At 44.6% G+C, this 72,089-nt stretch overlaps 2 protein-coding genes across 2 annotated transcripts; both read right to left on the reverse strand.

Annotated features, from left to right (window-relative positions):
• Positions 1–247: 247 nt before the first annotated feature.
• On the reverse strand, positions 248–21,209 carry LOC136610159 (gastrokine-1-like). The gene is made up of 6 exons (XM_066589407.1): positions 21,162–21,209; positions 3,957–4,010; positions 2,580–2,717; positions 1,933–2,043; positions 1,344–1,482; positions 248–400 (listed from the first exon to the last, which is right to left on the reverse strand). Exons 1-6 carry the CDS (start codon positions 21,207–21,209, stop codon positions 312–314), a joined length of 579 nt encoding a protein of 192 aa, XP_066445504.1. The 3' UTR covers positions 248–311.
• A 15,303-nt stretch (positions 21,210–36,512) lies between these two features.
• LOC136610160 (gastrokine-1-like) lies at positions 36,513–50,947 on the reverse strand. Its single transcript, XM_066589408.1, has 6 exons — positions 50,777–50,947; positions 44,233–44,280; positions 42,906–43,043; positions 42,257–42,364; positions 38,731–38,860; positions 36,513–36,612 (listed from the first exon to the last, which is right to left on the reverse strand). The coding sequence occupies exons 1-6, from the start codon at positions 50,945–50,947 to the stop codon at positions 36,539–36,541; spliced, it is 669 nt and encodes a 222-aa protein (XP_066445505.1). The 3' UTR covers positions 36,513–36,538.
• Between the last annotated feature and the right edge of the window lie 21,142 nt (positions 50,948–72,089).

Raw genomic sequence — 72,089 nt, forward strand, 5'->3', positions numbered from 1 at the left:
ACAAACACTATTTTACTTTATAAGAGGAATTGCTGCAAACAGATTGTGATAATCATTGAACTGGTCGAAGATCTAAATCCTGTGTAGTGGAAAACACAGTCACAAACTGCAGTGGGACCGCATGAACGCAGGAGAAGACAAAATAAACAGCCAGTTATAACCAAAGAAAACACAATGATGTGAATGTATTCTCTTTATTATTGGTCTGTAACCATAGAAAGTTCCATATAGTCTACTGGCTCATCTCATTGGCTGCTAAGGTCTTAATGTGAACAGCACCAAATGCTTGTAGATATTGGACAGAATGGAGATTACAGGTGGAATCCTGCGCAGAGACCAATACGGAGGCAGAATAAGTGAATGCCAGCACATCCTTCTGCTCCTAACTCTTCTCTTGGGGCTGTTAGAAAGAACACCGTGTTATTTGTAACGCATTCCTCCTTATTCATTTTCATATAACATGGTTCATTTTAAAGTATTGTTCAGATTGTTGGTCGAAGGACACCTTTTGTGTCAATGTTTTTGAAGATAAAGCATAAAATATAAACCCCCTTGGTATTAAAGAAGTTGTCTTGTTTGAAAATACACTATAAGGGTATTCCGAATTAATAAATATGGCACATTCATTTGAGACCTCCATCTATAAGTCACAATGGAGAGTAGCTACAAAGAGCATTTCTCAATCTGGAGGATCTTGCATATCAAACATTTCATTGAACTCAATGAGGACCATTTAATTCCCCCTTTCACCTATGGAGGCACTGCAGGACATCTGACCTTCTGCTGCTGGGTACTACTACAAGCTACAATTGATTGCTTGGCATTCCAGCAGCTGGATACCCTATTATCATCTTATTATCGGGAAAACCTTCTACCAAAAAAGAGTTGTCCCAAGTAGACAGCCCTTTCTGTGAACATTTGTGGATAGACACAATGGGTGGAATTTATCAAGTGATTTGTGCCTCATTTATGGCGTACAGAAGTCACAAATTACGATACATCTCATATATTCACTATAATTTGCAACTTTTTCTTCCTCTTGACAACTTTGAAAACTGGCGACAAAAGGGGGTGGGACATGGTCAATAGGGATCCAATGCATTTGGTACGTTCTAAGCCAACAGATGTCAAAAAAATGACACAAATCACTACTCATAGCAGCCCTTTAGGAGTGTTCTCAATACATTGCCACATTTTACTCCAATATGGTTCAGATTAAGACTGGCATATAAAGTGCCAGTTTTAATAAATCTCCCCTAATGTGCTGCAGTGAGAAGGACTTTCTGACATTGATGTACTTGACAAATTTACTTGGCCTCAACAAGACAACCGTGTGTACTTACTGTTATATTCGCGGGCCCAATAGGTTGGAATTCCCCAGCAAAGGCTTTCCACAGCATTACCATACATGGCAATATCGTTCACTTGTTGGTTAGTCACAAAGTAATGTTTGTGCAGCTCTTCCAGGTCCTTCTTTTGCTCCTGAAGTTGCAAAAATACATCATTGTCTACATTAGTAACTGTACATTGATATACTATTGCATGGGCCATCTTGTTGTTGGAAGCCCTGAAGTTGAATGTCATATACAGGTATTATGTAGGTATTATTCTGTCTCCTTAATGGGGTTGTACCAAGATTGGCCTTTAGCACCTATCCATCTTGATGCAATCCCTTTAATATAAATGGAAATCTTCTTAGCTGGGTTGGATACTGAAGTCTTTTAAATCTGATTTCTTTTGCTAGGGTATAGGATAATTTCATGGGTTCTCAACAATTATTCTAGAAGTACCAAGGGCACAAACTGGCCTTATTTCATAGCATGAATAGGACAAAGTATTTCTAGATTGGTTTATGGCTTGAGAGACAGATTTAACATTTCAAGTATCTTGTATTTTATCAAATGTGTGCATTTTATCATAAACGACATTTACCCTTTTGGTGTGAATCCACTCATTTATACGTCCAAGGCCTGGGAAGGTAGCAATATCCATATGGGCCAAGACACAGATTCCTTTGTAGGGCATTTGGTAGGCAACTATGTTCTGGAAATAAGATCAAAGAAAATAGTTGGTCATTATCATTGCAAGTTTTACATTTAAGCTACTAATAAACTTGTTCTTGAAATGTTTTTATAAAATAAATGCCTGTAGGCTGAATATGAGTATCAAAACTGTAAGGAAATTGTGTATGTGATTGCTTTCAATCCATTTAATCTCTAGAGCTTGTTGTGCTTCCAGCAGTGTAATACTTTGCTTGCCCTGAAGGGGCACTGTCTAATTTTAGATTGGCCCCACATTGCATTGTAATAAAGTTATAGATGGAAGTAATTCAAGTGTAGATACAGTATGCTGTATATTAAAGGGGTTCTTTCAGATGGGGCTGAGCTGCAATACTAGACACAGCCCATATACAAGATGGGAATTGCTTCTTGAAGACACCAACCATGTTTCTGTATTCTCATAAATCCCTTTTAGAAATTGTTCCCTTTGTAATTCAACGTTTTCTTTAAAGCAATACAGGGACACTATTTATGCCATTATTAGATGGACTCTATGGAGTTTATCTTCCCACCACTTACCTGGCTGTAATCAAAGACGGCATTGGCTGATTGTGCTCCAGAGTAGACATTGAGCACAACGACCTTGACTTGTTCATTGATGTTCACAGTGTGGTATTCACGCTCTCCATTGTATCCCTGGCCTACGAATTGGAATGCCTGAAAGACACATTTATAACATGGAGTTACACACTGTATGGTTCAGCGACAAACTTTGGGACATATTGTATATAATTATGCTATTTAGTGGGGAATTGTTGTGCTCTGCTTATTGTCTTATATGTGATGCATATAATTCTGGACCATCTCTTTAGGAGACCCACAACAGTAACATTTTGAACTTCATAGTCCAAGTTACAAAAAGTGGAAATATCAATGACTCTGCTATTCTGATGGTACATAAATAGGTTCTGCTATCTGATTCTGCTTTGCTGGTGGTTGGCATCAGCAACGGGCAAACGTAGGCAGATGCCAAGAACAGTAGATGTAGAACAAGCATATCAAGTGCAAAACCAGGATATATTTTTGGGAAGATTGAGGGTAAGTATTGCACTTATTTACTGACCTTGTGTATTGCACAACTTGCAATCCACATGGTTTATAGATACATCCAGCCAATACCAATGGTGGTTCTTTCACTTGCTGATGAGTCCCTGGTGAAAGCTCAAGGAATGCTTGGAGAATGCTGGTATTGGCCCAAAAATTTAGGATACATTGGGTATAAGTAAGAATTCTTCTTTATTCCATATACACAAATTATGCATTTCGAACCCAAAGGTAAAATATATACAATAATATTGGTTGCCAAGCTCTATGTTACAAAACGAAGAACTCTAATATCCAGGTCCAAAATGCATAGTTTATGTACCTGAAAAAAGAATACTTATACCCAGCGTATCCTGAGTGTTTCATTTAGCATATGCTGGTACCAGCAGTGGTCTCCTTCTACATTCAGTCCTTGAGGCAGACTGCCAGGGCCCACTGGGCTTTGGTAGGCCATGAAAAACTAGGATAAACATTATCTATACATGTCATGTGTGGGGTAGAAGGAGACAACTACTGTATGATCATGTTGAAGGTATCCAACACACATGGAGTTGGCCCTTCTATATTATATGGTTGTGATAGACATAGGATAGTCCACAAATCTGAATAGAACTAGAACTGGGTATGTAGTATAGAGAAAGGACCTTTGCAAGATATTACGTATAGTGGAACTTTTGGACAACTTGTATAGATGGTGCAGTCTATAGAAGACTATGACAAAGCCTCTTAAATTTACTTAGTCTACAGTTTATTGATACAAATACACATGCAAATTACATGTTATTGGCCAGTAAGGTACAAAGCATACCACAAAAGGCTAATAAAACAATTTAAGGATTACTAATCTCTTACCTCATCAGCGAATAGTGGGTTTACGAACAAGGCGAAAAGGCCCAAAAGGAGCAGCTATGGAAAAAAGAAAAACAGAAAAGAAAATGTAACCAAAGAATTTGCTATTTGCAAGAAATGAATATAGGCAATAAACAAATGATAAGAAATGTTAGTTTGCATGTATCAGAAGGCAGAATGGGCAACATTCACGTGTACTAAGTTGTACCAGTTGGGAGTGCTGCTCCTACTTGTGTTGGCGTGTTGGAGTTGGGAGTGCTGCTCCTACTTGTGTTGTTTACCTCTTATCTAAAAGTGAACCTCCACTTTAATTTGTATTACTTATTTTTAGGTACAAAATCCTGTAGTGATTAATCTTTTAATATACCTTTACAGTGATGAGTAGAAGAACCCCACATAGATATATAGCCTTTTATGATACATAGCTCTGAATTATCTGCATAGAAATATATTTAGAAGATGATGCTTTGGTTACCTGCAATGGCTACTAGATGGAGCTTAGAAGTTTACTGTATACTATTCATATATCCAGTAATAAACTGGCATACAGTAATTGAAACTCCATCTCTCGGCAGCTGCACCAGAATCTATGCCTCTATGCAGGAGATTTGGAGTATTGTATCATGAACATAAATCTGTAACCATTATAAAAATGAATTATCGCTCAAAATTCATTCAAATTATGGCTTTTGAGCAATAATCAATGCGTGTAAACGAAACGCTTCCATCTTTCACTATTCGGCTGAATGATGATTTTTAGGTGTGCATAAAATCCATTGTTCAGGTGGGGGGGAGATAGTAGGGACCACATGCTGTGTTCTCCACGGGAGCAGCTGATAACTTTGTACTCAGCTGACAGCCTGTGGCAGCCCAATGCAAAGACAATGCAGCTAAGTGCAAAATCCAGACCACATGCTGGAATTTGCAAACAGCTGCTGGAAGCTCATTTACATGCAAATGAAGCCAAAAAAGTGCTACTGGACATTACCGTCCCTTAGTCGTTAGTACTTTATGCAAAATGATCGCTAGAGCTGTCAAACTTTCAATCGTTTGAAAGATTGTCTTTGCGTGTAAATAAGCCTAAAAGTATTTGTGATTGTAAACTTAACCAATGATAGCCTGAAAACTCTTCTGGTTCTTTGAATACATTCAAGGGTATGAGATTAGAGAAAAAGGAGTCTGATTTTAGTTTTTTGCATCTGTGTGCATCAGGTAGTAAGAGAAACAATGCGCCCATCTTTGTTTGTCCAGGACTGAAGGGTCACTTTAATGCAGTTTATATGCTAGCAATTTAAAGGCGTTGTTTCAGATTAGAGAAAAAAGTCAGAGAAGCAGTACAGCCATCTGTATTTGTCTGGGATCGGAGATGTTAGAAAATAGACAATTTTTCTAGTTCTCATATTACACAATATTTCCAACTAATTTTTGCCTAATGATCATATTATTTCTGAGAATAAGTGCTGCTCATGTATGGGAAAAACAAAAGAGTCAAGACTATTCGGCACCCATAGATTTAACATGCCAAAATCATCATGATGTACAGAACTAGCAACACATTAATACCTATTAGCAGGTCTGATAAACCTAGGGGATGCTGTTATGCAGCAATCAGCCAGTAGTTGCAAGTAACTACAAAAACACTATTGAGAATTACTAGGAATTACATAGACTAAAGAGGGTCCAACATAAAAGTCAGCATTGGACCCACCCTCATGGCAGCACACTACTGCTTGTCCATCACCTCCTCCAACCGTTGTGGGAGAGAAGTGACCCTTGGGCTCCATCTAGCATTTGGCAACATCAAAGTGGGTACGAAGAGCCTCCAGAACTGCACATCTATAACATCTATGTACTTTCCAGATTAACTACAGTATAATATATTTTCCTGCCATCATAGCAACATCAGGATATAGTATATGAATACATCTTTAGTATATGTATGCTTATATTTGCCTCAGTCACTTACCATCTTGCCTATTCTCAGTGTTGCCTTCAAGTCAAGAATGCAGGTTTATCGTGTTCTGCACTTTTATATATTCCATCCAGAAACACTAAACAATGAGGTGAGATAAGCCCACGTTCCAATCTGTGATACACCAGAGTAAACCCTACGTGCGAGTGACACATGTTTGTTAAATAGGATTGGTTCCAATGTTCCACTCTGGTGACCCTTTCCCTCCATAGACATATGAAACTGGGCTTAAAAAATAACTGCAAACACAAAGAGGGTGTGGAAATGTCATGGAAAAATGGAACGAGTGTTTAATTATAAAGGAGAAAGTACATATTCTAGAAGGTTATGGCCCAAAAAGTAAAGATGTGAATCATAATCTGGTGATATAAACCCATAAATAATAGGCAGGTCTCCTATTCACACGGCCTGGAATCCAATCAATAATCATTACATACAGCACGTCTAATGTAGGACTAGAGGTGTAGGTACTGGCTTAACCTCACCTCTTCACCTCACTTTAGGACACATTGACACCAACAAGTTTGCAGATCAGACTGATAAGCAGCTAATAAGCCCATAATTGGTGTGCCTAAGGTGTGAAGCCATCAGTTAGTAAATGTACATGACCTGCTTACGTATTATTCATAGTACTAGTCTTTACCAGTTGGAATGATTTTTGCAACATCATACAGGGTTATTCCAAATAATTTTTCCTTTTTGAACCCCTCATAACTCCTGTTTAACCCCTTCATGACATGGCCTATTTTGGGTTTAAGGACGCAACGATTTTTGGCGGATTTTGTTCTCCATTTATCAAAAGTCATAATTTTTAAATTTTTCCGTCGACGCGGCCGTATAAGTGCTTGTTTTTGCATGGCGAACTGTAGTTTTTATCGGTGCCATTTTTGGGTACATAGACTATATTGTAGAACTTTTATTATTTTTTTTATGATAGCAGGGAGAGAAAACGCATCAATTCTGCCATAGATTTTTTTTTACAGCGTTAATCATGCAGCATAAATGACACAATCCATTTTTTCTGCGGGTCGGTAAGGTTACAACAATATCAAAATTCTTAATTTTTTTAGGTTTTTCCACTTTTCTGCAGTAAAAACCATTTTTTTGGAAAATCTTTTTTTTTTTCTAAATCGCTGCATTCAAAGTCCTGTAACTTTTTGATTTTTTTATGTACGCAGCTCTATGAGGGCTTATTTTTTGTGAGATGAGCTGTAGTTTCAATTGATACCACTTTGGAGTACATACGGCTTTTTTGATCACTTTTATTGCGATTTTAGGGAGGCAAAATGCTAATTTTTAGCATTTTGCCTCAGTTTTTTTAACACTTTTTTCCGTGCACAGTCAAAAGCATGTGCAACGTATTGTACACATCGTTACGGACGAGACAATACCAAACTTGTGGGGTTTTTTTTTTACCTTTTTTTATGCTAATATGAGAAAAAGCATAAAGGGTTTTTTACTTTTTTTTTTAACATTTTTCTTTATTATCTTTTTTTACACAACTTGTGTCCCTCTAGGGTACTTACAGTACAGCACTGATGATCGCTGTGATAAGGCATGGCAGGGCTACTGCCCTGCCATGCCTTATCGCTTATACAGCGATCACAGGCTATGACAATACAGGACGCCAGTGTCTGGTGTCCTGTTGCCATGGCAACGAGCCGGGCTCTCTGTGATTATATCGCTAGAGCCCGGTGACGTCACAGAGGGAGCGCCCTCCCTCTGTGAACCCTTCCCATGCTGCGATCTACATAGATCGCTGCTGGGAAGGGATTAACAGCGGGGAGCGCATCTCCGATGCACCCCCACTTTTGCAGCGGGAGGACGGTTATGACTGACAGCCGACTCCCGCTGCAGGATAGCGCCAGATATCATAAGTGATCTCGTACTGTCCCCAGGACGTAAGTTTACGTGCTGTTGCGGGAAGTACCCCGCTGCAGGACGTAAACTTACGCTCTGCAGCAAGGAGGGGTTAATGACACTCAGATACATATATTTTAAATCAATGAAAACTGAAACTCAAAAATTTTTATTTTGTAAAACTGTCTAACACTAAGACTTTCCTTATTGCCCATAGCAACTCATCACAGCACAGCTTTCATTTCTCAAGCTGCTGAGGTAAAATTAAAAAAAACCAAAAAGTTTTATTCTCCCATCGTTGTCCCTTGGGGATATTAAAATTCACAGAGGTGAGAGAAAAAATGTACAAAGACACAACCCACAGAAAAAGAAGCCAAATGCGCACCACCTGATAAACTGCTGGGCAGGCTCAATTACAATATACCCTATTAGGGATCAGACGGGTGTTTTTTCGTGCGATTTACGCATGCGCATGCGTCCGGCGATTTTATAAAACCCTTGCTTTGCAATGGTATCGGACACATGAGCGCTTTTTATGCGCTCGTCCGATAAATTATAGAACAGAAATCGCAGATCGCACCTATCTGCGATCTGCGATTCCTGTTCTCTTCTCTATATGCGCTCAATGGGGCCGGCGGCAGCAGCGCCGACCCCATTGAGAACATATAGTAGACAAATCATTCTCCTCTGCCACAGCTGTAACAGCTGTGGCAGAGAAGAATGATGTTTGCCCATTGAATTCAATGGAGCCGGCAATACAGCCGGCTCCATTGAAAGCAATGGGCTGCCGGCGAGCGCGGGATGAATTTTCGGGAAGGGCTTAAAAATATAAGCCCTTCCCTGCAATTCATCCAGAAATGTGTACAAAAAAAAAAATATATATATACTCACCTGGTCCCGGCAGACGGAGTTCAGCCAGGGCCGGCGGCAGTTCTCCTGAACTGCTCTGAGTAGTATTCAGCAGCCGAGGATTTAAAATCCCCGCCTGCTGAATGAGCTGCCTCTGATTGGTCACAGCCTGACCAATCAGAGGCAGCTCTCACTCACACCCATTCATGAATTCATGAATGACAGCTGAGAGCTGCCCCTGATTGGTCCCTGCGCTGAGCCAATCAGAGGCAGCACTCACTCACCCATTTGCCGGGACCAGGTGAGTATATATATCTTTTTTTATTTTACACATTTCTGGATGAATTTCAGGGAAGGGCTTATATATTTAAGCCCTTCCCGAAAATTCATCGTGAGATCGCCCGCAGCGCATTGCTTTCAATGGAGCCGGCTGTATTGCCGGCTCCATTGAATTCAATGCGCTGGACAGCTCCGGCCTGTTTTTATTGAAACACGGCTAGGAGCAGTATTTTTCGGGCGATTTTTCGGCCCTGGTCACGCGATTTGCGGATGCGCATCCGTCATGCGATCCGCAAATCGCGGGAAAAAACGCCCATGTGACTAAGGCCTTAGCATGCAGAGAGCCAGATTGCAATATGGAGGAGCTAAATATTCATATATGGACTAATGAGCAGAGACTCAACTCAACCCAAGATTGTGGGAGGGGTGAATGCTGACAAACATAGTCCGTGTATATGAACCGATACCAAGGATACCAGCCATAGATAAGTGCGCCACACCATCCTGGAATGCAACCCCTACTGGCAAAGCAGGGGGTTGCAGTTTATTAGGTGGTGCGTATTTGGCTTCTTTTTCTGTGAGTTATGTCTTTGTACATTTTTTCTCTCACCTCTGTGATTTTGATTTATTTATTTGTGAGATAGCTAGGGTTCTAACAGATGAGTTGTGGCCTTGCTGTGGCCCGTCAGCTTATGTATTTTGATGAAAATACAAACTAACACCTGCATTATCAGTGTTTTTTTTGCATGCAGTGTGCTATAGATGCTGGGGCAGCCCAGGATGTCATGCCAGTGTGGCGCACTGTGGTGATAAAGGGCAACCCACTGCTTTGCCAGTAGGGGTTGCATTCCTGTTTGCTGTGTCACACTTATCTATGGCTGGCATCCTTGGTGTCTGGCTTTTTGCATGCCACTAGGGGGAAGGTAATTGAGTCTGCCCTGAGGTTTATCAGGTGGTGCGTATTTTGCTTCTTTTTTTGTGAGTTATCCCTGGGGAATATGTGACAAAATGGTTGCCAATGAAGACAGGAGAGCATTTTGAGTCATTGATTTTCACATCTACCAGTCTGTTATAAGTGTGTAACATCATTTTCGAACACATTTTTCTGAAGCTCCTCCCAGTGCTTCGTAAGCGGTACTACAATTTTAAGGAAAAAAAACTGCATTCGTGAGCGAAAATCTTCCAGCGTCCACTAATAAGCATGGAAACAGTAGAGTGTGTCCATGGAAGTTTCACACAAAGTCCTTCGAAATCCACCATCAGAAAAAACAGGGAATTAGACATCCAACAGCCAACTATGAGGAAGATTCTGTGCAAACATTTGCGTTGCTGTTCCTTGTGATTCAACCGAATATAAAAAGAACATTTACCCTGTACTGCAGAGGACTATGAGTAGGACTTTTTACAAACAATTCCAATTTATTATAGCTACGTGTTTCAGCACAGATACCGTGCCCTTTTCAAGCTTGAAGCAATTGGAATTGTTTGTATAAAGTCCTACTCATAGTCCTCTGCAGCGCGGGGTAAATGTTCTTTTTATATACGGTTGGATAACGATGAGCTTCTGGTTATCCAGTTAAGCTGGTATACCCTGGACGTCTGTCCACCGCTGGGTAGATACTGGAGCAAGAATAACTCCTACACGCGATCGTGGACAAAGGGTACCAGAGGGTTTTCCCAAGGCAGGGTTAACCCTTCGTGCACCAGGTGAGTGTGTATTCACTTTCCATGCTTCTGTTTATGAAGTTTTAATTGTGGCATAAGGCGCATTCTGATTTGATATTTCTCTTGATATTCCTGGTGATTGTTGCAGGATCGGAAACCGGACAACAAAGCATGACCACATTCTTACTGCGAGAGTGTGCAAAATCTAATGGAAACCAATGGTTTCATGAAAGAAGCCGCCTTCCACCTTTTGGACACAGTAAACAAACTTAATGTCAGAATCTGGGGGAGGGAAAACCTACCGGTCTACATGGAGCGTATGTGCGACTTCCCCAAGTTGAATGTGTTTTGGACTATAACCTGCAGGAAACTGTATGGCTCATCTTTGTTTTTCATAAAGAAACAATAGCAGGGATTTCGTACCTGGACATCCTACAGATATAGGATTTCCCATTCCAGCTGCAACAGAAGCCATGTTTCATCTTCCAAAAGGGCGGGGCATTCCACAATTTGCACAATAAAGTGAGCTCAATAGACAACTACCAAACAGATGGAACTTGTGAACTTCTTCCCTGAGCTCCACATTTTCTGGACCTTGTGCCTTGAGATGAAAGTGTTAAATATAGAGTCTACATGCCATGAGTTATGAGTGTTTCAAATCAAGAAGATCATTTGTAAGAACCCTATAATTTATTTATGTCAAAATTTCTTTTCTTTGTGGTTTAAAGCTGAATTTTATTGTCTTCCAAGAATTTGTCTAGTCAAGGCTTTTTGTCTGACTCCGTTCAGCACCCATGGATTTAAAATGACAAAATCAACATGATGTACTTGCAAATCAAATACATATTAACAATTATGGTAAAATGCCAAAATGCTAGGTTGGTGTTGGCATTGGTTCTTGTGTTACTATAACATGTAGGCCAATTGCACTAACTAATCATGGTACAAGTCCTTGCCAGCTACAGGTCTCCAAACAGCAATAAGTAATATGCAGGATACGTAGAACTGCTTTTTCAACTGCATATACTTTATATATCCATACCTTCCCAAGATACAAGATCAGACCACACAGTTCAATAAAGAGGTCATTGAAACGTCATGAAATATTCATCCAGATGTCTATAGTTAGTAAACTGTAGAGATGAGCGAACGTACTCGTTCGAGCTTGATACTCGTTCGAGTATTAGCGTGTTCAAGATGCTCGTTACTCGTAACGAGTACCACGCGATGTTCGAGTTACTTTCACTTTCATCTCTGAGACGTTAGCGCGCTTTTCTGGCCAATAGAAAAACAGGGAAGGCATTACAACTTCCCCCTGCGACGTTCAAGCCATATACCACCCCCCTGCAGTGAGTGGCTGGCGAGATCAGGTGTCACCCGAGTATAAAAATCGGCCCCTCCCGCGGCTCGCCACAGATGCGTTCTGACATAGAGGAGGGAAAGTGCTATCTTGGTGGAGCTGCTATAGGGAGAGTGTTAGGAGTATTTTAGGCTTCAAGAACCCCAACGGTCCTTCTTAGGGCCACATCTAACCATGTGCAGTACTGTGGAGGCTGCTTTTTGCAGTGTTGCACATTTTTTTTTTTTGGTATATTGGCCGTGCAGAGCATTGCGTCCTGCAGTAATACTCCAGGGCCAGAAGCGCTTAGGCAGGGACAGAAGACATATTGATTGAATATAGGCAGTGGGCCTTTGCAAAAAAATTTGGGGAAAAAAATCTATTTGGGCTGCCTGTGACTGTCCTCAGTGTTCTGGGTCTCTGCTGGGTGTAGTAGTTCTCCAAATTCATACGCAGCCAGCTAAGTGTTACAGCAGGCTTGCGCAAAATTATTTCCTGGCGTTCCGTAAGTGAAGTCAGCCTCCAACCACAGGCCAATAAGCGGCACATTTAATTACAGCGTTCTGTTTCTGCATTACTGGTAATACAGAATGCTGAGGGGTAGGGGTAGGCCTAGAGGACGTGGACGCGGGCGAGGACGCGGAGGCCCAAGTCAGGGTGTGGGCACAGGCCGAGCTCCTGATCCAAGTGTATCGCAGCCGACTGCTGCGGGATTAGGAGATAGGCACGTTTCTGGCGTCCCCACATTCATCGCACAATTAATGGGTCCACGCGATAGACCTTTATTAGAAAATGAGCAGTGTGAGCAGGTCCTGTCGTGGATGGCAGAAAGTGCATCCAGCAATCTATCGTCCACTCACAGTTCTGCGCCGTCCACTGCTGCAACTCAGAATCCTCTGGCTGCTGCTCCTCCTTCCTCCCAGCCTCCTCACTCCATTACAATGAGACATTCTGAGGAGCGGGCAGACTCCCAGGAACTGTTCTCGGGCCCCTGCTCAGATTGGGCAGCAGTGGTTCCTCTCCCACCAGAGGAGTTTATCGTTACTGATGCCCAACCATTGGAAAGTTCCCGGGGTCCGGGGGATGAGGCTGGGGACTTCCGGCAACTGTCTCAAGACCTTTCAGTGGGTGAGGAGGACGATGACGTTGAGACACAGTTGTCTATCAGTGAGGTAGTAGTAAGGGCAGTAAGTCCAAGGGAGGAGCGCACAGAGGATTCGGAGGAAGAGCAGCAGGACAATGAGGTGACTGACCCCACCTGGTTTGCTACGCCTACTGAGGACAGGTCTTCAGAGGGGGAGGCAAGGGCAGCAGCAGGGCAGGTTGCAAGAGGCAGTGCGGTGTCCAGGGGTAGAGGCAGGGCCAGACCGAATAATCCACCAACTGTTTCCCAAAGCGCACCCTCGCGCCATGCCACCCTGCAGAGGCCGAGGTGCTCAAAGGTCTGGCAGTTTTTCACTGAGAGTGCAGACGACCGACAAACAGTGGTGTGCAACCTTTGTCGCGCCAAGATCAGCCGGGGAGCCACCACCACCAGCCTCACCACCACCAGCATGCGCAGACATATGATGGCCAAGCACCCCACAAGGTGGGACGAAGGCCGTTCACCGCCTCCGGTTTGCACCGCTGCCTCTCCCCCTGTGCCCCAACCTGCCACTGAGATCCAACCCCCCTCTCAGGGCACAGGCACTACCGTCTCCTGGCCTGCACCCACACCCTCACCTCCGCTGTCCTCGGCCCCATGCAGCAATGTCTCTCAGCGCAGCGTCCAGACGTCGCTAGCGCAAGTGTTTGAGCGCAAGCGCAAGTACGCCGCCACGCACCCGCACGCTCAAGCGTTAAACGTGCACATAGCCAAATTTATCAGCCTGGAGATGCTGCCGTACAGGGTTGTGGAAACGGAGTCTTTCAAAAGTATGATGGCGGCGGCGGCCCCGCGCTACTCAGTTCCCAGTCGCCACTACTTTTCCCGATGTGCTGTCCCAGCCCTGCACGACCACGTCTCCCGCAACATTGTACGCGCCCTCACCAACGCGGTTACTGGCAAGGTCCTCTTAACAACGGACACGTGGACAAGCACAGGCGGGCAGGGCCACTATATCTCCCTGACGGCACATTGGGTGAATTTAGTGGAGGCTGGGACCGAGTCAGAGCCTGGGACCGCTCACGTCCTACCCACCCCCAGAATTGCGGGCCCCAGCTCGGTGGTGGTATCTGCGGCGGTGTATGCTTCCTCCAGTAAAGCACCCTCCTCCTCCTCCTCCAACGCAACCTCTGTCTCGCAATCAAGATGTGTCAGCAGCAGCAGCACGTCGCCAGCAGTCGGTGTCGCGCGGCGTGGCAGCACAGCGGTGGGCAAGCGTCAGCAGGCCGTGCTGAAACTACTCAGCTTAGGAGATAAGAGGCACATGGCCCACGAACTGCTGCAGGGTCTGACAGAGCAGACCGACCGCTGGCTTGCGCCGCTGAGCCTCCAACCGGGCATGGTCGTGTGTGACAACGGCCGTAACCTGGTGGCGGCTCTGCAGCGCGGCAGCCTCACGCACGTGCCATGCCTGGCCCACGTCTTTAATTTGGTGGTTCAGCGCTTTCTGAAAAGCTACCCACACTTGTCAGACCTGCTCAGAAAGGTGCGCCGGCTCTGCGCACATTTCCGCAAGTCCAACACGGACGCTGCCACCCTGCGCACCCTGCAACATCGGTTTAATCTGCCAGTGCACCGACTGCTGTGCGACGTGCCCACACGGTGGAACTCTACGCTCCACATGTTGGCCAGGCTCTATGAGCAGCGTAGAGCTATAGTGGAATACCAACTCCAACATGGGCGGCGCAGTGGGAGTCAGCCTCCTCATTTATTTTCAGAAGAGTGGGCCTGGTTGGCAGACATCTGCCAGGTCCTTGGAAAGCTTGAGGAGTCTACCCAGGTGGTGAGCGGCGATGCTGCAATCATTAGCGTCACCATTCCTCTGCTATGCCTCTTGAGAAGTTCCCTGCAAAGCATAAAGGCAGGCGCTTTGCGCTCGGAAACAGAGCCGGGGGAAGACAGTATGTCGCTGGATAGTCAGAGCAGCCTCCTGTCTATATCTCAGCGCGGTGAGGAGGAGGAGGAGGAGGATGAGGAAGAGGGGGAAGAGACAGCTTGGCCTACTGCTGAGGGTACACATGCTGCTTGCCTGTCATCCTTTCAGCATGTATGGCCTGAGGAGGAGGAGGAGGAGAATCCTGAAAGTGATCTTCCTAGTGAGGACAGCCATGTGTTGCGTACAGGTACCCTGGCACACATGGCTTACTTTATGTTAGGATGCCTTTCTCGTGACCCTCGCGTTACACGCATTCTGGCCACTACGGATTACTGGGTGTACACACTGCTTGACCCACGGTATAAGGAGAACCTTTCCACTCTCATACCCGAAGAGGAAAGGGGTTCGAGAGTGATGCTATACCACAGGACCCTGGCGGACAAACTGATGGTCAAATTCCCATCCGACAGCGCTAGTGGCCGAAGGCGCAATTCCGAGGGCCAGGTAGCAGGGGAGGCGCGGAGATCAGGCAGCATGTACAGCACAGGCAGGGGAACACTCTCTAAGGCCCTTGACAGCTTTATGGCTCCCCAGCAAGACTGTGTCACCGCTCCTCAGTCAAGGCTGAGTCGGCGGGAACACTGTAAAAGGATGGTGAGGGAGTACGTAGCCGATCGAACGACCGTCCTCTGTGACGCCCCTGCCCCCTACAACTACTGGGTGTCGAAGCTGGACACGTGGCCTGAACTCGCGCTGTATGCCCTGGAGGTGCTTGCTTGTCCTGCGGCTAGCGTCTTGTCAGAGAGGGTGTTTAGTGCGGCTGGGGGAATCATCACAGATAAGCATACCCGCCTGTCAACCGACAGTGCCGACAGGCTTACACTCATCAAGATGAACAAAGCCTGGATTTCCTCAGACTTCTCTTCTCCACGAGCGGACAGCAGCGATACCTAAGCAATACGTAGGCTGCACCCGCGGATGGAAGCATCGTTCTCTATCCCCATCAAAAACGGGGACCTTTTTGCTTCATCAATCTGTGTATAATATTCCTTCTCCTCCTCCTGCTCCTCCTCCTGAAACCTCACATAATCTCGCCGAACGGGCAATTTTTCTTAGGCCCACAAGGCTCAGTCATATAATTTTTGTAAACAATTTTTATACGTTTCAATGCTCATTAAAGCGTTGAAACTTTCACCTCAACCAATTTTTATTTTAACTGGGCTGCCTCCAGGCCTAGTTACCAATTAAGTCACATTAACCAAAGTGATTAATGGGTTTCACCTGCCCTCTTGGTTGGGCATGGGCAATTTTTCTGACGTACATTATTACTGTTGGTACACCAATTTTTGGGGGCCCTCGCCTACAGTGTAATCAAATTAATTTTTAGCCCACCTGCATTACAGCTGACGTTACATCAGCTGTGTTGGGCACTGCAATGGGATATATTTATGTACCTCCGGTGGCTTCCTGGCACCCACCCATGCTGTGGGTCCACAGGGAGTTGTAACTGCATGTGTCCACTTCTAAAGAACCCCAGTCTGACTGGGGCATGCAGTGTGGGCCGAAGCCCACCTGCATTAAACATGACATTACCTCAGCTGTGATGGGCAATGCAATAGGATATATTTATGTACCGCCGGTGGCTTCCTGGCACCCACCCATGCTGTCGGTCCACAGGGACTTCACAATAGGGAGTTGTACCTGCCTGTGTCTATGAATTAAAAACCCCGGTCAGGTTGGGGCATGCAGTGTGGGCCGAAGCCCACCTGCATTTAACATGACATTACCTTAGCTGTGATGGGCAATGCAATGGGATATATTTATGTACAGCCGGTGGGTTCCAGGGAGCCACCCATGCTGTGGGTGCACACGGAATTCCCATTGCGGAGTTGTACCTGCCTGTGACTATTTATAAAAAAACGCGGTCTGACTGGGGCATGCAGACACCTTGACAGAATGAATAGTGTGTGGCACATAGGTTCCCCATTGCTATGCCCAGGTGTGCAGCTCCAGATGGAGGTGGCACAGGATTGGATTTCTCATTGCTTCTGTACAGCATTGTGGACTATCGCCACGCTCCTTTTAAAGAGGGTCGCTGCCTAGCCATGCCAACCCTCTGCAGTGTGTGCCTGCTTTTCCTCTGGCAGACGCACTTATAATTAGACATGAGGGTGGCGTGGCATGAGGGCAGCTGAAGGCTGGGCAGGGACAGTTTGGTGTGCGCTGTGGACACTGGGTCGTGGGGGGGGGGGGGGTTGGGCAGCATGTAACCCAGGAGAAGTGGCAGCGGAGTGTCATGCAGGCAGTGATTGTGCTTTGTTGAAGGTAGTGTGGTGCTTAGCTAAAGTATGCATTGCTAATGAGGGCTTTTCAGAAGTAAAAGTTGTTGGGAGGGGGGGGGGGCACTCTTGCCGCTATTGTGGCTTAATAGTGGGACCTGGGAACTTGAGATGCAGCCCAACATGTAGCCCCTCGCTTGCCCTATCCGTTGCTGTGTCGTTCCCATTACTTTCTTGAATTGCCCAGATTTTCACAAATGAAAACCTTAGCGAGCATCGGCGATATACAAAAATGCTCGGGTCGCCCATTGACTTCAATGGGGTTCGTTACTCGAAACGAACCCTCGAGCATCGCGAAAAGTTCGTCTCGAGTAACGAGCACCCGAGCATTTTGGTGCTCGCTCATCTCTAGTAAACTGTCCCTCACTATAACCCAGAATCAGCTAGAGTTCACATGGAGATGCTGCTGGAGAAGAACAAGCATGAAGCCACACTTTCAACACTTTGGGGAACCTTTTATATCAGCATACATTAGCTGATTAACTAAGGAACATCCTTTGAAGGAGAAATAGTGCGAAATTGTGGAAAATAGAGATGTTTAGAATCTCTCGTCAGCAATTTCCAATACTATGAAATGGCAAACTAGTACTTTTAATCAAGCCAGTATGGCTAATGAAAGTAGTGACAAATATCAGTCCGTTGTCCTGTGTAGTAACTCATAGGGTTCTAATTTCCTTCCTTGACTTGTTATCAATCCCAAATCCGACCTACCTTCCTTCTTCCTCAAGATAACCACATTATGCAAATGTATGAACGACTTTCCTTATGTTCTTGTGTGTGTGTGGGGTGGGGGGTCTGAACTAGATGGACACATCAATCCACACCATCACTACAAATTGTCCATACTCTCATCAATTGGCTTTTTGAAATACCCTTAAAATCTTGTGGAGCATGGAAGCTACAGTTGTGACCACCCTTAACTTTGCTTGAATTTTATGAAGGCCACTAATTTGTCAGGAAGATAAAGGCATATTTTTTTTTAAAACGTGAGAGCCTATGGGTGACAGATGGCTGACGGATTACCTAGATCTGAGGCATCTGTCACAGATATATGCTTTTAAATATGGGAGTCTATAACATCTCATGTTACTCACTTTTGGATATGTCAAGCTAAGGGAAACGTTAAGGGAGAAGCCATCTGTATCTCACCTCGGCAAATTATACTTATTTTAGAATACAAAGTAGTCAACAAGTCATTGTCATTTCCTTTATCTGCCACATCTAAAAAAACTGAATATTATTAGGGCTGACCCCCTGGAAAAAAAATCTAAAGGTCGTGATGACTTTTAAGATACTTGTCAAATGTTGTTAATTCTTCTTTTGTACCACCCAAGAGGAGTTAAATATCATTCATGCATCTCAGCCAATGCTTAGCCATCTGGCAAAATGGCTGCTGTAAGCATATTCATCCTCAAATAACTTGAAGCTACAGAAGACCCCATCGAGGTCCCCTGTAGCTGCAAGTAAAAATCAGTACCAGACCTGGAATAGGTCCAGTAGTTTCAAAGTAAATTTAATTTTCTCATTAGGCTAAATTGGGTCCTCACAAAGTTTCTCACTCACATTAAACATCCCTTCAGTATATAGTATATCAGTGTACATACTTTTAATATCAAAAGTACATAGTAATATACAGTAACATACAGGAACGTATGCAAAAAAGAAGGCTGAGAGGAGACTTAATAGCTGTCTACAAATATCTGAAGGGCTGTCACAGTGCAGAGGGATCAGCCCTATTCTCATTTGTACAAGGAAAGACTAGAAGCAATGGGATGTAACTGAAAGGGATGAGACACAGATTAGATATTAGAAAAAACTTTCTGACAGTGAGGGTGATCAATGAGTGGAACAGGTTACCACAGGAGGTGGTGAGTTCTCCATCTATGGAAGAGTTCAAACGGAGGCTGGACAAATATCTGTCTGGGATGATTTAGTAAATCCTTTGAGCAGGGGTTTTCACCTTGGAAGTCTGTTCCAACTCTACGATTTTATGATATTAAGATATCAACCTCGTCTATTCTGCTTAAAAAGTCGCTAGTATCTTTTTGATACACTAGTTGTTGCATATAATATTTTAGCTATTTTCTACAGAAATCACATCCAAGAAAATAGGAAGTCCATGGGGATTTTATAAATCTTCATGCAACTTTAGGGGAAGGTATAAAATGGGCACATGTGGATACTTATTCATTAAAGCTTTTCTAAGATCATCTTAAATTTATACCAATGACCTACCATCAAGGCCAGAGGCTCGGTCTCTCCATTTCTTTGTTTTTGGGGGTGGTGTAGTAGTTAGGATCAGCAGCTAGAAACATGGCTATTAGTGATGAGCGAGCATACTCACTAAGGGCAATTGCTCGAGCGAGCATTGCCCTTAGCGAGTACCTGCCCGCTCGAGAGACAAGGTTCGGGTGCCGGCGGCGGGCAGGGAGCTGCGGGGGAGAGCGGGGAGGAACGGAGGGGAGATCTCTCTCTCCCTCTCTCCCCCTGCTCCCCCCTGCTGACTGCCGCAACTCACCGCTCCCCCAGTCCGGTACCCGAACCTTGTCTCTCGAGCGGGCAGGTACTCGCTAAGGGCAATGCTCGCTCGAGCAATTGCCGTAAGCGAGTATGCTCGCTCATCTCTAATGGCTATATTCTGGCGTCATTGATAGCATATTATATCTCTCTATGCACTATGACTTCCAAATGCTAATTTGCATTATCGCTGATCTGAATATTTGGAAAGTTGCTCTCAGAGTAGCAAATAGATTATTAACTACCTGAGACATGACTTGATGATCTAACCAAATGTACATACATTTTTTTTTACCGCCAAATCAATTTCTTGCTTAAAGGAACTGGATGGAGCACCACTTAGTTTTCTATACACATTGGTATCTCATTATTGGACAAACATCTCCTGACAATACTGTTCTCTCTCCATAATAATGGTTGCAGTGTCGTTATGAACCTTTTAAACCATTTTTAACAGTAGAAATTTCCCCTTTCATCAAATGAATCTTTAAAAAGCTGCTCATACTGTTTCTCAGGAATCTCATTAATAACCGCCTGCTGGAATAATTCTAGCAGGTTGATATGTATGCCATGATCAAATTGGCTCTTAGATCTGAATATCATAGAATATCCATGGCTTGTCAACGATTAGAACAGTTAATATCAAAATTAAACATGTTAGAAAGTAGACTTCAAAAGTGATAAAGTCAGTAATTGAATCAAGCTTTCAATGCTCAACATTGGCACAAAGCCAAGACCCAAATCCCAAGAAAGTAGAAAACATTGCAGATATCGCTCCTGGGTTTGAGACACAAACGGAGGATAAGATCACATAACCTTGCACTGATTTTTAAAGAAAATGATCTTTCTTAGCAAAAATCACAAGAGTTTGATTTCTCCAGTTGTGAGAGTTTTCCAAAAGGAAGACCAAAAGAGTTGAAAACCAAACAAAATAATAAATTGGCGAGCTTGCAATTAATGTTTCTTCTAAAGCTTTGACGGACAATGAACTGGCTGTGATTGATCTCTATCCCCAGTGAAATAGTTGTACATGCTGAACCAAACTAAGCATGAACATATATGGGGAGGTTGGGGATACCAGTAAGCCAACAGCTAGGTTAGCCGTATGACCAACTTGAAGACTGACTGACACAATAACTTCACCTAATGTTAATCAGACGCTCATGAGAATCTCCCATGCCCCATTCTGTTTGGACACATTTCAGCTGGATCAGGGTGTGGCTTATTACTCCAAAGTTTAAATCTGGAAAGTTTTTATCTGTATGGATTTTCTATTCTATAACTGTCCCCATACGCCATCTGTTAAATATTAAAAGGCGTCTCCACCCTGAAACACGTATTTCTTCTGTTAGGTTATCCTTAGATTACCTGTGCAGCCATTGCATAGTCAAATCTGACGTCTATGGACTCCACCATGCCTGATAATTCAGAATGTTTTTCATGGGAGGGTATCATAGCCTAGTGTCTCTCAAGTCTCCTAAGCCCTTTTATTTTTTAGTCCATATAGTACATGCATATTATTCAATGATATCTGAACAAAGACAATTTTTTGTCAATAATTTTAAAAGTTTAAGCATACAGCAGTGCCATGCAGAGGCGTGACTTGAAGCTTCTGGGCCCCAATGCAAATTTGTAACAGGGCCCCCAAATATAATGCTTTATTCATAGTACTGGGCTTACTATATGGAGTAGATAGGTCTTATGGGCCCCCTAGGGGCCTGGGAGCAACCGCATCCCCTGTATCCCCTATGGTTACGCCACTGGTGCCATGTATACAGTCATTTGATAGATGTGCATGCAGGATGTATATATGGCTCCATTGTATGCAGACCTCTGTGTGCTGCCGTAAAGGTTCTCGCAGATGCTGTATGTAAGGAGATATTCACCCCTCCAGAATATCTCTGTACATATGGCATCCGATAGAGCAGATCTCCAGCTTTTATACTATGGGATTGTTATGGCGCTCAATGAAGAAAAAACTCTCTATATCCCTGTATGCAATTGGAGGCATTTGGAGATCCAGTTGTGGTCAAGGACATCTATTGGAGACCTATTACGGCTCCACATGAAATAAAGCCATTATACATCCATGTACGTGAACCCTTGGTCCAATAAGGGATTCATCAGAATGGAATTTTGTCCAACTGCTCTTATAAGGAAATATTGATTTCTTTTGTCTTTCTAGATTCCTTAAAAGGAAAGTGATATGAAAAACAAGTTTTCCATTTGAATTTTCACCTGCAATCAAGATATTGGATGCCACTGCTTTTCTTTGTATGTTTCAGAATAATAACATATTAGAATGTGCCTGGGCCATGGTGGAGCAACAATCTAAGAACGCACTAAATCTCCTTCAGGCAACTTCTTCCTGAAGAAGATGTAAAGCTATTGTCAACCAGTCATCAGATGGCAGGAGTTATACACTCCCCGTGACAACATGCTGCTGCATAGGCACAGTCTGCAGCACCTCTTGTGCCTCAGACCATCAGGTGTGGCTCTTTAGCATCCTGCTTACAATTTGGAATCGGCTATATAAGGGAGCATTCACAGGCGCAATTTTCACATGCGATATGGTCCAATATCATGCATGAAAAAAACACATCAAATTACATCTGTTTATTTCCATGAGGGATTTTCCCTTGGAGCAATGGTCTGAGATAGAAAAATCACTGCATTTCCGATATTTGTAAATGCGAGTTTCACGCAAGTGCAATTAGATTTTTCTATCTTTACTATTGAAAAAACATGCAATTTTCACACATGTGAAAATCGCACATACCACAAAGCATTTTTATCACAGAACACATAGCACTCACATAGAAAATCATTATTTTGCAAGTGCAATATCGGTCTGAGTTTCTCAGCCCGATATCGCACTCGCCCATGTAAATGCACGCTAACTTCAGCTTCTGACAGGTGTGATCTTGTAAGGTACCCAAAGAGTACATTTTAGTTATTTCATGATTACATAATTATGTTCAAGAAAGGTGGTCAGAAGCGGTGTTATGTCTCCTTAAGGAGAGCACCCAAAAAGTGTGTGGAGACAGGTGAGTGGGTCAGGGGATGGTATAGTCTTTCCCCAAGGAGAGCACCCAAAAGTGGTGTGGGGATACTTAAAAGATGAGTAAGGAGACTTATAAGGCCATGCTAGCTCCTCTGGGAAATTTATGCAAATTGGAAAGATGGAAAAATACTTCCACAGCGCCATCTATTGGATTGCAGCATTCCTTCAAATCAAAGTGACTTTATAACAAGTCTTATTAATGATCAGGAATAGGAAACTAAGCCAGCAAACCATGCACAGAAAGACTGTTTTGGGATGATTGCCCCTCATCAGTGTACAGCAAGCCTCTGGCTTAGTCCGTGAGGGGCCTATGATGTTTGTCAGAAGCGGTGTAGTGCCTCTTTAAGGAGAGCACCCAAAAAGTGTGTGGAGATACCTAGGGGGTGAGTGGGTCAGGGGATGGCATGGTCTCTCCCCAAGGAGAGCACCTAAAAAGGGTGTGGGGACACCTAAAAGATGAGTAAGGCGACTCATTCCCAATCATTGATAAGACTTGTTAAAAAGTCCCTTTGATTTGAAGGAATACTGCCATCCAATAGATGGCGCTGTAGAGGTATTTTTCCATCTGTCTTATTTGCGTTCAAGAAAGTTTAATTGTATTAGTAGCAGCAAGGTGTTGATTGATGGGAGATAGTTTGGTGTGTTTGTGAAAAGCCACAAGACTGAAATGGGTGGCTTGGTGAAGAGCGGAAGTAATTGTGCCATCCTTGGCAAGCGGTGTGAGACGGAGAGAGCTAAGACTGGAAATTCCTGTGAGAGATGTCACAAGCACCATTAGAGGGATAAGACATAGAAAAGATGTCTAGATAGCACTTAGTTACAAGTCCCTTTTATTCACCCATGTTGCAATGGATTGCTGGCAGTACATCTCTTCTATACCTTACTGAAAGACTTTTCCTGGGCTTGCACATTTTATTTTTATGTCCGAGTGCTGCTCCTGCCTTCCAATTAGAGGGATGAGATATTACTGGTGTTGGGTGGGACAAAACTGACTGTCAGATCAGAGTGGAGTTGAGCTGGAAAACTAAAATTGGCAAATAACTGTGTTATTGATTTCCTTGCTAGTTATTGGGTCGCCCCCCTTGATCCTACGTCTTCCATTCATGTTCCAGCTCATGCCACAGGATAATGCATGCAGTGCTTATGAAACCTACATACGGTCTCCTAGTAATACAAGAATCAGAGGTGGGATGCCAGAATATTGGACTGAAGCTCATGCATCAAACATGGCCATGTAATCTACCAGGGGAGGGAGAGTATTGGGATCTGATTTGACTGAGCTACCAAGTATTAAGGGAAATGGGTACTAGGCACCATTCCATTACTACATGTCTGAACATGGAAGCTCTCCCCCATGCTGTCAGCGCCACAAATACACAGAGGCTGGAGCGGAAACAGCGGAAGTCTCCATGCCGACCTCTGTGTAGTGCTCAGCGCTTGTAACTGCAGGGTGGGGTCTCATTGAAATCAACATGAGCAGTTACAAGTGCTGTCCACTACACGGAGATCAGCATGGAGACTTCTGCTGCTTCCGCTCCGACCTCTGTGTATTTGCGGCGCTGACAGCATGCGCCCGCTCAGCTAATCAGTCGGGGTCCTAAATGACAGACCCCAGCCAATCAACTATTGATGACCTATCCTGAGGATAGGTCATCAATAGTATTTTCCCTGGAAAACCCCTTTAAGTCTCCAGAATACCCCTTGGATTTTTGGCTGGACAGGAAGTAGACTGGTGTGTCTTCTTTGTGAATTGCAAATGAATAGGGGCAATGCAGGCTAAGTGACTGTGTTTTTTGGAAAATAGACCCCTGGATTCAGAATGAGGGTTAATTCTGTGTGAGGGCATATTTCAATTTTGGGTGGAATTACCCTTTTAATTGGAATAATGGAATACAGCCCTTTAAATGTGGTTAGAGACGAGGCAGGACTTGGCAGAAAAATGCAGCAAATGCCTTGTATATTCATTAACTGTGGCTCATCTGGCAGTGCATTCATATTTCCTAAGCAGAACTATGGCTTCACATGCCTTGCAGCACAAATATCTATTTTATTACTTAAACATTTTTGTGTATTATTTTAGAATAAATTCTCCAGCTTTTAATATGGATCCAAAAGCAAAGCCCTATCTGTGGAATACAATTGGCTGCACTCTATGGTTCTACCTTGTGATCACATCACCTGGAATTATTTTTTATTCTGAAGAAATAATGGCTTCATTACTAACAAGGATTTGTTGAAGTAATAAACACAATCACTTGTGTGCATTAACCACACTAAAAAGTTATAGTAAGAAAAAAAACTGCAGTAGGTTTTGCAGCGTCTAGGAGCGGGACTCGGCCTTGGAGATGGCGGGGATAAGAAAAGGGCCTTGTCACGGTGGCACTACCGTCTCCCACCTGGAGGGTAATTGGAGAGCACGTCCAAGGGGCCAAGGGCAGGCTATTGAATATGAGGAGTTCTTGCTTACTTGATTTGTCACATGTGACGCCACCGTCCATTGGCGTGGGCTTACTGGACCATAAGCTTACGCCAAGAGAGGCTAGGGAAGAGAGGCTGTCAGGATCTCTCACACTTACCTCCCGACTGTGATCAGGGGATGGTGTCCTTACTCACCGATGACTCTGCAGCTCCCGGATCAAAGTCCAGTTAGACACTGGCGAGGAGTCTTCTGAAAAAATAGGCAACGCAGGCAGTCCACTTAGGGGGCAGCGCAGTTCTGCCCATGGATGCAGTTGTTGACATGCCTGGAAATAAATTTGTACCCCTCGGTCCTCAAAGTCCCTTAGGTGGGGATGCAACCCTGGGGGTATTGCGGCTCGGGCCTCCACATTATCCTTATGGATGATGGTTCATGGTAGAACAAATGACTCCTTTCTGTAGGGATGAACAGACAACACAACAGGATTCAGTAATCTCACCCATCTTCTGTGCAACACATACCGCATCCTAGCCACATAGGAAGGGTTGGATAAGGGATCTCTTCCACTGTGCATGCTCTTGAGTGCAGGCACACAGTCTTGTCCTCCTGGTACCTTCTTCAGGGACCCAGCGAACTGGAAAAGACACAGAAGATAGCATTCCAGACTCGGGCTCACAATTTCTCCGGTCCGGGCAACAAAAATGGCAGAGGCGACTTCCCTCTGTCCAGGCAGGAATAGACACAGAAGGATCTTTTCCTGTTCGTGACGCCAAGAATAGCTCCACCCTGCAGCGTCCGAGAAGCAGGTCTCGGCCTAGGAGAGAGACAGCAGGGATTAGAATAGGGCCTTTTCACGGTGGCAAAACCGTCTCCCACACGGAGGGTAACCGGAGAGCACGTCCCAGGGGCTGAGGGCAGGCTATTAAAAATGGGGAGTTCTTGCTTACTTGATTTGTCACGTGTGAAGCCACTGTTTTTTCCTCTGCAGGTGGAGATGAGGATGGAATAAAGTACACACAAACAGAGAGTAGTTGAATTAACAGTTGCGGGGAATGGTCAACAGCTGTAACTTTACTTGAAAAATTACAGTTTACAGTAGATTGAAGTAGGCTTATCAAAACACACCGATGCAGGCAAAAATTAGCAATGAGGACAGGGAGGCAGACACAGGATGACACCAGGCATTTTGTAATGCAAGAGCACATCCTCACTTCTTTTGACACACCATGATTCATTTTGCTTTGCAAACCTTGACAACACCAACTGTCTCCAGCGTTCAGCACCTCTCAGTCTCTGGTCCTCCAGTCCCTTTGACCAGTTCTGTATGCACCCTTGGCCACTTCCCACCTTGAATAAGTGTCCACCTTGTCTTTCCGTGTAGACTGGCCTCCAACACTGTAAGAGCTGATTGTTCTGCTACATCACTCAGTTTTCAGAAGATGATGCCTATCTCAACTAGTCCAGTGCAACATAGGTAGTGGGGCTGATCCTTTCTACATTTATCTTAAGGTCTAGCCTAATCTTCTAGGCGGTGACCTTCTAGCCACACCACCAGTCACATCACAGAGATGCACAGGGCCTCCTAATCTTGGTGCTCTGAGTGCTTCTTCACTTTTTACCTTGGGCTGTGCCACTCTTCTCTCTCTCTTTCTGTCCGGGCAGCACCACTGGCATGTAGGCGAGGCTAATGGCCATAACCGAATGCAGTGGCAGCAGCCTCTCAGGCACTTATGTGGTGGTAGCAATTTGAAGGTGAAGCCTATGCAGATAGTCCCCTACTTGCGAACATTCGACTTACGAATTTCGCAAGATACGAACTATCTGTCCTGCACAGTATGATGTAATGCTATGGCATTACATCATACTGTGCAGGGACCGGGCAGGCTTCTATCAAGCCTGATAGAAGCCTGTCCGGTCAGATCGCGGTTGCTAGGCAGCCGGGGGCCTTCTGAAAGGCCCTAGGGCTGTCTATGCAGAGCGCCTAGCAAGCTGTGCGCTTGATGGGCACTCTGCATAGGCAGCCCTGGGGGAGCCTTTCAGGAGGTCCCCGGCTGCCTAGCAACCGCACAGCGTCCCGCGATCTCATCGTGGGACGCTGTACGGGCCCCCTGAACGTCGGGTGCCGGCTGTTTCTTACAGCGGGCACCCGGCGGCAGCAGTTCCGACGAGCCGCGCCGCTCGTCAGAACTGTTAACGCTTTAAATACCACTGTCAGAGCGGTATTTAAAGTGTTAACAGTTCCGACAGCCGGCTCCATACTACCATTTGTTCGACTTGCGAACAAATCGACTTGCGAACAGGTTCCTGGAACGGAACCAGTTCGCAAGTAGGGGAGTAACTGTATTTGCATGCATTGTTTTGGCTATGATTTTACTACTGAGATATTTTACCCCTTTAATAACCTCATCCTTTAAATAATTGTACAAAATTGCAGAAAGGCTGTGCCCACTTTTGAAACCAATTTGTTGCAATGTATCTAAAATGAAAAATGAAGCAACTATGCAAACAGTCTTATTGAAAGATCTCATCCTATCATTTTGTGTATACTGCTCCTATTCAGATCTATGCGTTTCCATGGGAACGATCTAAAACAAGCTCTGTGTAGTAATTTGACATATGTAGTACTTAAATAACTTAATGAAAATATCAGCTGAACAACTTTCATCTTTCTATGTTATAAAACTGGAACGTGTTAATAATTTCTTGGAAAAGAGAAAATTTCATTCTATTTCATGGAATTTATTAAACTGAAAATTACATTTTGGATCGAGTGCCTGACGTCTGGCTGTGTGGCTACAAATACACAGAAAAATGTATAATTATGTAATGTAGACACTGTCATATTTATTTTGAAGATTTCAATAATTTACATTTTTTTTGCCCAGAAGCTTTCCGTATATTATGTTCCTAACACATGGAACTGATTTATAGCCCATTTTTGTAAATACTATGTGCCTATATGTATAGAAAATAAAGTAAGAAGGCAAGAACTGAGCTTATCAGTCACCTCTGCTGAATGCTGATTCAGTAACTATAGGGAGGCTTTAGAGGGCTTGTCCAGAATCAGAAAAATGTTTTTTTCAAAACAGTGCCAAGTCTGTGGTTCCACAGCACTGCTGACCAAAGGGCATGGAGGAAGAAGAATTTGACAGCTTAATTCTTTATTCTTTCTGCCACACAGGACTGCTGCCAATTGGCTGATTTAATTCCCCGTGGAGTTCAGGTGAGCGCCACTGTCACTGCACTACATACCAGGTACAGCACTGTACATCGTATAGTGGCGGCGCCTGGTATTGCAGCTCAGTCCCATTCACTTGAATGCGACTGAACTGTTCTCAGGTCAAGTGGCTGATGAGTTTGATGTCAAAGGCCTGAGAAAAAGTTACAGAGCTCAGTAGAGCGTCATGGCCTCTTCAATCAGTTAATCTGTGGGGATCACAGAATAACCCTTTATCTGTATTTGCTTGCATATATTTTATCCATGCATGTTCTGTAACATCATTATCTTTATTATTTCTCTATGGGCAATTAAACCCCCATCCTCCACCCCCACGTGTGCTCCTGAGAAATAGAAATTGCTCTTCAGTTAGTTAAACCCAGTAAAGAGGATTTAAGGAAGCTCCCATTTTTATGACACAAAAAATATTAATTAGAATCACATTTCTCTTTTAATTGTTTTGATATGTTCTACTGTATAATAAAGTGCTGTCACAATGTTGTTGCAATTAAATGTATTCAACCCCCATTGGAATGTAGGTTTATTTTCCAAATTTACAAACTTTCAGCTGTTTGCAAAAAAACAAGCAAACAAGAACAAATTAAATAGCTCAACACAACTAATATAACAAATGACTTCTACAAATTCAGTACAAAATGCCACTTTTAATGACTACTGCAGTCTCTGAATTATTCACCCCCTTCATGATGAACATCTTCAGTACTTAGTAGCACCTTTTCCATGTTGCATAGCCAGAAACCAGCTTCTGATAGCATTCCTGAGGAATCTTAGCCTTGTCCTCACGGGTAATAGACTCCAGTTCACTAATATTCTTGGTTTTGTGTGCTGCAACCGCCTTCTCCAAATCCCTTCAAAGATTTCCTATGAGGTTCAAATCAGGCGACTGATAGCCATTCCAGAATCTTCCAAGACTACTTCTGAAACCAAGTTTGGTTGACTTTGAGGTATATTTTAATTACTGTCCTGTTGGAAGGAGCTGGTGAGAATGAGCTGTGCTACCATCTAGTGAGTTGTGGGTGTGCACCATCACTGGATATACAGAGAACCAAGGCTGATTTAAGTGGGATGTCGGCTGTGGAAATGAAAGTAATCAACTGAGAAAGCATCCAGGCAAGAACCTTGGTGACACTTTTGTTGCACCCTAAGACTCCTAATTTCACAGTGACCACTGGAAATCAGTCCTCAGACGAAGGTGTTATACTTACATAACACTTTATGTTGACTATGCCTCTGCACTATGCCAGTTGCTGCATTGGCTGCCCATACACTACAGAACTTATTTCAAACTCATCACTCTAATCCACAAAGCTCTCCATGGCGCTGCACCACCATACATTGCCTACCTCCTGTCCATACATCACCCATCCCACGAGCTCCACCATGCTAACACACTCAGACTAACCACCCTTCTAATACGAACCCCACATGCTTGACTCCAGGACCTGTCTAGAGCAGCACCGATCCTCTGGAACACTCTACCCACAAACAATCCCCGATGCGCAGAACTTCAGATGCGCCCTTAAAGATGCACCTCTTCATAGAAGTATACCAAACCTCCTGATCTAGTCCCCCACCCCCACAATATGCCCCCTGCCCCTCCAGATGGCTTTCCACTTTCGCCTATCATGAACACTTCCTGCCCCATACTTCCTGTATTACCCCCACCCCATTTGTGTCACATTGCTGTGGTCCCCCTTACTCCCCTGCCTGCCCCTGTACCTTCTGTATCACCCCACCTCCTTTGTTTCCAAATAATTGAATACCACATGTAACTTTTATAATTCTGTAATTTTCGTATTGTTTGTGTTCCCCGTGTGACTCGAAAGCGCCGCGGAATAAGTTGGCGCTATACAAATATAGATTATTATTATTATTATTATTTCTAAGTGAAACAGCTTATTCCTTCTCACAAATGCAAACTCAACCGTCCATTAAATGTGTACCAGAGCTCAATACTGATTTTAAAAAGTTCATTCTAGATTCAGTGGATTACTATTCCTAGCCAGGGTGGACTGTAAAATTGCTTGTGATTACTATATGGTGAATACATACTAGTTTTGTAGTTTTAGTATCGGTTTATATATATATACAGCCAGGTACATAAAGTATGTATATTATTTTATAATTTTTTTTATAGAAAACTTGTTTAAAGCTATTTTAGCAAGAAGTATTCTTTAAAGGGGTTGTCCCGAGGCAGCAAGTGGGTCTATACACTTCTGTATGGCCATAATAATGCACTTTGTAATATACATTGTGCATTAATTATGAGCCATACAGAAGTTATAAAAAGTTTTTTACTTACCTGCTCCGTTGCTGGCGTCCTCGTTCCCATGGAGCCGACTAATTTTCGCCCTCCGATGGCCAAATTAGCCGCGCTTGCGCAGTCCGGGTCTTCTGCAGTCTTCTATGGAGCCGCTCGTGCCAGAGAGCGGCTCCGTGTAGCTCCGCCCCGTCACGTGCCGATTCCAGCCAATCAGGAGGCTGGAATCGGCAATGGACCGCACAGAAGAGCTGCGGTCCACGAAGACAGAGGATCCCGGCGGCCATCTTCAGCGGTAAGTATTGAAGTCACCGGAGCGCGGGGATTAAGGTAAGCGCTCCGGTAAACTTTCTTTACTTCCCTGCATCGGGGTTGTCTCGCGCCGAACGGGGGGGGGGGTTGAAAAAAAAAAAAACCCGTTTCGGCGCGGGACAACCCCTTTAAGTAATTTCATTATCCAGTCTTCAGTAAAGTATTGTCTACTTGGTAAACTTGTGTAAAACCCTTCTATTTATGGTGTCACATATTGTAACTGTTACATAGGCGGGGTATTCTTCTCAGCCTATGCTTCATTCTTCCTCTTACAGACATTTAGCTGATCTATAGGTCTAAAAGGTTCAACAGACAGATCTAAAAGACTATGTGGATTATTTATATGACTTTGAGCATACTAGAGCTGACTTTATCTGTGTTTTGTGTCAGTAAAGGTGTATATCTTTAGTATGAAGACCTTCAGCATTTGGTATACGCCGTACTGTGCAAATGGAAACCTCAGTGTCTGCTGTCACCAAATCTTGCTACAGGTCTTTTTCAGTCACTTGAGGATTTGTGACCAGTTGCATCTCCAGGAATCAGTTGGCAGCTATTGAGAGCTTTGTCTTTCTGCCTCATGAAGGTAGTCTTTTCATTCATTATGTAGCTAGTCCCCCAGTATATATAGCATAAGCTGGCTAGTATTACATTAGTAAGTTATTACTTTCAATATGAGACTCCTCACCTTCTTTTCCTCAGGTTGTCATGTGATATCAGTTCTGACCAGCTCAGATTTACTTGGGTTTATGTGCTCTCAAACTAGTCAGTTTCTCAGTCAGCATAACCCCTGTGATGGACCCTACTAGAGATGAGCGAGCATACTCGCTAAGGCAAACTACTCGAGCGAATAGTGCCTTATGCGAGTACCTGCCCGCTCGTCTCAAAAGATGCGGGTGCCGGCGGGGGAGAGCGGTGAGTTGCGGGAGTGAGCAGGGGGGAAGAGAGTGAGAGAGAGATCTCACCCCCCCCCCCCCCCCCCCGTTCCTTCCCGCTCTCCCTCGCCGCTCCCCGCCCCCCCGAATCTTTTGAGACGAGCGGGCAGGTACTTGCATAAGGCACTACTCACTCGAGTACTTTGCCTTAGCGAGTACGCTTGCTCATCTCTAGACCCTACAATACATGCTATTCAGAGGAGCACACAGCACTCATATCATAGTTACTGATCACACAGCTCCTGTCACAAAGTTATAATAGAAAAGATTACAGCAGTATACTTGTTGTCTGTAGCTTAATTAGGTGACTTTAGAATGTAATGGCAGTGCTTTCCTTGCAGCAGAGATGGTACGGTCTCTTGCTGCTCATGTAATTGTTATGCCTGTCAGCTCATAGTTAATTTTGCCAGCACACCTTGTTCTGTCCAGACTAGCCAGGGTTAACAGCTCCTGTTCCTTTCAGTCAGGTTAATTACCCTGCTATGTGTCTGAGAAGTGTGCTGGTGATTGACAGGTCTATCTCCCTATCGGCTTCTCCCGCCTCCCTATAAGATCCAGCTTATGCTGCCTGAGAGTTGCCGATTATTTTTCAGTTTTCAGTGTATGCTGAGTTCCAGCTACTCTGACCTGCTAGTAATGTGGCCCTTGTTCTTTGTGCCATTCCCTCAGTCTGCTAGCTAGTCTACCTCGCTGTTATCAGCCAGGGTTTTTCAGCCCGCCTCTGTTTGCATCTTGCTTCTGTCAGTTTGTCTCCTAGACCTCGCTGTTATCAGCCAGGCCTTACCATCTGCTTCTGTTCTGTTTGTATAGTTTCATGTTGGTTCTTGTCATCGGCCTTTCCTGTCGTTGCTAGTGGGTAGTAGTCTCTTGCATAGGTACTGCAGTCCCTGCCTGTCCCCCCTAGTAAGCGTAGGGCCAGATTGGCGGCCTGGACGTGTCCACCATCAGGGCTATCTCCAGGAAGGGCAGTGGCATGGGCTTAGATCAGGGAGCCCCGTTCCATGTGTACCTAAGCACCCTACTAGTACTGTAACAGTAATGCTGTACTGATGCATCATGGGATTGATAGCAGAGAGTAGTGAAATTGAAAGCAGACATCTCAACATGGTGCCTTATAAGTATCAGACAGGAGTCTACACTGCATGGAAGTGACTGCAGTATACAGAAGAGCCATCCAGAGTGTGATAGGCAATCATGTGAGGGGTGCAGGGATGGAAGAATGTGTTTTTATCAAAGTATCCCTTTAACTTTGAATTTGTGAACTAACATTGTAACATAGTATGTAAGGCCAAAAAAGACATATGTCCATCAAGTTCAGCCCAATATTGATCCAGAGGAAGGCAAAAAAAAATCCCAATGAGGTAGAATCCAATTTTCCCTAACTAGGCTTTCAAATATATCTCTAGGAGCATTCAGTGATTCTTTTGTATCCTTTTCCTTGCTTGTACAAGGCAATGACCTCTTCTCTTAACTTCTTGGACCCCTCTCTTTACTTATTACCCTGTCTATATATTTCTAATATGCAATCAAACATCACAGTCAACAAAGCCAATCCAGGTATTTGATGTGTTTTATCTCAAGTAGATCCAATGTAACTAATGAAACTTGTGACTAGTTGCATCAGGTGTGCTTGAGACAAGACCTTATTCACAAATGTTTTCGATTGAGGGATTCTATTCAAGGGGTTGAATAATGCTGATACTGCAGTAGTTATTAAAAGTGACATTTTGTGTAGAATTTAGAGAAATCACGTGTTACATTAGTTATGTTGAGCTATTTATATTGTTTTTGCTGGATTGTTTTTTTTTTGCAAATAGTTGAACATTTATAAATTTGGCAAATAAACCTAATTTGCAGTGGGGTTGAATAATTTTGATTGCAAAAGTATTATGACATCACTTTATTATACAGTGGGACATATTAAAGCATTTAAAATAAAAACGTGATTCTAATTAATATTTTTTGTGTGTCTGAAAAATAGGAACCTCCTTTTTCTCCTTTTTACTTGATTTTGTGTGGTCTGTTTTAGGGGGACCTTTTTAGCTAATTGAAAAGCAATTTCAGTAGTAATGCACTTGGGGTGGGGGTTCCACTTGCCAGGAAACACCCCCATACTTTACTTTTCTGGCACAAATGGTACTGCCATGTGGCAAGCAGCAGGCTGCCCAGCTGCTGGAGGAACATCGGCATTCTTACAGCTGCAGCCGCAGGGTGTCGTGGCGGCAGTGCTACCTCTAGCGGAGAAGCGAACGTTTCCTCCTGAAGTGTGGTGCAGCAAAGGCACACTCAGCAGTATTATACAGTGCTCTGCTGTGTGTTGGGTGGGGAGATGGAGCCTGAGCCATGTTAGGGCAGGAAGAAGTGTACATTAGTAACAGTATTGCCCTCCAGTAAGAAGTAGAAGCTTCTGTTAGCACCAGGCTACACATACATAGTGTATTCAGAACACCAGAGCATATTGCAGTGAATATAGCACTGCATATAGTACCAGATCACACAGCAGTGCAGAGTATATAACAGGGCATGTATAGCGTAATTCAAAAAGAATGGTGCAAAAGTAAAGCAATCTATTTATAAATGCAAAGATAGAAGAACTTTTCAAGTGTTTAATGCACCCCACATTTGTTTGACATGGGCGCCATTGTTCACACGGCAGACATCAAGTTAGTTCTGCTCAGACGTACCCCGGCATATATTCTGTTATTGATTCCACTGCAGCAGAGATGCTTTGTTTTAGTTTGCCTTCCGTCTCGAACAGCGCCCATTTTGAACATCTGTAAGGGGCAATAAAGAGTTCCTTTATCTTTTCATGTCACTCTGGCTGTTGTATGTCACTCAGTGTATGAAGAAATCAGCTCTACTTTTGCACCATTCTTTTGAATCCCCCTGTATAGTGTATTCAGAGGCTAGTTGTCGCTCTTTTGCTCTGTCCTCCTAACCACAGCTGTTCAACAAGACCATGCTTGTGAGAAGTTTTTCACGTTTTACTTTGCCCCAGTTAAAGTTTCTTCTTCTATAGTTAGTTGCTGCCCAATTGCTGAAGGTATTCTTCTTCTACTGGGCTAGTAATGATACCTGACTCCTGGTTTTCCTTAGGCCCAATGCACACGGCCGTAATTGTAATGTGGAATCCGGGGCCGGCGTCTGCCCCTGGATTTTGCAGCAAATACCTGCCATAGCATGCCATGCAAAATCGTTTTTCCCTGTCCACGAGCGGAAACCAATTGTGATTTTCCGCTTGCAGGGGGAAAATCACTGTATGCTCTATTTTAGTGGGGGCTACTCATGAACAGCTTCCATTGAAGTTAATAAGAGCCGTCCGTCCCGTAGCCCTTCCACAGTGAGTACTGCAGAAAGGTCGCAGGATCCATGTCATCACCTAGCGGCAGTGTGGGTGACTCTGTACTACGCATGTGCGACGGCGCGATGGCAGGCACATCGGAAGTACAGAAGGCCGCCTGCACATCAGACTTCAGAGCCGTTCGTGTGCAGGCAGCCTTATTCTAAGAGGTTTAGGACATACTACTTGGCACACTCCCCATGGTGGTGACATGCTCTCATATACCCCAACTCGTGGGATGGTTGGACAGAGTTTGTTTTTAGGGCTATTTTGAAATTAATAGAGGGGAAAGCAAGGAGCAGGTTCTTGTATGATTAGTAGTAGTATATTAGTTCCCCATGGAAACTCAGTGTTCTGCGGTGAGCAGCACTTGTGCAAGAAAACTGCTGCTGCTGTCTGTGCTTGAACCGAAGGTGAACTGCTACTTTCAATGTTATTCGACAATATTGTATAATCAACATTATAAATCCAACATCCGTTTCTTGTAATTCTAAATAAACATGGCAGTAAATGTGTATGTTCTTGGCCTATACTGCATTGTTGCTTAACTTTGTTTATAAATCACGCGTTTGGAAACCCTTCTTTAAGAGTCCCATGTTTGTCTATGCTGGAATGTATATTTTTAAAGTAAAGGAGTAAGTAACTAACTTCTTTTCCTACTTGAATTTCAATATCAATCAAATTGGCAGCTTGGGATATGGCTGTATGAAAATATTGGTAAGGCCAATTTCTGGAAGTATTTGTATATTTTAAGACCCGAGAGATGGATTATACAAAGAAAGAGACATTTTCCCTGAGAAACCGTTTTATTGCAGGTGGTCATCATCATGAAGATAATTTGTAGTGGGAGTCTTGGGCGAGTTGTGTGTCCAAATGAATCTGATTTAAGAAAGTTCATCTTAAAAACAGAGGTTGATACCGAAAATGGTGATGGTGCTGGAACTGCAGCAGGTTGCGAACCCTCTGGCAAAACCTGAAAAGGGACGTCTGTTAGAGCGCATACTATACAAATACTTTCTGATGCTTATTTTATTTTCTATTAGCCTATTGCATTTTACAAGAAGACACAAGCAGCCGATAGCCACAGATAATATTTTATTAGATTTAATTTAGAATCCACAATTCGAATTAGTTTCAATATGTGTCCATTCAGAGGACAGGGCTCTTTTGTACTGGCATCTTAAAAACAGAAGCTGATTCCCAAAATGGTAATTATGCTGTTGCTTCTGCAGAGGGCAAATCCTGCTTCGGCATCTGAAAAGACATTCTCGTTATAACTCTAATAGTCATGTAAAGTTAAGCAGTGAAATCACTTAGGAAACAGAATCTGGATGGAACACAAGAATGCGGCATTATTGGAGGAGGTTCAAAAATGTTCACACTGGTGCCATATCTGCCATAGATATAGGCGACTACTATGGTATAGAACAGGGATTCACAGTCTTAGACTAGGTTCACACTAGAGCTGTCTTTGTAATTCCAAGGACAGCACACAGCCCCACTATAGTCTATGGGGCTCTACACATGGACGTTTTTCCACATGTGCCCATGGTTAGCATGACAAAACTTATGGCATGTCCTATTCTTGACAATTCATAGGCAAGAAATAGAGCATGCCAATGTGTTGAATGTGCTATGTCCATTTAATTAGGACAGCATATGTACTGGCATCCATATTCTGCCCGATGCGAGTTGCGTCTGAGTCCTGTGGGTGCAATTCGCAATTACTGCAAGTGTACACCTAGCCTTAAAGGAAGTCTGTAAGAAGAATGTAGCCTCAGAAAACTGAACCTAATGCCAAATGGGCGTTAATTGGAGGAATGGAACATACTTTCTATGAATTTATGCCATTCTGCTGACATCAGCCTTTTTCAGAGATGCACACTGCATGTTAATTAGTCACAGACCTATAGGCAAGCTGATCACTTGGATCGATCTTGTCTCTCTTCTGTTACTCTACCCAAACCCACCTCTTGCCTATAGATTGATCTCTGCAGAAAATAGGCAAGGGGTGAGGTTTGGGAATGATGAGAGAAGAAAGCCAGGACCAGTCCAGGGGAGCATCGTACCCATCAGATAGTCTGCAAGTAGTTAGCATACAGTGCATGTGGCTGAACAATGCCAAAAGCTGCAGAATATCCGTAGCATTGACTCATAAGAAAGAATGCTTCCATTTCTCTTATTAGCACCCAACTAGGGTTAAGTTGATTGAGTTTATAAAGTTACATTTTTCTGACACACGTCCTTTAAAATGAACACAACTTTGTTGTATTTCATCTTAATTATTCACAGAATTTTGAGCTAATAATGACATGGGGCTAAAAGGTACAGCAGATAGTGTTGCCGGTTAGGCAGTAGACAGTCATCTGCAGCTATATAGTTATAACTGAACATGCTGTGACAGCCTTGGGCAAGGGCATGCTGGGAGATGTAGTTTTGCAACAGTTGGAGAGCTGCAGGTTAAATATTAGGGACGTAAGGGCTTTCTAACAATACAAAGGAAGTAGCTGCATGGGTACACACTAGCAAAAAGGGTGTAGGTCCCATTTTAAATTTTGCTATAAAGCCCTTTCATTATCTGTGTTGGTTCCCTCACATTTTTGCAATTGAAACATTATAAATTGAGATTGTACATCAATATTATGACTGAAATTTTATGTTCTTAATATATTACAAAATTTGCGACCTCCATTCTGCCAATAACGGCCCACTCTCTATCACTCTAAACAGCTCCTCACGCTATCACATACAAAACTTCTCTTGTGCTTCCCTTTTTGTCTGGAATTTCCTCCTTCATTGCATCCAAAATTCCCCAACCCTCTAAACCTTCAAACACTCATTAAAAATGTAACTCTTCCAACTAGTATATAAGTTGACCTATAGTGTGCCCGGTGTTCCAATACCATCTCCACCTAATGTCTAGAGCTGATTATTCCTTTCCCTGACGTCTTGTATCTGTTCCCTATTCCTTATAGATTGTAAGCTCATGGGCAGGGCTCCTACCTACTGAAATGCATCATGTAAACAATTTTTTAACTTGGCTGTACCACTTTCAACTGTAATTGCTGCAATGGGTTACCCCCATATTGTGCTGTGTAAAGCAATACAGAAATTGATGATGCCATAAAAACATATAATAATAGTACGAGTTCTTCTGTGTGAGTATTGCAACTGTACTATGGATCCTAAAATGTAGTCATGGTACAGCCATCTAAACTGGCCAAGGGGCCAAATATATACTCTAGACTTGGAAGACATGTATTAATGTAAAATATCAAAAAAAGTTTACTAGTTTTTTTTATCTAAACTTTCTATACAGCTCTATATTCTGTTTTTTTTTTTTTATCATGATACCATAAAAATGATACTTACTGGGCATCTCCACAGCAGTGTAGGCTGGCATGCCCTTGCACAGGGATTCGATGTGCTGGCCGTACTGTTCAATGTTAACGACGGGACTCTGGTTGATTGTGTAGGTCACCAGTTGGGTGTTGGTAGGGACCTTTAAATGGAATATGCAGATATTACAAATCACAGGACAAGTAATGAGTGAATGTTACAAAACTTCGACCTGGAACTGAAAAAAATGTCCTAAAACTGGTGTATTACCTGTCTAAGAGCCACAAAAGCTTGGTATAACACTCTTTGGTCACCTATGAGTATATCAAAGTACTTTTTGAGCTGCTTTTAATGAAGAAGAGGAAGAAGAAGAAGAAGAGGAAGAAGAAGAAGAGGAAGAAGAAGATGAAGAAGAGGAAGAAGAAGAGGAAGAAGAAGAAGAGGAAGAAGAAGAAGATGAAGAAGAAGAAGAAGAAGATGAAGAGGAGGAAGAAGAAGAAGATGAAGAGGAAGAAGAAGAAGAAGATGAAGAAGAAGAAGAGGAGGAAGAAGAAGAAGAGGAAGAAGAAGAAGAAGAAGAGGAAGAAGAAGAAGAGGAGGAAGAAGAAGAAGAGGAGGAAGAAGAAGAAGAGGAGGAAGAAGAAGAGGAGGAAGAGGAAGAAGAGGAAGAAGAAGAGGCAAAAGAAGAAGAGGAAGTTCAACCCAAAATAGTTGCTAAAATGTGTCAATAATCCTCTGGATTTGCTGAGCATTACAGGGGATTAATGAAAAAGGTTTGTTACCATGTTAGCCAATAGAGCAAAATGTCATTGTTTCCAGCAAGAGAAACCAAGTAATCTTGTAGATATGATACCTTTTAATGGCTAACAAAAATACATGATGTTATAGCGAGCTTTCGGGAATAATGACAATTATAAATCAATTATGTAAAAAGAATCCAAGACAGCGGATTTATCCAAAGATAGTCTTATGATAACTGGTGCCTTGGATTCCTTCTACATCATTCGTATTGGTGGTGTGATGGAGAGACCTCACTGAGAGACCACATGGAGGAACCTCAGTGTCACATGGGGTTTTGCTTCAAGAGCAATTCTATTTCTTATGCTTAAATACATAGTAAATACTGCAACATGAAGAGATTGATTGGTCAGAAGGTTATTATAATCACTCAATGCAATAACTAATATTTCTTTCTAGTTTAAAAGTGCACATTAGCGTGCAGTCTGCATGATCTCCCTGTGGTTTCCTCCCAAAAAACCCATACGAATAGATGAATTTAGATTATGAGCCCATGTGGTCACAGAGTCCAATGTAAGTGATCTGCGCAGTGCTGCACAACATATCTGTGCTATGAAAGGGAGTCAAATAAAATAATTGGAGAATTGAACATAATATCAGGTATACGAATAATATATCAGGTGTGTGTGATTTGCCTCTGGGTTCTCCAGTTTCGTTCTATGCTCCACAAACAAACTGATAGGTTAACTTGGCTTGCTATAAAATTGGCCCATGCATACGTGTTTGTATGGGCACAGGAAAAGATGTGAGTGATGATGATATCTATATAGCTGCGTAGAATATGTTACAACAGAAATAACAAACTAATTAACAAACTCTAAGAATAATGCCTGGAAAATGCAACTTTTTAAACATACAGTAAATCTCAGTTTACCGCTACGTAATTTTAACAATCACTCTGGGGACACCTACTGGACATAATACAGTACTGCATTCACTACTAGTGTAAGAAACAGAAGTAGAATTATTTATCACCATTACCAAGTGATTTATATGCTTTATTTCAATATGCATTTTAATTATTTGCCATTATAGCTATCTATAACTTTTCATATGTTTTTCATTCTCTACCCCACACTATTAAAATATAATTTCTATGGTAAGTATAGGTTTTCAGCCTTTTGGCAGTCACGGAGTAGCATTTGCCAGCAGTTGGAGTGATTACTGAATGGCAAAGGCTGGTCTGAATTTACTGTGAAACTAAGAAGATGTTGATACATCATTGTAACAATTTTGTCATTGGGCCACTTCGCCTCCCCACCACAGACTCAGGCGATGAGTATAAGTATTCGTACGGGGATCACGAACGGCTTGGACTCATAAGTGTGCGCATATGTGAATGTTTTTATACCAATATAAGCCACACTCTCTCTGGCGTTAGTGGAATTGATGGCCCGCTATGCCTTGTCAGCTCTTGGCAGGAATATTGCAAGTTGGCATGACTTATGTCTCCATAGCTGGGAAGCCTAAGGTTCTCCTAAGGCCATTAAGAACCTGTCTTAGCTATAAATATGATGGATGGATGCAAGAGTCAGAATTTTTTTTAAGCTTCAAAATAGTTGACCAAGCAAAACCTATTCATGCAAGTATGTTGAATGCTCCCAAGTCTAAATGCACCATTAGCAGTAAGTAAATAATAACAGCCATTCGTGGTCCAAGGTAGAGATTTTACAAAATGCTTATTTTTTTATTAGTACTTTATTAATAATATTCTAGTCTAATCTATAGTAAATCTCCTAGCAGAGTGAGCCTGAAATGACCAAGGGTCATGATTTGGGAGACTCTTTCTGTGGTACTTATGGACAACCCCTATTAGAACTGTGTGTCCTATCATGACTATCTGATCATAGGGGCTGATTTTTATAGTGATGATTGATCTTTAGGGCAGGTCATTAATATACGATGGTTGGAGTTCCAACCCCTGACAACCTTTCTAATCAGCTATTTGAAGGGGATGAGGCACTAGGAGAAGGCTGTGGTCTCTTTACTGTATACCAAGCATAGTGCCATATATTGTATAGTGCAGTGCTTGGTATTGATGCTCAATCCTAGTCACTTGAATGGGACTGAGCTGCAGAAAGGTTATATGACTGACAAACACAACATCACAAGTCAGTGAAAGAGAGTCTGCAGCACTCGCGTGAGCACCACGACCCCTTCAAACAGATGAGCAACTTGGGTGCCAAGAAGCACACCCCGCCGATCTTTGTGCTTTTGACCTATCCTAAGGATAGATCACCAATATTCAGATTCCAGATCACATCAATGGACACTGGTGACCCTCTAAAAGTAAGCATCAGTCCACACACAGATATTGGCTCTAATGAAGGCCTTGAAGCTTTCTATCCATTTAATGTACCCTAATTTGTAGAAGTGAATATGATTTTCGTAAAGATTAGGCAGATTGTGTGAAATTCTGGGTGGAATTAATATGTGAGAATGTACTCTATTATAATATGTACAACGAAATAAACAAAGGGGGAAAACACAAGAAGCTTTCTTAGCCATTAAATGGTTTTCTAAGCCACAGGCCCTCACGACATTTTCTTATTATCATTAATCGCGGATATTAATCTACTATTAATTATTGAATATTATATGCTATATTTTTTTCTCATGACATTCTGTTGGATTGACCTGACTATTACACATGCTGGCTAGAGATGAAAAATTCTCTAAAAGTGCTCATTCTACATTAAGGCTTCTGCCACATCTAGAGCTGGCCAATACATCCCTGACATATACTGCACATTGATATTACCTGTTTGGTTTCGGCAAAGGTTTTGAGCTGCTCCATGGTGGGGAAACTTGGCTTAATCTTGGTGAGCACACAGATCTTCTTGTTGTACAGTCTGGTAGCAGCAAATCCCTATGGTATGAAAAGTCAAACATTAAGTGGAAGAACAAGACATAGCAAGTTATAAGAGTTTCAGGGATCAATGATCCTTTTCTACCCTCTAAGTACCGTAGCAGGATGAAGAAGCCCACTCAGGTGCAGGAATATTCCCATTTTCCTTGGTAAAGCAATGCTATGCATTTTCCTTTACATAAAAGATCTGAAATGTAATGCTACTATTCCTTTTTTGGTTACTGGTTGAGAAAAAGTATTTCGACTGCTGTTTTCATTAATACAGCTCATTGAGGGAGCCACTTTCTGACTTTGTTATCGGGCCCCTATGCATTGTAGTTAAGCCCCCACCTCACCATGGAATGGTTGAGTTGGAAGGGACCTCCAGGGTCATCGGGTCCAACCCCATCTCAATGCAAGATTCTCTAAATCATCCCAGACTGATGTCTGTCCAGCCTTTCTTTAAAGCCTTCCATTAAAGAAGAACTCACCACCATTTGTACCCAGGAGATGAAAGGTTAAAAAAAACTTAAAGATGCAAAGCAATCAAAGGAATACTAACCCTGCCAAAGTCACAGATGGAATCCCAGGAGTTCCAGCCATTGACATTGTTGATGTTGGCAATGTTGTCCTGATTGTTAATGTTCACTTGCTGATTAACACTTCCACCATCGTTACCTGAATTGTTAATGTTGATGTTCTGGAAATAAAGAAAGAAAAAAATGTATATGGAATTAGAAAACAGAAATATAAGAAATTTTTTCTAATTTGTTTGCAATATTACTTTTGTGAATTAATACACATGATTCCAAATCCCTACATGGTCCATTTATGTGTGCAAATCATTAATTCAGATTTCCTGTGTGATTATGAGCGAACTGCAAACAATTTACTTCTGTCTTTGAATTACTACCAGTGAAGTACATGACAGTATAAGACTAATTAAATAATTCACTGCGATGACTCCACAAATATAAGGTATTGATGCCCTCTGCCGTGTCTTGGTGCTAGCTGGACATCACTCCTGGTAAATCTATTCTTCCTGGAGTAATATAAATATATATACAGTGTTGCTACTTGTATACTACTTGCTTGAGGACATCTACAATAACGGAACCTCAATGAAAACCTGGCGCTCTCCATTACACTCCATCAGGGCTCATTGGGATCCTCTGGAAAACAGATCTGCCATAGCAGTTGTGACTCCGCTAAGAATGTAAGCCTTGAGGCTGACACGAGCCGAAGCTTCCATGATGGATATGACAGATCTATTGTAATCCATCAACGTCCACTGTTTACCCCATTTTTACAGTGATTCAAAAAGAATGGTGCAAAAATAAAGCTGATATACAACAGTCAGAATGACATGAGAAGTTAGAGGAACTCTTCAGATTGTAATGCTTTTACAGATGTTTGATGTTGGCACCATTGGTGATACAGCAGATATCAAGTTGGTAGTCCAGTTCTGCCCAGATGTGCTCTGGAATATCCTCTATCAATTCCACTGCAGCGAAGATGTGTTGTTTAGGTCGTCTAGTGTCACCAACAGCACCCACAATGAACATCTGTAAGATGCTTTAAAAACCTTGAAAAGTTCTACTAACTTTTTAACTCATTCTTGCTGTTGCATTCCATTCATGTAGCTGCGAAATCAACTTTAGGCCTCTTTCACACCTACATCTGGGCTCAGTTCAGGGTTTCTGTCTCTCTGCTCTGTTTTTGGAGGAGAGAATTGAAATGACCAATCACCCTATGTAATGGTAAAGGACTAATAATACAGTGTGAAGCATCACCTAAAGAAATATAAAAGTCAACCAAAGGAAACTTTCAAATATTTCCAGCTATAGGATCAAACTAGCCCAAGCCAAACCGTACATCCAGTTACTTACGTCATTTGCTAGAGCCTGAGTCAGGAAGACTCCGAGGACAGCAACAATCTAAAGAAAGGAATATATGGAATGATTATGATCAATTACACAAAGTCTTCACTTTACAGGATAAACCATTCAGAAAGATTCTAACCAGGAGTTTCATTTTGGATGCCGGTTTGGTGACGAGAGATTAGAGCTCTAATGTGTGAATCCAATTCAGTCTATATATTTTATATACAAAGCTGTATTTACCAAAGGAATGGCATGAAATTCCTTGTTTGCTGTTCTGAGGTGAGTGCACTCTCACTATCTGGGCTGATACGTTTGATGGGAGTATCAAGATAACACGTCAGAAGGCTCTGCCCAGTTTTATGTGCCGTTCTCATTAAAAATGAGTTACACAAAGACAACTGATACCAGTTGGTTGAAACCTTATGGTATTGCCTAATCTGGTGCTATATGCAGAAGGTGGGGCACAGTAACAAGGGCGACAATTAAAACTGATGTGCCAAGAATTGTACACACGTAATAATCATTATGAATTTGTGACGTGGGCCTCAAGTCCAGGAAGAATGAAGGTGTTTTGATGAAGAATTCTATCATATGTTGTGTAAGGAAATCTTGCAACTAAACTTTAAAAAAAACAACTTTTGACATGTCCTAGTGACATGGTTTAAGTTTTGATAAGGGGATCCAGTTGCTGAGACCTCCACTGATCACTAAAACAAATGGATTGAAGTGCTGATCTAAGATCTGCATCCATTTGGCTATTTCCATCACAGCTCAGAACAATATATGGGCTCCATAAAAGGTTTATGGAGTAGGTAAACCGCTCATGATGACAGTAAATAGGCATAGCGCTCAGATGAGCGCCTGGACCCACACTGATCAAACCATTTAACATGCCGCTATGCTTGTCAGAAGTTCTAAAAAACTTTTATTACACTTTAAATTATAGAGAGCTACCAGTGCCTGGTCCACGATCCTCAAACCTTACTGGTGGGGGGATTTTTCTTTAAAAATAGCAAAAAATAATGGAGTTCACAAGCATGTCAAAATTGTTAAAGTCTTTTATTTTAAGATGATTTGAAAAGGAAAAAAAACACACAGCTGGCAATGGGGAAAACAACAAAATATCACATGCTCAAATGGCTCTGGATCCCTGCTGTATCTTCTGTATCTCCTGTCTTTCCCAATGCTTCTGTTTACTGGCTGCATACGGAGATGTTCCATATACAGACTGATCACTGCAGCCAATCACTGTGCACCACTAAGACTTGTGATTGGCTGCAATGGTCAATTTGTATACAGAACATTATGCTTGAGAAAGAAGCAGTTATCCCCAAAATATCGCTTATATGTGGAGGCACCCTTTCCTCCTCCTGACTGTTCTCCAAGCTGAGGATCACTGCCTGAATATTTGCTGGGAGCCCAGGGTGGCAGTACCAATGTGGTTCACTGTTTGAAGTGCAGGGCAACCCACCAAACTATTATGGCGTCATTAATAGTTTGCTGGTCTGCATGGTGCACTACATGTATCAGAATGGTCTGCCACTTTGTATCTACTCTGTGTGGGAGTATACACCAAGTAGCTACCCCCCTCTATATTAAGAGGCTGTGTGAGTGGCTGTCTCATCGGCGTCCCTCACAGGTGTAATTAGCTCCCTCATCTGGTAGTCTGCTGCCTGCATGGTGAGAGGATGCAGCTATCGGCCCTCCTTAGTCAGTAAGTATTTGGCCATTTTCTGTGACTGTTTTTAGATTTCCCCTTCTGTGACGCTGTTATTAACGTTACACTGATGTGGTGAATATATTACATTTGAAGTTTATTCTGTCATCTGAAGATTTAACTGTTATTCCATCGATGTTCTGACACATATGGTGTGGATATTGTGTTCATATGGATACACATGCTAATGTTGAAAGTCTACTAAATAAAGACATTCTAATCTGCAAAACAGTCTGAGTCTGAGCTTGAGTTTCTTATGCAATTGTAAAGAGAGCCAGCAGGGAGTATGGTAGATGCAGCGCTGTAGCTGACGGAAAAGTCCAGAATCGGTGAGTATATGTTCGTTTATGATTTTTCCCTACTGCCTGTCTTTTTTAAAGGGGTTGTTCAGCCATAGCAAGTGTATGTATGTCCTAGAGATGAGCGAGCACCAAAATGCTCGGGTGCTCGTTACTCGAGTCGAACTTCCCGCGATGCTCGAGGGTTCGTTTCGAGTAACGAACCCCATTGAAGTCAATGGGAGACTCGAGCATTTTTCAAGGTGACCCATGCTCCGCATAGGGGAGGTTTTGTGAAACACCTGAAAACATCAGAAAGTCATGGAAACACCACAGAAATGGATAGGGAACGGCAGGGGCAGCATGCATGGGTGCATCTGAGGCTCCCAGGTCACACTATTAATCCAAATTGTGGACAAGAGCCTGGCGGTCACCCCCCCTAAAAATTTACTTGGGACAGACCATAATCAGCAAGCCACACGCGCTGGCACATCTTAGCTAAGCACTACACTAGGTGCAACGAAGGCCAATCACCGCCTGCGGGTGACACCACTGCCTCTTCTCCTGTGTTACATGCTGGCTTGCAGTCCAATCCCCCGTAACGAGCCTGCGTCGACAGCATACTGAAAATTTTTCCCAGTGCAGCGTTCAGCTGTCCTCATGCCACACGGTCACTTGATAACCACACCACCCTCATGTCTAGTTAAAGTGCGTATTGGATGAGGAGGATCCTGAGACACACACTGCAGAGGGTTGGGAGGGCCTGGCAGTGACCCCCTTTTCAAATTGTACAGTGAACCTATCAAAGTCTCATTAAATCAGTTACACTTCCTGTGAACGCTCCATTCCAGTATCTCGGATAACTGTGGAAGGATAGACCAACCTACGTCTATCAACGGGACACACACTTGGGCCTATTATGCAGATGCTTTCAGCAAAAAACAAATAAAAGAATGAAAATCGAGAGGAGTTTTGCTATTTACTACATAGTCTGTGTACACCAGTAGCAGTATACTGTATAGAACCAGTAACAGTATGCAGTATACAGCCGGGATGCTTGTGAATGCTTTGTGTGCACTACTGGTCCCAGGCAGCCAAACTGATGATGCACACAATAAGAGGAGTTGTAGTCCTAGAAAGGACTGTTGAATTCCAATCATTCAAATCCCATGCTACAACTGTCAAAAAAATTGGCAGGAGCCACAAACGGGGCCATAAAGGTGCTAGTACTTCTACACATCTGCACAATTCAACCACCCATTCTACAACCAAAGATTTTTGTACCCAGAGTGCAGGTTAACCCCTGAAACCTTTGTGTACCAAGAGTATAGGCGAACCCCTAAAACATTAGTGTACCCAGAGTGTAGGTGAACGCAGATTTTTTAAAAAAAATATTCAGGTCATACATGCTTAATTTGCAGAGCCTGGAGGCAGCCCTCCAAGAAAATTAGTTTTTACAGAGCCTTTTGGCCCTCTGAAGAACTGGCAATCCAGCGTGCTGACATGCTGATTTAGGAGGAGGAGGATCAGAGAAGGATAGACCAAGCTACCTCTACCCTTTTTTGGGGTGATAGAGGGTACATGTTTCTCCTGTTCCAGCTTAAAAAATCTTTATGTTACTCTGCTTTCCACCAGTGGAGAAGAGAAGTCTGGGGAAATCCAGGCTTTATTCATCTTAATGAGTGTAAGCCTGTCGGCATTGTTAGTTGACAGGCGGGTACGCTTATCCGTGATAATCCCCCCAGCAGCACTAAGCACCCTCTCTGATAACATGCTAGCGGCAGGGCAGGCTAGCACCTTTAAGGTGTACAGCGCAAGTTCGCGCCACGTGTTCAGCTTTGACACCCAATAGTTGTATGGAGCAGAGGGATCACAGAGGATGTTGGTATGGTCGGCTATGTACTCCCTCATCATCTTTTTACAGTGTTCCCTCCTACTCAGCCTAGACTGGGGAGTGGTGACACTGTCTGGCTGGGGGAACTATAAAACTGGCACAGGCCTTGGAGAGTGTTCTCCTGCCTGCGCTAGACATGCTGCCTGTTCCCCATGTCTCCCCTGATAGTTGGCCCACTGAACTACGTCCTCTACTGCTAGCGTTGTCAGATGGGAACTTTAGCATCAGCTTTTCCACCAGGGCCGTGTGGTATTGCATCACTCTTTTACTCCTTTCCTCTTCGGGAATGAGAGTGAAAAGGTTCTCCTTATACCGTAGGTTGAGAAGAGTGAACACCCAGTAATCCGTGTTGGCCAGAATGTGTCTAACACGAGGGTCACGGGAAAAGCAGCTTAACATGAAGTCAGCCATGTGTGCCAGAGTCCGAGTATGCAACACATTGCTTTCCTTACTAGGAGGATGACTCTTAGTCTCCTCCTCCTCTTCAGCCCATACATGCTGAACAGATGTGAAGGAAGTAGCATGGGTACCCTCTGCAGTGTGGGCAGCAGTCTCTTCCCATCCTCCTCCTCCTCCAATATGTGCTGAGAAACAGACGTGAGGGTGGTCTGGCTATCAAGCGATGTATTGTCATCCCCATCTTCTGTTCTATCTGCAAAGCATCGGCCTTAATGCTTAGCAGCGACCTTCTCAGCAGGCAAAGCAGTGGGATGGTTACGCTGATAATGGCCATATCGCTGCTCACCATTTGTGTAGACTCCTCAAAGTTTCCTAAGACCTGACAGATGTCAGACATCCACGCCCACTCCTCTGTGAAGAACTGCAGAGGCTGACTACCACTCCACCGGCCATGTTGCAGATGGTATTTAACAATGGTTCTACACTGCTCGTAAACCCTGGTCAACATGTGCAACTTTGAATTCCAGCACGTGGGCACGTTGCACAACGGTCGGTGCACTGGCAACTGGCAGCGATGTTGCAGTGTCCTGAGGGTGGCAGCATCTGTGGTGGACTTTCGGAAATGTGCGCACAAGCGATGCACCTTGCTGAGCAGGTCAGACAAATTGGGGTAGTTTTCAAGAAAGCGCTGAACCACTAGATTGAACATGTGGGCCAGGCATGGCATGTGTGTTAGTCTGCCAAGCTTCAGAGCCGCCACCAGGTTACACCCATTGTCACACATGACCATGCCTGGTTGGAGGTTCAGCGGCAAAAGCCACTGATCTGTCTGCTCTGTCAAACCCTGTAACAGCTCTTGGGCATTGTGCCTCTTGTCATCTAAGCTCAGGAGTTTCAGCACGGTCTGCTGATGCTTCACCACGGCAGTGCTGCAGCGCCTAGAGCTACAGACTGAAGGCAACGTGCTCACACGTGGTAATTGAGAGGTGGAGGAGGAGGACGAGGGGGGGTTGGAGGAGGTGGCATAATAACCCGGAGAAACCATGACCAAGGTAGGACCCGCAAACCTCGGTGTGGGTAGCACGTGAGCGAACCCAGGGTCAGACTCGGTCACCTGCCTCCACCAGGTTAATCCAATGTGAAGTCAGGGAGATGTAGTGTCCCTGCCCGCCAGCACTTGTCCACATGTCGGTGGTTGAGTGGACCTTCCCAGTAACCGCGTTGGTGAGGGGACAGTTTACATTACGTGACACATGCTGGTGTAGGGCGGGGACGGCGCAGCAGGAAAAATAGTGGCGACTGGGGACCGAGGGACAGCTGCCACCATCAGGTTGCGGAAAGCCTCCGTTTCTACTAGCCTATATGGCAGCATCTCCAGGCTGAGTAGTTTTGAAATATGCAGTTTTAGCGATTGTGCATGCAGGTGGGTGGCAGAATATTTCCATTTGCATTCCAATGCTTGGGTTATCGACAGCTGAATGCTGCGCTGGGACACATTGGTGGAGGCAGTGGAGGACCGTGGAGGTGAGGGTGTGGGTGCAGGCTGGGAGACACTCACGCCTGCGTCCTGGGAGGGGGATTGGATCTCAGTGCCAGGATATGACACAGGGGAAGAAGCAGTGGTGTAACCCGCAGGCGGTGAATGGCCTTCGTTCCACCTCGTTGGGTGCTTAGCCATCATATGCCTGCACATGCTGGTGGTAGTCAGGCTGGTAGTGGTGGCTCCCCTGCTGATCTTGGTGCGGCACAGGCTGCACACCACTGTTCGTCGGTCATCCGTGCTCTCATTGAAAAAAATCCACACCTTTGAACACCTAGCACTCTGCACAGAGGCTCGCTGCGGGAAGGTGCTGTGGGGAACAGTTGGGGGATTATTTGCTGCGGCCCTGCTTCTCTCTCTGGCCACCCCACTGCCTCTTTCAACCTGTTCTGCTGCTGCGCTTGCCTCCCCCTCTGAAGCCCTGTCTTCAGTAGGCTTAGCAACCCAGGTAGGATCATTCACTTCATCATCCACCAGCTCTTCCTCTGACTCCTCAGTCTGCTCCTCCCTCAGACTTACTGTCCTAACAACAACCTCACTGACAGACAACTGTGTCTCATCATCATCATCCACAAACAGCTCTTGAGACACTACTTGGAAGTCCCCAGCCTCATCACCCTGAGTCTGGGAAAGGTCCAAATTTTGGGCTTCGGTCATGACAAAACCCTCAAGCGGCTGAAAAACATTTTTTCCGACTCAGGGCAGAGACTCGAGAAGTGTACCTGGGAGTATGCCTGTTCTGAATCTGTCCTTTTCCTGGAGTGACCAGGCTGGGAGGAAGGAGGAGCAGCCAGAGGATTCAGAGGTGCAGTCCCTTGGCTAGTAGGTGTGGAGTGCGTGGAAGACTGGGTGGCGGATAAATTACTGGATCCGTTATCCACTATCCACGTCATCACCTGATCGCACTGTTGTGCTTTTTAGTAATGGTCTACCATGTGGACCTGCAAAATGTGAGATGAAGCTAGGTAGCGTAGATACATGGCACTCTACTAATCCCTCAGCACCAGGCACAGTTTCACCCCGCCCAGGACCTCGACCTCTGCCCTCCTTCGGACGTCCACGCCCTCGACCTCGACCTTTACCCCTAGTCTTCATCATGTTGGATAATGCACTTGGACAAAATGCTACGCAAAATGCAAGTTATTGTGCGTATACTTAAAGGCCAAAATACACACAATAAACAGTGTATTTTGTTCTTAAAATTGCGGAGATTAACAGCACGCAGATGCGGTTATATACCGTAGACTATCAGCAATCCCGAAATGAATTTAAACAGTGTATACTGTTCTTAGATTGCGGAGATTGACAGCATGCAGACCCGGTTATATACTGTACACTACCAGCAGGCCCTAAATAAATTTAAACAGGCTTTCACATGTTCCACATCCAATGTTGTGTACCTGATCATGTGCAGTAAATATCCTGTTGGGGGTCTTTATGTTGGATAAACAGGGCAAAAACTGAAAGCGAAGATGAGATCTCATCGCCATACAGTTAATCACAGAAAGAGAGAATTACCTGTGGCAGAGCACTTTTCTAACCATGGACATGACATAGAGGATATGAGAGTTTTGATATTGAAGGGTGGTTTCAAGTCACAAAACCATGGAAGACTTTGGGAATATAAATTTATAACAACTTCTGACATGCTGAATAGTGGATTAAATTATTCCCCAGGATTTATGCGTGAATGGGAGGCATGAGACATCTATAGCACAGATAAGACTGCTGGCCTGGTGAAAACCCTCACCAACAGTAATTCAGGGACCATAAAATGTCACTCCCTTATGAGTGTCCAGTTAAAAATTTTTGTGGACCTCTTGCAGCATTCTTGGATTGACGACCCCACCCACCCCAACAGTAATTCAGGGACCATAAAACTTTCACTCCCTTATCAGTGCCTAGTCTTATAAGTTTGTTTCTGTTGCAGTATTCCTTTTAAAGGGGTTGCCTCACGAAAGCAAGTGGGGTTATGCACTTCTGTATGGCCATATTAATGCACTTTGTAATATACATCATGCATTAAATATGAGCCATACAGAAGTTATTCACTTACTTTCCCTGCGCTGGCCAATCAGGAGACTGGAATCGACACACGTGACGGGGCGGAGCTACGCGATGACGCATAGAAGGGGGCGGAGCCAGAACGCTGCTGCTACCGGACAGACCCGAAGGCAGAAGACCCTTCTGCGCAAGCGCGTCTAATCGGGCGATTAGACGCTGAAGTTAGACGGAGCCATGGAGACGGGGACGCCAGAAATGGAGTGGGTAAGTGAATAACTTCTGTATGGCTCATATTTAATGCACGATGTATATTACAAAGTGCATTAATATGGCCATACAGAAGTGCTTAACTCCACTTGCTTTCGCGAGACAACCCCTTTAAGTGCAAACCAATCACATCCATATCTGTGCCTTGTCATAAGTATGTGTGTCATAAGTGTGTATAAATATGCATGCCTCTTCGGATCTATTCCATTTTAGCCTGATGAAGAACCCGAGAGGTTCGCAAGCTCGCTATTACATTATGTATTTTTGTTAGCCATTAAAAGGTATAATATCTACAAGATTACTTGGTTTCTCTTGCTGAGAACAATCACATTTTGCTCTACTGGCTAACACGGTACCAAACCTTTGTTTTCATTATAGATAGCGTGGATTCATAGCGCCAACACACTGGTATATAGCGTACGCTTTCAGCAGGCAAAAAAAAAAAAAGAGAAATGATAGGAGTTTTGTTACTTCCTATCTACTTTGTGTAGACCACTAGAAGTTTACTGCATAAAATTGGTAACAGTATGCAATATACAGCTGGGATGCTTGAGAAAAAATTTGTGCGCACTACTGGTCCCAGCCAGCCAAAATGCTGATGCACACAATGAGAGGAGGAGTAGTCCTAGAAAGGACTGTTGGGTTCTTGGAGCAAGGATCCCTGCCTAACCACAACCTATTCCCTACACTATTGCTTTCCATATAGCAGCAGCTCTATCCTTCAGCTCATGCAGCATGCTTGTGAGGCGAGCCTCAGGTGACCAGACTGTTTATACTCGGAGGTCACCTGATCAGTCCAGCCAGTCACTGCTATGTGCAAATTATTAAAGTCAGAGAGCAGCACCACTGTTGTACAAGTGTGGAGGAATCACTAATACTCGCCGTGCTCGTCTTCTGGATCCTGGACACAAAGACCCAAAGGAAACTGCGGAGTAGATGGTTTGTAGATGACAGCACAGACTCCTGGGATAAGGCAAAAGAGCAGGAAAAATTACTTGGATTTCATTCTTTTATTCATAGCAAACAGTCCAGTAAGTATGATAGCATGGCGACGTTTCGACAGTTAACACTGTCTTTGTCAAGCTCATATATCAACAGACGAATGCCCCATATATAGTACAAATACCTCCCCAAAAAATTAAGTACAATGTATATCACCTGAATCCTGGGCGGTGCGCATCCATCACGGCTCGCAAAAATCATCCGGCATCTACATTACTGTACTACGCAGCACCGGAAGTGCGGCAGTACCGGAAGTATGTCAGTGCCCACAGAGGCTCCAGGCAGAAGTGCCAAAGCACTCTCAATAGCTTATGTGTAGATCACTATTTGATCAACAAAAGCCTATTCACATGACACCAACTTCAACAGGAAGTGTGTCATGTCAGGGCAACAGCACTAAGGGCAGCAGAAACAGGAAGTACCACCCCGGTGAAGTGTATATAGGTAACAGAGATGTAATATCAAAAAAGTTAAATTATGTGGGCACTGACGTACTTCCGGTACTGACGCACTTCCGGTGCTGCGTAGTACAGTAATGTAGATGCCGGATGATCTTTGCGAGCCGTGATGGATGCGCACCGCCCAGGATTCAGGTGATATACATTGCACTCAATTTTATGGGGAGATATTTGTACTATATATGGGGCACTCTTCTGTTGATATATGAGCTTGACAAAGACAGTGTTAACCCTTTCTAGTCCAATGTCGGGCCTGCCCCGATATCATAATTTTCCTCCACAGCTCCAATGTCGGGGCAGGCCCGACACTGCAATGCAGGAGTGCATCTGCACCCGATCATCAGACACATCGGGCGCAGATACACTCCTGCACTGGTCCTCATCGAGGACCCCCGAGGAGAAGGCAGAAAGAGTTTTTAACCCTTTCTGCCTTCTCCTTTACACATTACATAGCGCTCAATTAGCGCTATGTAATGCACGGAGATTCTGGCCAGCGATCGTGTGACCGTCGGTGTCACCTGACCCCCAGCGGTCACATGAACGCCAAGCTGGGAGCCTGCACCGTGGGGAGGCCTGCTTACCTGTACGGCGTCTTCCGCATTCTCCCTTCTGTCTCCGGGCTCGGCGATCATGTGACCGCTGGGTGCCACCTGACCCCAGCGGTCACATGATCGCTGAGTCGGGAGGCAGAGGAAGAATGCGGAAGATGCCGGACAGGTAAGCAGGCCCCCCCACGGTGCAGTGAGCATCTGCACCCTTCTGAACTCTGTCAGTTCAGGAGGGTGCAAGGGGATGTATTTTTTCTCATCCATTCTCACCAGCTCCAATTTATTTGGAGCTGGGGAGAATGAATGAGAAAAAATAATTGGATTGGAAAGGGTTAACTGTTGAAACGTCGCCATGCTATTATACTTACTGGACTGTTTGCTATGAATAAAAAAATGAAATCCAAGTAATTTTTCCTGCTCTTTTGCCTTATCCCGGGAGTCTGTGCTGTCATCTACAAACCATCTACTCAACAGTTTCCTTTGGATCTTTGTGTCCAGGATCCAGAAGATGAGCACGGCGAGTATTAGGGATTCTTCCACACTTGTAAAACAGTGTTTTTTATTGGTGCTGCTGTCTGACTTTAATAATTTGCATATTACTATGGATACGACACAGCGTGCACATACTGATGGAGATGATATTTGTGAAACCCCCGAGACGGGATTATCGGGGTGGTGTAGTACGTTTACATATACGTAAGCAGAGGCGGATAGCATTCTCTGTAAGACAACTATTGATGATGCATTTCTGGAGACCCCAGATATGCGTTCTTTACAGCAGAAACACGAGCAGGCCCAGAGACGATATATTGCACTACAATTACATGCTGCAACCTTGAAAAGCTATTATGCTGCCAAGCATATCCCGAGGGGGCTGCGACCCCATGTACGTCCCACCTTAATGGCAGATAATAAGGAATTTTGTGCAAAATTTGTGGCGATCTCAAATAAGTATGCGTTCAACCTGATTCTGCTAAACTTGGAATTTCTTCATACGGAAATCACTCTTGCAGCAGATACAGCTAAGAGGTTGGAAGGTGAGCTATCGGATGTAGTGGGCGAACAGGAGTGTTCTCAACAGAAAGTCAAATGTGATGCCATTCTTAAAAAATACAAAGAGGAGATTGAATACAATAAAAAAAGAAAATGGCAACGTGATCTCGATGATTACAAGACAGGGGCTGTCTATAATTGGCAAATTATTAAACCTACTGGGCGAGCACGTTACGACACTTTTGTTTTACCTAAACAAGGGCAGCGGGGTCCCAGTAGAAGACGTAACTCCCGACGAAGGGGTTTGGATTCAAGTGCTATATACACCTCAGACTCTGCTGATGATTCTGGGCATCTACTTCGATGGATACCCGCACTAACCTTTCTTTTTTAGGGACTCGCCCTCCAAGTGCAGCCAATATACAACATCCCCAAGAAGACGCAGGCAAAGGGGTGGCCGCAAGCATAATCGGTCGAGAAAGAGGCGGACAGCGGATGACGACCCGTGCAAAGACACAACAGAGGAACATCCGCTAGTAATCAACATATCTTCTAAGGTATTAACGAAAGAGCAATCAATCTATGTTGTTATCTAAAGGACTATCATTCTGCCCAATACCTGATTTGAACTGGTGCCAGCTGGACTTAGATTGTAAAAGACTCTTTCGTAATGTACGTTTAAAAATATATTTTTCTTCTTTACTGCAATCTGTGTCTGTCGATGTTGCGCAGTCCAACTCCCGTGATTGGGCTGCGCAAGAAAAGTAATTTTTCTCCTCCCACCATTGATCATAGTGTGGATACATTTGAGCATATGGTTCAGAAAGATATTGCACAGTTTCGCGCATCATATAAATACAGACCACGTAGTAATAACCTTACTAGGAATGAACAGTCTATATTAAATATGTTGAGTGCGGATGACTCTATCGTTATTCGCCCAGCGGATAAGGGGGGAGCTTTGGTAATTATGGACACCCCCAAGTACACATCTGAAGTAATGCGTCAACTTAATGATTTTGATAAACATGAAGCCCTTACAAGTGATCCAACAGCTTCGTTTCAAAGGAGTCTGCAGCTCTTTCTTGATGACGCCCTCCTTGAGGGTATCATCGACAGGAAACTGCATGACTTCCTTTTGGTTAAATACCCTGTTACGCCAGTACTATACATCCTCCCAAAGGTCCACAAAAGTCTTGTCGACCCACTGGGACGCCCCATTGTATCGGGCCGAGGATCACTTTACAATAACTCTTCAAAGTTCCTCGATGCCATCCTTCATAAATATGTACATTCTGCTAAGTCATTTATATGGGACACCTCAGACTTTTTGTCTAAAATTAAAAATGCTCCTGTGGCCCCTAATGCCATCCTATGTACATGTGATATTGTCTCGCTATACACAAATATCGAGCATGAACTAGGTACGGACGTAGTGAGAAACATTCTCACACAAACAGATATGTCCAACAATAATTTGAATTTTGTGACGTCCCTCCTCGATGATGTCTTATTGAATAATTATTTCCTATTTAACGGTAATTTTTACCGACAGCGAACGGGAACAGCTATGGGGACTAACGTAGCCCCAACGTACGCCAATCTGTACGTAGCCAGCGTTGAGGAATTATCGATATATACCTCCCCACACTGGACCTCGGTCCAGATGTGGTGGAGATATATCGACGATTTCTTTTTTTATTTACACCAATACTGTGGATAGATTGGAACTATTTCTACAGGAACTTAACAATATCCATCCCAAATTAAAATTTACCTTAACGTACTCGGATGTTCAAATCCAGTTTCTGGATGTTCGGATTTTGAAAACTGCCCAGGGGCTTTCTACTGATCTGTTTACAAAATCTACAGATCATAATAACATACTACAATACGAAAGTTGTCATCCACCCAATATGACTCGGTCACTCCCATGGAGTCAGTTTCTCAGAGTCCGACGAATTGTTGATGAAGACTTCATTGATAAACGTCTGACGCAAATGTGTCATAGGTTTATTGCAAGAGGATACCCTACTAATTTAGTGGAACCATTGAAAACTCGCGCTAAACAACAAGACCGTAGCAATTTGCTTACACCAAAACCCCGGAAGGATGGTCATCTAACAAGAATACCTTTTGTTAGCACATATGTTTGTTAGCAATCTCCCAGATTATTCGTAAAAACTGTCCGCTACTTAGCATATGTCATCCTCATATTCCAGAATTGGGACTTCCCCCACTGATGGCCTATAGACGAGGACCTAACTTTCGTGACAAATTAGTCCACACCTATGTGGACCCTAGTAAAAAATTACCATCATCTATTAAAGGGAAAGTGGGCAACTATCCTTGTCTATCCTGTGCTAGCTGCAACAATTTGGCAAAGGGAGCTTCCTTTACCCATCCACGCACAGGAAGATTATATAAGATTAAATACCAGTTCACGTGTCTATCTAAGTATGTGATCTATGTGATCACATGCCAATGTGGCTATATGTACGTAGGAGAGACTACTCAAATGGTCAAGGATAGAATTAGTCAACACAAAAGCACGGTTAGAACTAAGAAACTCGATGTTCCAGCAGCTAAACACTTCTGCGATGCTGGCCATACTATAGCTCAGCTTCGCTACAGGGTCATCGATTGTGAGCCATCTAACATCAGAGGTGGAGATAGAAAACAGAAATTAAAGCTACTAGAGCTCAAGTGGATATTTGAGCTCAGTACTCTGCAACCGAAAGGCCTAAATCTTGAGTATCATGTTCTTCCGTATCTATAAATACAATGTGATGTTGTCTGGACTCAATACTATTTTGTGCTCTTTGTTATGTTTTTAACTGTTTTTTTTTTTCTCTTTTTCCTTTTCTTTTAGATTTCATTGGGGTTGCGCTCCCAACATGGCTCACCATCTTTTCTTCTTAAGTGCCGTTTTCTAGCTCGGGCTATTGTGATATATACACATATTGTTTGCTCTCTATTGTATTTATAAGTGTCAAGCCACTCACTTTTTTTCCCTTATTTAAGGGTTGTGATGTTGAATTATATCATAATAAACTAAAAATATTTGCCTTCTTGACATAGACTCCTGGTGTTTATACAGTTGTTTTTGAGGTTATGATTTTACGGTTAAACATCTATGGTAATAGGGGAATTTACTATATATATGCACATATGGGAATTGTCCTAATGTGTGTATACATATATTTTTTTATATATACATTCTGTATATATCCTTTTTTGATATGTTACTTATGTATTTATCACAACATGGACTACACACCATATATGTCAATTATTTTTCCCCTTATATGTCTGCGAAGGGTATATAATACTTTGCCTCACACACCATTTAGTTTATACATCATGATTATCTGTCTACATATCTACATAATTTAACATTTTTGATATTACATGTTACCTATATACACTTCACCGGGGTGGTACTTCCTGTTTCTGCTGCCCTTAGTGCTGTTGCCCTGACATGACACACTTCCTGTTGAAGTTGGTGTCATGTGAATAGGCTTTTGTTGATCAAATAGTGATCTACACATAAGCTATTGAGAGTGCTTTGGCACTTCTGCCCGGAACCTCTGTGGGCACTGACATACTTCCGATACTGCCGCACTTCCGGTGCTGCGTAGTACAGTAATGTAGATGCTCTGCTGAGAGTGCTTTGGCACTTCTGCCCGGAGCCTTTGTGGGCACTGACATACTTCCGGTGCTGCGTAGTACAGTAATGTAGATGCCGGATGATCTTTGCGAGCCGTGATGGATGCGCACCGCCCAGGATTCAGGTGATATACATTGTACTTAATTTTTTGGGGAGGTATTTGTACTATATATGGGGCACTCTTCTGTTGATATATGAGCTTGACAAAGACAGTGTTAACTGTCGAAACGTCGCCATGCTATCATACTTACTGGACTGTTTGCTATGAATAAAAGAATGAAATCCAAGTAATTTTTCCTGCTCTTTTGCCTTATCCCAGGAGTCTGTGCTGTCATCTACAAACCATCTACTCTGCAGTCACTGCTATGTGCACAGGGTTGGCACGTCACAGCAAGAAGTGGTAAAGCCTTCCCTGCATGTTTATTGGCTAAAAAATGGCACTAAACATGCGGGGAGGGGAGCTGAAACTTTCTCGAGCAGCGCATGGTGCTCGCTCGAGTAAGGAGCACCTACCTTCGAGTATGCTGTTGATCGAACGAGCATCAAGCTTGGACGAGCATGCTCACTCATCTCTAGTATGTACTTCTGTTTGGTCATTACAATGCACTGTAGCAGGGAGAGAGGAGAAGTCAGGGATGGAAGCAGGGGCGTAACTATAGAGAATGTCACATAACTCTTACCCACATTTGTTCTTTGCTTGCGCAAATAACAAAAAACACGCAGGAGTAATGGTAGCATTTAGAGCTAACGCCAAATTCAGCCTAGACATACAAGAATGTGACCCCAGAGGGAGATACATCATTCTAGTTGGTTCCCTGAATAATAAACAAATAACATTGGTAAACACATACGTACCTAACACAAAACAAATAAATTTCTTAAATAAACTCATGAAAAAAGTCAACTGAATAGCGAAAGGCCCGGTAATGATATATGGGGATTTTAATTTCATACCTGACAAAAGTTTTGACACAACTAGTAAGAAAACCAGAGGGGGCCCCAACTTGAACGAATGGATACACAAAAATGCATTGTATGACACCTTCAGATGCGCAAATGCCTCGGCTAAAGAATTTTCATTTTATTCTGCGAGGCATAGAACATTTTCACGAATAGACCTCTGCTTAGTAGAAAAAAAACCTTATAACCCAGCTGACCAAAGCAGAAATAGGCGTAGCTACATGGTCAGACCATGCCCCGATCACAACCACTTTCAATCTTTTAGGATCACACCCCCCTAATAAAACTTGGAGGAACAAAACTTACCTTATGGGTATCCCTACTTACAAAAAAGAAATACACAACGCTATGATAGAATATTTTAAATTTAATGCAACCCCAGATATAGACCAAATGCATCTCTGGAACGCTCATAAGGCTTTTATAAGAGGAATCCTAATCAAATTGGGTTCCAAATACAAAAAAGACAAAGCAAAAAAAATAGATGACATCCTTTCTCAAATACAAAACAAAGAACACATATTACAACAGTCTATAACAATACAGATACACGAAGAACTGCACAGGCTGAGATTGGATTTACGTAAAACTTTGATGGGAGATTTTGATAAAGACGTTAATGACCAACGAGCAAACATTTATACCTCCCTTAACAAACCATCAAGATGGATGGCAAATTTACTAAAAAAGAAAAACATCACAGCCAACATACCCTTTCTCTGGAATTCACGTAACAAAAACCACAAAATAACACACCCTAAACAAATCGCAGAATCTTTCCGCTTATACTACAGTGGCCCATATAATCTAGAAAAAGATGCCCAAACAACACAACCAGACAGCAATTCCATTCAGAACGTTTTACAAAAAATAAACCTACCTTCGTTAGACACATCCCAAGCCAAAATACTAGATAAACCAATAACAACAACTGAAATTACAGAAACAAACACATCCTTAAAAAAATCAAAAAGCACCAGGCCTTGATGGATACTCCATAGAATATCATAAAAATTTCATAACTACTCTATCCCCATACATACTAAATACATTCAATACAGCTATGCAGAGAGGTAGTTTCCCAAAAGAAATGTTACAAGCCACAATAGTGGTACTACCCAAACCAGGAAAAGAACCAAATACCCCGGCAAACTTCAGGCATATCACTCCTTAATACAGATGTAAAAATTTATGCTAAAATTCTAGCACGTAGGTTGCTAAACATCCTCCCAAATATAATTCATTCGGACCAAATAGGATTCGTCAGGGGCAGGCAGGCCTCGGATGGCACACGGAGGATTCTAAATTTGCTACACTCATTAGAACTAAACCAAACTCCATCAATATTGCTAGCCCTAGATGCCGAAAAGGCATTTGATAGAGTACACTGGGAAGACGCATTCGAAACAAAGAAAAGATTTGGAGAGAGTTTAATCCGGGCCATCCGAGCTCTGTACACATCCCCTTCAGCTAGAGTGTTAGTTGACGGAATCATGTCAGACTCCTTAACAATAACTAATGGTACAAGACAGGGGTGTCCATTATCGCCGATCTTATATGTATTAACAGTGGAACCTATGGCTGAATTGTTTCGTACAACGATTGATGTAAGAGGTGTTCCAACAAATTATAGGCAGTATAAAATAGGACTCTTTGCAGACGATATAATTCTGACACCGACACAACCTTTGGAGTCCTTAAAGGGGTTGTCCCGCGCCGAAACGGGTTTTTTTTTTTTCAATAGCCCCCCCGTTCGGCGCGAGACAAACCCGATGCAGGGGTAAAAAAAAAAAAAACGGATAGTACTTACCCGAATCCCCGCGCTGCGGCGACTTCTTACTTACCTTGCTAAGATGGCCGCCGGGATCTTCACCCACGGTGGACCGCAGGTCTTCTCCCATGGTGCACCGTGGGCTCTGTGCGTTCCATTGCCGATTCCAGCCTCCTGATTGGCTGGAATCGGCACACGTGACGGGGCGGAGCTACGAGGAGCAGCTCTCCGGCACGAGCGGCCCCATTCAGAAGGGAGAAGACCGGACTGCGCAAGCGCGTCTAATCGGGAGATTAGACGCTGAAATTAGACGGCACCATGGAGACAAGGACGCTAGCAACGGAACAGGTAAGTGAATAACTTCTGTATGGCTCATAATTAATGCACGATGTATATTACAAAGTGCATTAATATGGCCATACAGAAGTGTATACCCCCACTTGCTTTCGCGGGACAACCCCTTTAAGATCTGTTTGCAAAATCTTGGAACATTTCAGCAATATCTCTTTGTATAAGAGTGCTCCCGCCGACTCAGCCTTGACTGGGGAGCGGTGACACAGTTTTGCTGGGGAGCCAGAAAGCTGTCAAAGGCCTTAGAGAGTGTTCCCCTGCCTGTGCTGTACATGCTGCCTGATCTCAGCGCTTCCCCTGCTACCTGGCCCTCGGAACTGCGCCTTCGGCCACTAGCGCTGTCGGATGGGAATATTTCCATCAGTTTGTCCGCCAGGGTCCTGTGGTATAGCATCACTCTCGAACCCCTTTCCTCTTCGGGTATGAGAGTGGAAAGGTTCTCCTTATACCGTGGGTCGAGCAGTGTGTACACCCAGTAATCCGTAGTGGCCAGAATGCGTGTAACGCGAGGGTCACGAGAAAGGCATCCTAACATGAAGTCAGCCATGTGTGCCAGGGTACCTGTACGCAACACATGGCTGTCCTCACTATGAAGATCACTTTCAGGATCCTCCTCCTCCTCCTCAGGCCATACGCGCTGAAAGGATGACAGGCAAGCAGCATGGGTACCCTCAGCAGTGGGCCAAGCTGTCTCTTCCCCCTCCTCCTCATCCCCCTCATGCTCCTCCTCCTCCGCCTCAACGCGCTGAGATATAGACAGGAGGGTGCTCTGACTATCCAGCGACATACTGTCTTCCCCCGCCTCTGTTTCCGAGCGCAAAGCGTCTGCCTTTATGCTTTGCACGGAACTTCTCAAGAGGCATAGCAGAGGAATGGTGACGCTAATGATTGCAGCATCGCCGCTCACCATCTGGGTAGACTCCTCAAAGTTTCCAAGGACCTGGCAGATGTCTGCCAACCAGGCCCACTCTTCTGTAAAGAATTGGGGAGGCTGACTCCCACTGCGCCGCCCATGTTGGAGTTGGTATTCCACTATAGCTCTACGCTGCTCATAGAGCCTGGCCAACATGTGGAGCGTAGAGTTCCACCGTGTGGGCACGTCGCACAGCAGTCGATGCACTGGCAGATGAAACCGATGTTGCAGTGTCCGCAGGGTGGCAGCGTGCGTGTGGGATTTGCGGAAATGTGCGCAGAGCTGGCGCACCTTTCCGAGCAGGTATGACAAGTGTGGGTAGCTTTTCAGAAAGCGCTGAACCACCAAATTAAAGACATGGGCCAGGCATGGCACGTGCGTGAGGCTGCCGAGCTGCAGAGCCGCCACCAGGTTACGGCCGTTGTCACACACGACCATGCCCGGTTGGAGGCTCAGCGGCGCAAGCCAGCGGTCGGTCTGCTCTGTCAGACCCTGCAGCAGTTCGTGGGCCGTGTGCCTCTTATCTCCTAAGCTGAGTAGTTTCAGCACGGCCTGCTGACGCTTGCCCACCGCTGTGCTGCCACGCCGCGCGACACCGACTGCTGCCGACGTGCTGCTGCTGACACATCTTGATTGCGAGGCAGAGGTTGCGGAGGAGGAGGAGGGTGGTTTAGTGGAGGAAGCATACACCGCCGCAGATACCACCACCGAGCTGGGGCCCGCAATTCTGGGGGTGGGTAGGACATGAGCGGTCCCAGGCTCTGATTCTATCCCATCCTCCACTAAATTCACCCAATGTGCCGTCAGGGAGATATAGTGGCCCTGCCCGCCTGTACTTGTCCACGTGTCTGTTGTTAAGTGGACCTTGGCAGTAACCGTGTTGGTGAGGGCGCGTACGATGTTGCGGGAAACGTGGTCATTCAGGGCTGGGAGGGCACATCGGGAAAAGTAGTGGGGACTGGGAACTGAGTAGCGCGGGGCCGCCGCCGCCATCATACTTTTGAAAGCCTCCATTTCCACAACCCTATACGGCAGCATCTCCAGGCTGATAAATTTGGCTATGTGCACGTTTAACGCTTGAGCGTGCGGGTGCGTGGCGGCTTACTTGGGCTTGCGCTCCAACACTTGCGCTAGCGACGGCTGGACGCTGCGCTAAGAGATATTGCTGGATGGGGCCGAGGACAGCGGAGGTGAGGGTGTGGGTGCAGGCCGGGAGACGGTCGTGCCTGTGTCCTGAGAGGGGGTTGGATCTCAGTGGCAGGTTGGGGCACAGGGGGAGAGGCAGTGGTGCAAACCGGAGGCGGTGAACGGCCTTCGTCCCACCTTGTGGGGTGCTTGGCCATCATATGCCTGCGCATGCTGGTGGTGGTGAGGTTGGTGGTGGTAGCTCCCCGGCTGATCTTGGCGCAACACAGGTTGCACACCACTGTTCGTCGGTCGTCTGCACTCTCAGTGAAAAACTGCCAGACCTTTGAGCACCTCGGCCTCTGCAGGGTGGCATGGCGCGAGGGGGCGCTTTGGGAAACAGTTGGTGGATTATTCGGTCTGGCCCTGCCTCTACCCCTGGACACCGCACTGCCTCTTGCAACCTGCCCTGCTGCTGCCCTTGCCTCCCCCTCTGAAGACCTGTCCTCAGTAGGCGTAGCAAACCAGGTGGGGTCAGTCACCTCATCGTCCTGCTGCTCTTCCTCCGAATCCTCTGTGCGCTCCTCCCTCGGACTTACTGCCCTTACTACTACCTCACTGATAGACAACTGTATCTCATCGTCATCGTCCTCCTCACCCACTGAAAGGTCTTGAGACAGTTGCCGGAAGTCCCCAGCCTCATCCCCCGGACCCCGGGAACTTTCGAATGGTTGGGCATCGGTCACGACAAACTCCTCCAGTGGGAGAGGATTCGGAACCCTTGCTGCCCATTCTGGGCAGGGGCCCGGGAACAGTTCCTGGGAGTCTGCCTGCTCCTCAGAATGTCTCATTGTAATGGAGTGAGGAGGCTGGGAGGAAGGTGGAGCAGCAGCCAGAGGATTCAGAGTTGCAGCAGTGGAAGGCACAGAACTCTGGGTGTTCGATAGATTGCTGGATGCACTTTCTGCCATCCACGACAGGACCTGCTCACACTGCTCATTTTCTAATAAAGGTCTACCGCGTGGACCCATTAATTGTGAGATGAATGTGGGGACGCCAGAAACGTGCCTCTCTCCTAATCCCGCAGCAGTCGGCTGCGATACACCTGGATCAGGAGCTCGGCCTGTGCCCACACCCTGACTTGGGCCTCCGCGTCCTCGCCCGCGTCCACGTCCTCTAGGCCTACCCCTACCCCTCAGCATGGTGTATTACCAGTAGTGCAGAAACAGAACGCTGTAATTAAATGTGCCGCTTATTGGCCTGTGGTTGGAGGCTGACTTCGCTTACGGAACGCACAGCAAAGCCAGGAAATAATTTTGCGCAAGCCTGCTGTAACACTTAGCTGGCTGCATATGAATTAGGACAACTACCCCCAGCACAGACCCAGTACACTGAGGACGGTCACAGGCAGCCCAAATAGATTTTTTTTCCCAAATGTTTTTGGAAAGGCCCACTGCCTATATTCAATAAATATGTCTTCTGTCCCTGCCTCACCACTACTGGCCCTGGAGTATGTAAAATAACTGCAGACTGTTGCACTGTGGACTGGAATACAGCGGTGATGTAACAGCCAACACAGAGCCAGGAAATAATTTTGCGCAAGCCTGCTGTAACACTTAGCTGGCTGCGTATGAATTAGGACAACTACCCCCAGCACAGACCCAGTACACTGAGGACAGTCACAGGCAGCCCAAATGGATTTTTTTTCCCAAATGTTTTTGGAAAGGCCCACTGCCTATATACACTGTATATGTCTTCTCTCTCTGCGTCACCACTACTGGCCCTGGAGTATGTAAAATAACTGCAGACTGTTGCACTGTGGACTAGAATACAGCGGTGATGTAACAGCCAACACAGAGCCAGGAAATAATTTTGCGCAAGCCTGCTGTAACACTTAGCTGGCTGCGTATGAATTAGGACAACTACACCCAGCACAGACCCAGTACACTGAGGACAGTCACAGGCAGCCCAAATAGATTTTTTTTCCCAAATGTTTTTGGAAAGGCCCACTGCCTATATTCAATAAATATGTCTTCTGTCTCTGCCTCACCACCACTACTGGCCCTGGACTATGTATAATTACTGCAGGGCGCAATGCTCTGCACGGCCGATATACAAAAAAAAAAAAAAGTGCAACACTGCAAAAAGCAGCCTCCAGACTACTGCACACGGTTAGATGTGGCCCTAAGAAGGACCGTTGGGGTTCTTGAAGCCTAAAATACTCCTAACACTCCCCCTATAGCAACTCCAGCAAGACAGCACTTTCCCTGATCTCTGTCAGAACGCAACTGTGGCGAGCCGTGGGAGGAGCCAATTTATATACTCGGGTGACACCTGATCTCGCCAGCCACTCACTGCAGGGGGGTGGTATAGGGCTTGAACGTCGCAGGGGGAAGTTGTAATGCCTTCCCTGTCTTTCTATTGGCCAGAAAAGCACGCTAACGTCTCAGAGAGGAAAGTGAAAGAACATTGCGTGGTACTCGTCTCGAGTAACGAGCATCTCGAACACGCTAATACTCGAACGAGTATCAAGCTCGGACAAGTACGTTCGCTCATCTCTAATGGTCATCTAACAAGAATACCTTTTGTTAGCACATATGGTCCTACAAGTGGAGCAATCTGCCAGATTATTCGTAAAAACTGGCCGCTACTTAGCATGTCATCCTCATATTCCCGAATTGGGACTTCCCCCACTGATGGCCTATAGACGAGGACCTAACTTTCGTGACAAATTAGTCCACACCTATGTGGACCCTAGTAAAAAATTACCATCATCTATTAAAGGGAAAGTGGGCAACTATCCTTGTTTATCCTGTGCTAGCCGCAACTATTTGGCAAAGGGAGCTTCCTTTACCCATCCACGTACAGGAAGATTATATCAGATTAAATACCAGTTCACGTGTCTATCTAAGTATGTGATCTATGTGATCACATGCCCATGTGGCTATATGTACGTAGGAGAGACTACTCAAATGGTCAAGGATAGAATTAGTCAACACAAAAGCATGGTTAGAACTAAGAAACTCGATGTTCCAGTAGCGAAACACTTCTGCGATGCTGGCCATACTATAGCTCAGCTTCGCTACAGGGTCATCGATTGTGTGCCATCTAACATCAGAGGTGGAGATAGAAAACAGAAATTAAAGCTACTAGAGCTCAAGTGGATATTTGAGCTCAGTACTCTGCAACCGAAAGGCCTAAATCTTGAGTATCATGTTCTTCCGTATCTATAAATACAATGTGATGTTGTCTGGACTCAATACTATTTTGTGCTCTTTGTTATGTTTTTAACTGTTTTTTTCTCTTTTTCCTTTTCTTTTAGATTTCATTGGGGTTGCGCTCCCAACATGGCTCACCATCTTTTCTTCTTAAGTGCCGTTTTCTAGCTCGGGCTATTGTGATATATACACATATTGTTTGCTCTCTATTGTATTTATAAGTGTCAAGCCACTCACTTTTTCCCCCTTATTTAAGGGTTGTGATGTTGAATTATATCATAATAAACTAAAAATATTTGCCTTCTTGACATAGACTCCTGGTGTTTATACAGTTGTTTTTGAGGTTATGATTTTACGGTTAAACATCTATGGTAATAGGGGAATTTACTATATATATGCACATATGGGAATTGTCCTAATGTGTGTATACATATATTTTTTTTATATATACATTCTGTATATATCCTTTTTTGATATGTTACTTATGTATTTATCACAACATGGACTACACACCATATATGTCCATTATATTTCCCCTTATATGTCTGCGAAAGGTATATAATACTTTGCCTCACACACCATTTAGTTTATACATCATGATTATCTGTCTACATATCTACATAATTAAACTTTTTTGATATTACATGTTACCTATATACACTTCACCGGGGTGGTACTTCCTGTTTCTGCTGCCCTTAGTGCTGTTGCCCTGACATGACACACTTCCTGTTGAAGTTGGTGTCATGTGAATAGGCTTTTGTTGATCAAATAGTGATCTACACATAAGCTATTGAGAGTGCTTTGGCACTTCTGCCCGGAGCCTCTGTGGGCACTGACATACTTCCGGTACTGACGCACTTCCGGTGCTGCGTAGTACAGTAATGTAGATGCTCTGCTGAGAGTGCTTTGGCACTTCTGCCCTGAGCCTCTGTGGGCACTGACATACTTCCGGTACTGACACACTTCCGGTGCTGCGTAGTACAGTAATGTAGATGCCGGATGATCTTTGCGAGCCGTGATGGATGCGCACCGCCCAGGATTCAGGTGATATACATTGTTCTTAATTTTTTGGGGAGGTATTTGTACTATATATGGGGCACTCTTCTGTTGATATATGAGCTTGACAAAGACAGTGTTAACTGTCGAAACGTTGCCATGCTATCATACTTACTGGACTGTTTGCTATGAATAAAAGAATGAAATCCAAGTAATTTTTCCTGCTCTTTTGCCTTATCCCAGGAGTCTGTGCTGTCATCTACAAACCATCTACTCTGCAGTCACTGCTATGTGCACAGGGTTGGCACGTCACAGCAAGAAGTGGTAAAGCCTTCCCTGCATGTTTATTGGCTAAAAAATGGCACTAAACATGCGGGGAGGGGAGCTGAAACTTTCTCGAGCACCGCGTGGTGCTCGCTCGAGTAAGGAGCACCTACCTTCGAGTATGCTGTTGATCGAACGAGCATCAAGCTTGGACGAGCATGCTCGCTCATCTCTAGTATGTACTTCTGTTTGGTCATTACAATGCACTGTAGCAGGGATGGAAGCAGGGGCGTAACTATAGAGAATGTCACATAACTCTTACCCACATTTGTTCTTTGCTTGCGCAAATAACAAAAAACACGCAGGAGTAATGGTAGCATTTAGAGCTAACGCCAAATTCAGCCTACACATACAAGTATGTGACCCCAGGGGGAGATACATCATTCCAGTTGGTTCCCTGAATAATAAACAAATAACATTGGTAAACACTAGAGATGAGCGAACGTATTCGTCCGAGCTTGATATTCGTGCGAATATTAGGGTGTTCGGGATGTTCGTTATTCGTAACGAACACCATGCGGTGTTCCGGTTACTTTCACTTCCTTCCCTGAGACGTTAGCGCGCTTTTCTGGCCAATTGAAAGACAGGGAAGGCATTACAACTTCCCCCTGTGACGTTCAAGCCCTATACCACCCCCTGCTGTGAGTGGCTGGGAAGATCAGATGTCACCCGAATATAAAAGTCGGCCCCTCCCGCGGCTCGCCTCAGATGCCTTGTGAGTTAGATGAGGGACAGTGCTGCTGGTACCGGAGCTGCTGTAGGGAGAGAAATAGCAGTTAGTGTAGGCTTCAAGAACCCCAAAGGTCCTTATTAGGGCCACTGATAGCTGTGTGTTGGCTGCTGTTAGCAGTGCCTTTTTTTTTCTTCTCAAAATCGCCTCTGCAGAGCGTTGCACCCGGCATTAGGGACAGAAGTGTTGGATAGGCAGGGAGAGTGTTAGGAGTGAGTGTAGCCTTCAAGAACCTCAACGGTCCTTTCTAGGGCCATATTTAACCGTGTGCAGTACTGTGCTGGCTGCTGTTAGCTGTGCTGCATATTTTTTTTTTTCTCAAAATCGCCTCTGCAGAGCATTGCACCCTCCATTGATACTACAGGGAAAGAATTGGGTAGGCAGGGCCACAACACAGTTATTATTCATTGAATATACGCAGTGGGTCCTTTTGGTGTAAAAAAAAGGGAAACGAAATCTATTTGTCCTGCCTCTGTCCGTCCTAAGGGCTGTGGACACGTGTGAGGTGCGTGTACAATGTTAAAAAATCAGACGCACCCAGCTACGGTTTACTGCTGGCTTCGCCATTTGCTTTCCTTAATTGGGAAAAAAATACCTGCTCTGCCAGAGTTAGTAACTCTGCTACCCTCAAGTTCTGTGACACATTAGCAGGGACACAGCACAGTTATTAAACTTAGATTATTCATTCACTAGAGGCAGTGGGGCCTTTCGTTTTCAAAAAAGGGAAAAAATTATACTTGGCCTGCAGTCTTGCGCCAATTTATTTCCTGCCTGTGAAATCAAATCACTGGTAATACAGCATGCTGAGGGGTAGGGGTAGGCCTAGAGGACGTGGACGCGGCCGAGGACGCGGAGGGCCAAGTCAGGGTGTGGGCACAGGCCGAGCTCCTGATCCAGGTGTGTCTCAGCCGACTGCTGCGCGATTAGGAGAGAGGCACGTTTCTGGCGTCCCCACATTCATCGCCCAATTAATGGGTCCACGCGGGAGACGGTTATTAGAAAATGAGCAGTGTGAGCAGGTCCTGTCCTGGATGGCAGAAAGTGCTTCGAGCAACCTATCGTCCACCCGCAGTTCTGCGCCGTCCACTGCTGCAAATCAGAATCCTCTGTCTGCTGCTCCTCCTTCCTCCCAGCCTCCTCACTCCACTACAATGACACCTGCTCAGGAGCGGGAACACTCCCAGGAACTGTTCTCGGGCCCCTGCTTAGATTGGGCAGGAGTGGTTCCTCTCCCACCAGAGGAGTTTATCGTCACTGATGCCCAACCATTCGAAAGTTCCCGGGGTCCGAGGGAAGAGGCTGGGGACTTCCGCCAACTGTCTCAAGAAGTTTCTGTGGGTGAGGAGGACGATGACGATGAGACACAGTTGTCTTGCAGTGAGGTAGTAGTAAGGGCAGTAAGTCCAAGGGAGCAGCGCACAGAGGATTCGGAGGAAGAGCAGCAGGACGATGAGGTGACTGACCCCACCTGGTGTGCAACGCCTACTCAGGACAGGTCTTCAGAGGGGGAGGCAAGGGCATCAGCAGGGCAGGTTGCAAGAGGCAGTGCGGTGGCCAGGGGTAGAGGCAGGGCCAGACCGAATAATCCACCAACTGTTTCCCAAAGCGCACCCTCGCGCCATGCCACCCTGCAGAGGCCGAGGTGCTCTAAGGTCTGGCAGTTTTTCACAGAGACGCCTGACGACCGACGAACAGTGGTGTGCAACCTTTGTCGCGCAAAGCTCAGCCGGGGAGCCAACACCAACAGCCTCACCACCATCAGCATGCGCAGACATATGATGGCCAAGCACCCCACAAGGTGGGACGAAGGCCGTTCACCGCCTCCGGTTTGCACCCCTGCCTCTCCCCCTGTGCCCCAACCTGCCACTGAGATGCAACCCCCCTCTCAGGACACGGGCACTACCGCCTCATGGCCTGCACCCACACCCTCACCTCCGCTGTCCTCGGCCCCATCCACCAGCGTAGTTCAGCGCACCGTCCAGCCGTCGCTTGCGCAACTGTTGGAGCGCAAGCGCAAGTACGCCGCCACGCACCCGCACGCTCAAACGTTAACCGTCCGCATAGCAAAATTCATCAGCCTTGAGATGCTGCCGTATAGGGTTGTGGAAACGGAGTCCTTCAAAAGTATCATGGAGGCGGCGGCCCCGCGCTACTCAGTTCCCAGTCGCCACTACTTTTCCCGATGTGCCGTCCCAGCCCTGCACGACCACGTCTCCCGCAACATTGTACGCGCCCTCACCAACGCGGTTACTGCCACGGTCCACTTAACAACGGACACGTGGACAAGCACAGGCGGGCAGGGCCACTACATCTCCCTGACGGCACATTGGGTGAATTTAGTGGAGGCTGGGACAGAGTCAGAGCCTGGGGCCGCTCACGTCCTACCCACCCCCAGAATTGCGGGCCCCAGCTCGGTGGTGGTATCTGCGGAGGTGTATGCTTCCTCCACTAAAGCACCCTCCTCCTCCTCCTCCTCCGCAACCTCTGTCTCGCAATCAAGATGTGTTAGCAGCAGCATGTCGCCAGCAGTCGGTGTCGCGCGGTGTGGCAGCACAGCGGTGGGCAAGCGTCAGCAGGCCATGCTGAAACTACTCAGCTTAGGAGATAAGAGGCACACGGCCCACGAACTGCTGCAGGGTCTGACACAGCAGACCGACTGCTGGCTTGCGCCGCTGAGCCTCCAACCGGGCATGGTCGTGTGTGAC

This window comes from Eleutherodactylus coqui, chromosome 2 (assembly GCF_035609145.1).
Source record: "Eleutherodactylus coqui strain aEleCoq1 chromosome 2, aEleCoq1.hap1, whole genome shotgun sequence".
In the NCBI taxonomy this organism is placed as follows: Eukaryota; Metazoa; Chordata; class Amphibia; order Anura; family Eleutherodactylidae; genus Eleutherodactylus; species Eleutherodactylus coqui.

Excerpts from the sequence above, each read along its gene's own strand:
- LOC136610160 (XM_066589408.1), bottom strand. The coding sequence starts at position 50,947 with ATGACGTGGATAGTGGATAACGGATCCAGTAATTTATCCGCCACCCAG. Across the intron at positions 38,861-42,256 it reads CCTTTGCCGAAACCAAACAG|GTCCCTACCAACACCCAACT; the intron begins GTAATATCAATG and ends TTCCATTTAAAG. Across the intron at positions 36,613-38,730 it reads CACTGCTGTGGAGATGCCCA|ATGCCGAAGCAGGATTTGCC; the intron begins GTAAGTATCATT and ends ATGTCTTTTCAG.
- LOC136610159 (XM_066589407.1), bottom strand. The coding sequence starts at position 21,209 with ATGGTGGAGTCCATAGACGTCAGATTTGACTATGCAATGGCTGCACAG. Across the intron at positions 2,718-3,956 it reads ACCCACTATTCGCTGATGAG|GCATTCCAATTCGTAGGCCA; the intron begins GTAAGAGATTAG and ends TGTGTCTTTCAG. Across the intron at positions 401-1,343 it reads TTGGGCCCGCGAATATAACA|CCCCAAGAGAAGAGTTAGGA; the intron begins GTAAGTACACAC and ends TCTTTCTAACAG.